Source organism: Panthera onca, chromosome F1 (assembly GCF_046562875.1).
Source record: "Panthera onca isolate mPanOnc1 chromosome F1, mPanOnc1 haplotype 2, whole genome shotgun sequence".
NCBI classification, from domain to species: Eukaryota; Metazoa; Chordata; class Mammalia; order Carnivora; family Felidae; genus Panthera; species Panthera onca.
Window position 1 is genome coordinate 66,737,637 of NC_138355.1, and position 60,165 is coordinate 66,797,801.

Consider the following 60,165-nt stretch of genomic DNA (forward strand, 5'->3'; position numbering starts at 1 on the left):
TTCAGAATATTAAAAAGAGTGGTTGTATGTATTTATTAAACGATTGCTAGGAATCAAACACGATCCTAGATGTCGTACTCAGAAAGACAGACATAGATCTCGTCTTCATGCAGCTGATACTCTGGTATAGAAGACAGCCCTCGCCTGGGTGGCTCGGTCAGTTAAGCGTCCAACTTTGGCTCAGGTCATGAACTCACAGTTCGTGAATTTGAGCCCCGTGTCGGGCTCGGTGCTGACGGCTCGGAGCCTGGAGTCCGCTTCGGATTCTGTGTCTCCCTCTCTCTCTGCCCCTCCCCTGCTTGCGCTCTGCCTCTCTCTCTCTCTCTCAAAAATAAATAAAGATTAAAAAATATTGAGAAGACACCCTTCAGGAAAATTAGTGATTTAATTTCAATTATGACAGAGGTACGGGTATCAATATGACAACTTCTAGACAGAAGAGCTAGTGGGGATAGAAATAATGCATATCAGGAAGATGGAATCTGGTTTTGAGGGTCAGACAGAAATTCCCTTGGGAATAAGAGACTGAAAAAATGAGCAGGCCAGGAGAGAGTGTGTGGAGAAGGAGCCCTCAAGAAGGAAGAAAGGAGCACGAGACAGGGATGCTCTGGAAGGAAAACACCAACCTGGTTGCTGGAGAGATTTGAATAAAAAAGTATTAAGGAAAGCTACGGCCACATTTCTAGATGGCAAGTAGCCATCGCGGGTGGTGGTCCTTGAAAAATAAGCCAGTTCTCAAAGAATTGAATGTTCCTTAGCATAATAATTCTGGGGCTTTAATCTCACAAGAGTCGGGGTTGCACCAAAGAAAAATTGTCATTTTCCTGATAGGACTGAGCCTGCTTATTTCTTAGAAAAACTAGTAAGAAAATCAGCTGTAAAATTTCACCGGCATGAAGACTTGATTCAATGGAGACCCATTTTCTCCCTCATCCTTTAGACTGGAGTTTACCTTTCCCCACTCCAAAACCAACTTTGATTGTACAAAGGAGAATTTCAGTCAGCATCAGGCCAAAGCCAGAGGATTTGTACTCACAAAAGGCAAGGTGGGGGAGGATTTTACTGAAGGGTTTGGGTATAACTGGAAGAATCATGGGAAAAGCTAAACCCTGATGTCTAGGTAGCAACGTTTAATGGGCAAATTTTTAGGGTTCCCCATCAAGATGAATCAGTTCTAATTGTTTTCCAGACTTGTGACATTGCTTTGTGTGCAAATTCGTATAACTAACCACTGTTTCTTCTAAAGTTCCCTGGGCTTTTGAGATCTATTGGGCAATTTAGTAAAGGCTTTTATTTGCATCCACGGCAGGGCAGTGTTTATTTTTCTGAGAAAAACTGGAAAAACGGGAGTTACTCTGAAAAGGGCCAGTAATCCCTTTGCAAGTTCTGGTGAGGGCACTTGGAGAGGTAAGGTTGGAGGAGAATCAGCCCCACCCTCTTGTGAATCTCCAAGCAGAGTCGGCAAAGATAGTTATTGGTAGCTTTGGCAGACCCGTAGGCCAGGACCTACATAGACACACTGCCATAATTCTCACCTCCTACCTCCCCTGCTTTGCACCAGCACCAAAGATTCCAAACTGAATCCAGGAAAGCCTAACTCAGCAAAAGGAGGAAAGCCTTATCATTCCTGAGATACAGACGGAGAGATCAGTGGGTCTGGGAGGACTAGAGAAAGCATGGCGGGAGAGGAGACTGGTGGGGTAGCAGCACCCATTTCATACAGGGTCTTGGGAATTTTATCCCAAGAACATTGGCAAGCCAATGACGGACTTTCAGCAAGGAGGGTGCATGGCCAGATTTGTGTTTTGAAGATTGCTTCCATTGAGTATGGAAACTTTCAAGAATGTTACAGATGTTGATAGAAGTGATTCTAGATGAACTTTCTGCAGGGTGAGGGGGCAAATTAGCAAATTTGAAATATCTCATCGGAAAATTCTGGATATCAATTTGGTTTTGTTTTATGAAAATTTTTTCCAGATATGGGATGATTAATGTAATGCGATACTGAAGTTTTAGGTAGACATCAGAAATGATTGTGGTAAATATATATACTTTCTATAAATTTTATCATGTATTTACATATGGTAGTAAATACTATAAATATATTTACATATTAAATAATTGCATATGTCTACATATACATATGTCTACATAAAAGAGAGACAAAATGGTTTTGAAATGTGGCTAAACGGAGACAACTAGGGGAGGATTTGAAGTTAAACCTTGAAGACAAGTGTTTTCTCAGAGCCAACTTTTATGACTATCTTTCTTTACTGGAATATTATATGACTATCTTTCTTTACTGAAATATTATATATGTACTGAAAAGTGCATGGTAAATTTCTACAAAGTAAACATACCTCTGTAATTATCACACCGATCAAGAAACTTATGATTAACTTTCAATAAACGTAAGGGATAAATTCTGTTGTGACATGCTCATCGAGAAAGGCGGTTGAGTACATACCTTGGTGGATGTCCCTCTCATTCTCCTTGACTGCCAAGCACATATATATGCAAGCAGAGGCACACGTTCACCTTCTCATACATCTGATTACCAAGATGCCCCCTCTTATGATCAAACCATTCTCAGTGTGGCAGGGACTACGAATTGCTCATTAAATAAATACTTATCTTCTCTTTTCTCAAATCAACCAGGCTGCTTGCATGTCCCGATTCCTTCACACATAGATAAATTTTAGCCATTGCTATATAGGCAGAATTGTGTGGGATTTCTGGGAATGGGTAGGAAAGTATTTTCCATTTCTTCATTTACCTTGCTACCAGGGACAAAAATGCATGGATGGAGTTTAGCCATTTTGAACCATGAAGACAAAGGCCATGATAGAACATCATATCCTAGAGTTATCCCAGATATCCTAGAAATATCCAAAAAATCATCATCCAATCTAAACTACCTACCTCTTCTTTTAGTTGAGAGAATAGTAAACATGTATCTTGTTTAAAGCACTCTTTTTCAATTCTCTTTAACTCATCTAATATTAATCTTAACTGATTTTCATGTGTACCTTCAAATAGATTTACTGACTCCCCAATAGAAAACAACTAAAAGTTATAGCCAACTCTTGTACATAGAAGTCATGTCATGGATAGTCTTCTCTGAGTTCAGTCACCCAAATGATGACTATTTTTCCTTTAGTTCTCTTTATTACAAGCCAATCTTACTTGCGAATAGAAATTCTAAGTAAAATATTACCAAATTGAATTCATCTACATAATAAGATATGCCAGAGGACTTATCATCCCCAGAATGCTAAGATGGCTTAACTTTTAAAAATCTGTTTATGTAATTAACCACATTGGCTAATTAAAGGGGGGAATGCAGAAATCACTTCAATAAACAAAGAAAAAATATAAAATACTTATGACAATTAAAATAAATCAACTTAGTGGCTGAGAATTCTCTTAACCTAATAAAATTTCACACATACACATGCACACACACACACACACGCACACAGTACATGCTAGCAAAAATGGCAGAGAAAGGGCCTCCAAAAACTCTTTCATCTGTAAAAGCAATAAGAAAATGAGAGAAAAAAAATAATCAAAATCGGCCTTTTCAGAATTCTAGAAATCAACCAAAAGCTTAACAGCAATTCAGAGTGTTTATTCAAGAAGGATGGCTGAATCCCAATAAGAACAGTGACCTCTGGGGTATTTTAACTTGTCCTTCACCCATCCTACTCTGTCTAGCCTCTCTCTTGCCTTTAAAACCAACAGCCCCAAATCATGGTGAAAGCCAACAGTCTGGTAGCTGCTGGAGGGGCAGAAAGGGGTTGAAACTCCTTTGAAACTTCATTCTCAGAGAAGTGTCCTTATTTGATATATGTGCTGGTTGCTTGAAAGACCCCACTTGCAAGGCTGTCTTTATTGGACCTGACTTGAAACCACACAGTGTGAAAGTCTTTATCCTGGGAGTGTTTGTCAAAAACAATTAGAGGCAACTGATTAACTTTGAAGCTCTCTGAGGTGTTGGAGAACAGTTCCCTTGTTCTTATTTTGTTGAGTCCATCAAGAAGAGAAGAAAGCTTCCATGAATAACAGATAGGTAGGGGTTATAGGTTGGTTGTAGTTCAGCAGGGCTCTGCCCCACAAATGTCTTTCCATTCTAGTTCCCAGGCAACAGGAACAGCTTCTCTCTCTGTTGTGCTATTCTTTGGCAAAGGGTATGACTATAAAGTAGAGGGTCACCTTTAAAAAGGTGGGGGGCACCTGGGTGGCTTAGTCGGTTAAGCATCTAGCTTCAGCTCAGGTCATGATCTCGCGGTTCGTAGGTTCTGGCCCTGCGTTGGGTTCTGTGCTGACAGCTCAGAGCCTGGAGCCTGCTTCAGATTCTGTGTCTCCCTCTTTCTGCCCCTCCCCTGCCCATGCTGTCTCTCTCTGTCTCTCAAAAATAAATAAACGTTAAAAAATTAAAAAAAAAAAGTAGAGGGTCTTTTTACTTTTATTTAAAAAAAATTTGTTTTAACATTTATTTATTTTTGAGAGAGAGCAAGAGAGAGACAGAGACAGACAGAGAGAGAATGAGCGGGGGAGGGGCAGAGATAGGGAGACACAGAATTGGAAGCAGGCTCCAGGCTCTGAGCTGTCAGCACAGAGCCCGATGCAGGGCTCAAACTCACGTATGGTAAGATCATGGCCTGAGCTGAAGTTGGTCGCTTAACTGAGTGAGCCACCTAGGCACTCCAAAGCAGAAGGGTCTTTTTAAAATACAAGTTTGACTGTGACATCTCCACGCTTAGAATCTTCAAAGATAGGTGCTTTAAAGGGCCTGAGGGTGACTACTAATCCCTACATGACTTGGCTTCTGTGGATTTCTTCTGTCTAATTTCTAGCCTGGCCCCTCCCTTGCAACAAGGCTGCAACCTTCCCGAACTACTTGTAGTTCCCCAAATTCACCCAGTGCCTTTACTCAAGCTTTTGTATTTCCTGGAATCTCCCCTTCCCCCACCCTGCCTTGTTTGCCCAAAAACTCCTACTCATTTTTCAAGATCCAAACCAATTGTTGCTTCTCCAAAGCCCAAAAACCACTCCTTGGGGATGAGACTCTCTCCCTCCCCCATACATTATTTCTTTTTGTCCCCTGTTAGGTGGAGATGATTATTACAGAGGAGACTCGGAAATCATCAGCAGGGAAGCCCACAAAATTTGTATTTCCCCATATTTTCTTGAATCCTGGAAGACCAAGAAGGGGAAGTGGCATGCCCAAGTCCATGTAACAAGTTACCAGCAGAGCTGACGCTGGAAGTCAAAGATGCTTTCTCTCTCCTTTGAGATTTGCTGATGCCCACTGAGAGCTCTTTGGGACTTGATCTATTTTCTCTCCTATGTTCATAAAGTCTCCTGGATTCTCTCAAACCCCAGACCACTGAATTTTGCAAGACTTGCTAAAATGGCAGCATTGGAGGTCTTGTTGGCACCTCAAAAAAGCACTGGAATGAGTTCCACTTGTAGGCTTATACCTAACATCTGGAACCACCAGTGGAAGCCTCTGGAAGAGCATCAACTCTAGAGTCGGACATCTTGGGTCTGAATCCCAACGCCCACCAATTACAAGTTTTAGAACCTCAGGAAAAGTGAACTTTCTAGTCTCAGTTACCTCAGGTGAGAAAAAGTGGATGCTTTTTTCCATCAGGATTAAATGAGTTTACCTTAGTAAATCATTCAGCAAAAATCTGGCATACAGTAAATATTCCATAAGTATTAGTTGTTTTTCTTCTTCTTCTTCTTCTTCTTCTTCTTCTTCTTCTTCTTCTTCTTCTCATTCTCCTTCTCCTCCTCCTCCTTCTTCTTCTTTTCTTCTTCTTCTTCTTCTTCTTCTTCTTCTTCTTCTTCTTCTTCTTCTTCTTCTCCTTCTTCTTCTTCTGTCTCATACTGTTCCCTCCTTTTTCCCAGGCTCAGGACTTTAATTTGAGTGAATCGAGACAAGATCTCTTGGCCTAACTTTTTCCAAGTATAAAATAAGAGGAAATTGATTACGTGATCTCTGTACCTAAAATAATACTTTCTTTCTATCCTTCTTGCTTCTATCAATCTTCCATTCAGGTCTGTGGACCCCGCACAAAGCTTGCCCCTGGGTATGACCTGGACAATAGAGGTTTTGCTCTCAGAGGAAGTAGAGGGGAATTGGAAGGTACCTGGGGAAATGCAAATTTGGTGGCTAAATAGGACTTCCCTAGGTCTGATGACTTCCAAGATGCTGTTGAGATGTAATTCCAGTGATGATGTGAAGAGGAGAGGCCGACCCTACCTCAGAGAATGGTTGTAATTAGCATGTCTATCACACAAATATTTTAAACACCTACTGTATGTCAGGCATTGTTAGATTGGGGAAATACAAATATAAATAGAACAAAATGAAACTCAGTGAGGGGGTGGGTTTGTTGACCTAGACTGAAGAGACCTGGTTTCTGGTCATGGCTTTGTAAAAACTGGCCATGTTGCCTCTGGCAAGTCCCTCCGAAGTGTTAACCTCTAAATCTCAGCTTCCTGATGGTGAGAAGAGGGAGATAGAAAAATAGCTTCTAAGGTTGTGTGTGTGTGTGTGTGTGTGTGTGTTTCCCCACATTATACCTCTCCTCTGAAATTGAGCTCTGTATGTTCAAGTACTCTCTGGAAAGCTCTATCTGGATGAACCACAGACACTTAAACTGAACATACCCCAAGCCAACAAACTAATCTTATACCTTTGCTCCCAATCTTGTCCCAAAGTTATCTTTACTTCCTATACTTCCTATCTCAGAGACTGGCATTGCTATATGCCTAAAGACTACACCATAATCTAAAGGCCATTGTATACAGTCCCCTCTCTGTCCAGTCAGTCACCAAACCCTACAAAATCCACCTGCGAAATGAGTCTTCCATGGACTACCTTGTCTCCCACCTCTATCACTTCCTTAGTGGAGACCATTATTCTAATCACCTCCCTGCCTCCAGTTTTACCTACATCTCTCCCATACTGTGGCTGAAGTAATCTTTCTAAAGCAGAAATATGAAATATGGTCACTTAGCAGCTTACAACTTTTGGTGGCTTCCATCAAGAAGATGAGCAACTTTCCAAGAATGTGTTTAATTATTTGTGTGTGAAAAAGAGCTTTCCGATCGGGCAGAAGAAGGGACATTGCCTCCTGTTGGAAGGCCTCGGTTCTCCAGGCAGAGTTTCCTTAGGAATGAATGAAAGATGAAACAATGAAGGAAAGGAGGGAACTGACAAATACTGAGTGCCCATGTTATGTCAAATGCTGTATTTCATATACACTATGTTGTTTTACCACTTGGAAAATATACAAATATATGAGACATTTAAGGTCAGGTTCCCCCCAGAGTAAACTCTGAGATGGAGACTGGTGAGCAGGAAGTGTACCCCAGTACTTGTGAAGGTCAATACCTGTGGGAAGTGAAGGACAAAGGGTTGAGCAGAGGGGAGGGTTGAACTCTGGAAACAGTTGGAACAAAGGCCTCACCTGACTATCTGAGGACCTCCAGAGCTGGGATGCCTCCTAAAGGCCACTCCAAATCGTGGCAAGGGGACTAGCCTTTTATGTTCTTTCAGTGGCCACCTGAGCCGTTGTTGGATGTAGGTGGCGCTCAGGGAAGGAACAGGCTGAGGGCAGGTCCCGAGGAGGGACTCCCCCGCTGCTTCCAGCAACTGGGAAATGGTTGCTTTGGTTCTCAGACCCGGGCAGCATGTAGTGGCATCTGTGACATGAGGAAACTCGCAGTGCACTATTTTATAGATGGGAAAAGTGAGTTTTACCAATAATGTGATTTATCCCAGGTCACACGACTAGTGTCCCTGTAGGTATAATTCATATTTTTCTGACTCCATGCTCCTTCAGCTACAAATACTTCTGCAATTAAAAAAAGCTTCACTGGGGTCAGGTCAAACCTGAACCCTCAGGGACTTTGGGCGGCAGCCTGAGTTATCACATGCAGTGATCGTTAGAGGAAGAATTAGAACCGGCTGCTGGTGGGGCCAAATATTTAAGGTCTTAGAGATTTCTGAGAACAGACAGCGTAAGTTTCAAGATCTGAGGGCCTCAAGGTGAAATCCAGGACAAGCAGAGCAGGGCCATGCTTACGGCAGGCCCAGCATGGGTCTTTGTAGAAGACTGGTAGCTGAAAAAGTCAGCAAAGCACCGATCATGGATGGGAGCCAGAGGCCAGAAGTGGCCTGCAAGCTGGAGAGTTCAAAAGGTTGATGGGAGTGGGGCCAAGGGAGGGGGAAAGAGAAGGCCTTAAGGGCAAACGGAGGCAGTTCCTAAGAAGAGAACAGGAAATACCAAAGAAGTCAAGAGTCAGAGATAATGATAAATACGTTAGAATATGGGGTGCAGATACTAGGTATTTATCCAAAGGATACAAGGATGCTGTTTTGAAGGGACACACACATCCCCATGTTTATAGCAGCACTTTCAACAATAGCCAAAGGATGGAAAGAGCCCAAATGTCCACCGATGGATGAATGGATAAAGGAGATGTGGCATATATATACAATGGAGTAGTACTTGGCAGTCAAACAGAATGAAATCTTGCCATTTGCAACTCTGTGGATAGAATTAGAGGTTATTATGCTAAGCAAAATTAGTCAGTCAGAGAAAGACAAATATCATATGACTTCACTCATATGAGGACTTTAAGATACAAAATAGATGAACATAAGAGAAAGGAAGTGAAAATCATATAAAAACAGGGAGGGGGGCAACACAGAAGAGACTCATAAATCTGGAGAACAAACTGAAGGTTACTGGAGGGGGTGGGGGAGGGGGGATGAACTAAGTGGGTCAGGGGCACCAAGGAATCGACTCCTGAAATCATTGTTGCACTATGTGCTAACTAACTTGAATTCAAACTAAAAAAATAAATCAAATAAATAGAAAAAAAATTGCAAAAAAAAAAAGAATATGGGGAGCAGAGCCCAGAAAGAATGATAAAGACTTTGCTAGGCAGCAAGTAGCCCAGGCCGGTCTGGCAGGAGGTGGCAGACCTTAAGTTCCAGTGCTTTCCCTGTTTCTTATTCATTGCGTGGCCTCAGGCAACTTTTTAGCTCTCTAAGCCTCAGTTTCCTCATCTGTGAATTGGGGATAGTAATCGGAAGATCTAGACCCACTACGGAGCTCGTGGGAAAGATAAGCTGTTCCTGTTATGGGATTCTCCACACCCGTGACCTGGCATTCTTGTGTGAACAAGCTGAACTTAGAACCCAGACTCTTCAAGTAGACGCTTGTATTTTGAAGAAGTCAATAAGCAACGTAGGAAGCAATGTGATTGCCCCTCTTTCTCCCAGACTTCCATCCCAGTGCAGAATGGTGGACCCTACAGGATGTGGGGAAGTCCCTGTGAGACGTGCTGTCCAGAAGGAAAGCTGGAGAAGGACAGCTAGGTCTCAGGGTGCCATCTGAGCACACAGGGTTTAATATCCCAGCCGCATAGGGTCCAGACAAGGCCAAGGATTAGCATTTTAATGGCCTTTACCCTGGTTCTATGGTCAGAACAGGGAGCTGGGAGCCATCCTTCCTAAGGGCAATAGGTCCCACGGGATGGGACCCGCTCCTTGTTATTTTAACTCTGTTATCAACAAAGCAAACAGGTAAAACTAAAGAAGGAAGCCTCCGTCTCCAGATACGGTCTACACTCTCGCCCCACAGAACGCCTTCTACAGCTTAACATTTTTTTTAATGTTTTATTATTTATTTTTGAGAGAGAGAGAGAGAGAGAGAGAGAGCGAGTGGGGGAGGGGCAGAGAGAGGGAGACACAGAATCCGAAGCAGGCTCCAGGCTCCGAGCTGTCCGCACAGAGCCCCATGCGGGGCTCGAACCCACGAGATCCTGACCTGAGCTGAAGTCGGACGCTCAACCGACTAAACCACCCAGGCGACCCTACAGCTTAACATTTTAAACAACCTCATGATCTTCTTTGGCTCTCCTTTCAAGGCAAGATAATTAATACAAAACTCTCTAAGAAATCATGGGTCACGAAACCAGGCAGCAGCCCCTAAGAATACATCCTTATGTCTTTCGTTAATTCAAAAAGAACACAGAAGTGTGCGCATAGCGGTTGTTGTAATTACAGACGTGCTCATGGAGTGGACGACTGAGGCAAGAAGAAACTGCACTTAAGCCACAGCTCAGGAAGGAGGGTCGGTCGCTTTCACAGCCTCCACGCTGGGCACCGGCATCTGGACTTCAGCCATTACTTAGAACTAGTTCAACTATCCGCTGTTCGCTTGTGATCGTACCCAGAGGCGTTTTTTACTTGAAATTTCATAACACAGCAAAAGAATACACTGAGGTGACCAGAGCCATCCTACAGAGCGAGAGCTCGACGGGCATTTTATATAGTCACGGGATTTACATTACACGATAACGGTAATTACTATGCTGCATGCTTTGGACTTCAATCCCTCCGCACGAGGATTCTGCGAAACTGAATCAGGTGTGGCCAAGGGCTCGGTTCACATTTTCATTCTGTTCCACATTTTCTGTGCCGATTTACATTTAATCGTATCGTGCCTGTTAACGTTTTAAAACACTCATTGGTATTTTTCTCAATGAAATGTGATCTTCGACACCGCGATGTCCAACTCCTTAACGCCAGGGCTTTCAAGCCCTTGTGGCAGAAAATTCACCTCTCTGTCTGAAATTGCTAACGGTTCTTTATGGCCCCGTCACGTGCTTTACCTCTAAGTGGTGATGCAAAGTCACTGTTGGCCTCTCGCGGGGAAGCCCGGGGAACGACATTCATTGCCAGGGTGCCTAGAGCATTCTGGTCCAGGTCTCTGAGGATCGTCCCCGATCTTGACCACAAGGTAGTATTTCCTGTGCATCACCTGCTGCAGCTACATGCGGTTCATCATCTAATCGCTCGTGGCCACTTTCAGGAAGCAATGAAAACGAGAGCCGCCACCTACAAAATGGCTACTGCGTGCCAGCCTCCGCGCCGAGCACCCCACTCGCACTGATGTCATTTAGTGTCCCGCAACCCTGTGAAGCATTTCCTTATATTTCTTTTGTTGTTGAGGAGGAAACTCAGAAAGAGTATTCACCTTGCCCAGGGTCGCATGATTTATAAATAAACAGGCTGGGGACTTGAACCCAGGTGTCTCCGACCACACACAGCCAAGGTTCTGAGCCAGTCTACCTTAGTGCCTTGTAAACAAACATTTGGAGATCTGCAAGTGTGAAAACTGTTGTGACAAGGTTAGAAAACTACGGGAGATTTTACTTTATCTCTTCTTTGAAAATGTTCTTCAATACTGTATGCCATTTGCAATGTAAAAAAGAGGAGACAGACCCTATTATTTCAACATCCCATTTCCCACATAGCTTGCTCTGAACTAGAAATGTTGTTTGGTAAAGTCATTCGAGTGGCTGATAATTAGGTGTGTAAGTTTTTGTATGATTACATCATTAAAGGATGTTGAAGGTCATTATATTTCAATCGGATACAGTGTTTTCCTTGTGGTTAGCGCTGGGGCAGGCAGGTGGACGGAGAAGGGGAAGCTACTAGACTTTCTTACTGTGTTTCCCACACTTCATCGCTCTCTCCAGTGATCCCAGCTAGAGCTCTAACTCTTCCTTTTTCCCTGGACTCACTTTCAGGTCAACGTATGTCACTGGCATGGTGGTGCAGGAATGTCACTCCTTACGTGGCCTGTGAGCATCTCAGAAGGTCATTTAGTGACCTCGCGGAGCACTCAGTCCTTCCTCCCCAGCTGTCTTTGTCTCTCAGAGAGTGAACATTGGTTAGGGGCTGGGACTATTCAGAAAGGAATGAATCTTGCTCTTTGCCTGGCTCTGCCGGAAGGGTGATCCGTGGACTTGCCAAAGAGTCTTCTAGAACTGCTGAAGAGGAAAACTCAGTTTGAGCTTTGCGTGAAGGGAAGAACAAGGTTGGCCGTGGCTATCCGGGGTTTCTAGGGTGCTTTGCAAATGATTTTATATTTATTACTCTGTCGGAGAAGGTAGATCAGGGTTATGGGAGGAAATTTTTGGTGCACAGAAAGAATTTGAGGTCGGTGACTCAACAGCCACTGTCACTGGTTCCTAAACTCTGTTCCTTCCTAGAAGGAGTGGAATGGCGTGGGCATTTCCCTCTCTCTAGCAGTTTATGCCAGTAGAAAACAGGCTAGTAAACTACTGGGCTGCCACGTAGGGTAATGTGGGGGATACTAGGGAGCACCCCCAACCCTACCAACAATGCTTCTCAAAGAGCCGTGGAGGCTGTAGGGACAAGAGACATGGAGAGTCAGTCCAGGGAAGGCCCCAAAGGGAGGGATCCCCACCTATTGGCTCTGGGGTCTGGAGGGAGGGCAGGAGCATCAGTGGAAGTGACAAGGGTTTGGGGAGGTAACCCCCAGATTAGGGGTGCCTATGGCTATCTCTCCTCCGCCTCTAGATTCCAGTGTTCTGACCCGGATCTGAACCCTGGAGGAGGCATTGATGTGGGAAGGTCTTGGAGTGAGCGATTTCAGTATCACAGACCAAGTAAAGACCAGAAGGTACTGTCAGTAGTATCTTCACAGGCCATACTGGGCCATGCCCCCAGCTCCCCTTTCTGAGGCTGGGTCATTCAGTGCGTCCATCTGTTCAGGAGGGTGGCTACTGGTGTGAACACTGAGGATGAAGACGTTGGGCAAAACCGGGGCCTCAGTCTGGGTGAGAGCCACCTCATACCATGGTTTCCTCCCATGTCCCTGAGGCCCTGCAACCCCAACCCACTGGAGGGCTGTCTGCTCCACTGGTCTGTTCAGTCCCCGTATCAGACACCTGTCCCGTGGGCTTCCTCATCGCACCCGGCAGGGCTGAGCCAGGGTGTTTTTTCCAGTGATTTCCCCAGGCCGATTTTAGACTCTGCAATCAGGTCTCCTAGGAGATGTTTCAGAGTTTGGGGGAATTTTGTATTTTCGTTTTGTTTTCGTGGGGTTTTTGTTGCTTTTTGTTGTTGTTGTTGTTGTTGTGTTAATTTTACTTATTCGGATAAATGTGCTTATCACGAACGCCAAGCAGCCAGGTAGTCTGGTTGGCTCCTCAGGGATCCTTCCCTGTGGTGCTGGCTCATGGTATCGAAGCCTCTCTGGTCAGAGGCCACGATGAGCATGGCCGTCGGCTGGGAAGCCAGGATTCGCAGGGGCAGCCCAGCCCCAGGCACCTTTAGGCAGGACACTTTGCCACTGTGGCCACACAGTGTTAGGAGAGAGAGAAGCAAATCTTAGGGGGATGTTCCATCCTCCTGTTTAAGGATAAGAGATAACCTCATTGTTACAGGAGATTGTTTGGGGAGGGCTCTTTTCCACAGATATGTGGTCCTCCTCACTCTCAGAGTGGGGTTCCATTTGGCCAAAGGACTCCACATAGCCAGAGGAAGTGCTGTTTTGTCACAGGGGATGGAAGTAAGAGGTAGCAAATGTTGCTCCCACAGGATTCTCCTGTTGCCCAGAGCTTCACCTGTGCCAGACGGAATGTTCCATGGATAACAGGCCCTTGGCCAACAGGAGCCTGAAGATTGGCTAAGGTTCTTGCCCATTGTGATGGAAATGAGGTGGCCAGCGGAAGGAGCACAGACTCTGGAGTCAGATAACACAGGAATACATTTGAATGCAATTCTTCCATTTTGGGGACTCTGGGCCATTAGACAAATTGTTTGGCAGCTCTGTACCTTAAGCTGTAAAATAGTGATAATTATGCCTGCTTTTTCCCGTTATAAAAATTAATGAAGGGCACCTGGGTGGATCAGTTGGTTGAGCGTCTGATTTTGGCTCAGGTCATGATCTCGCGGTTTGTGAGTTCTAGCCCCACATCTGGCTGGCTGCTGTCAGCCTGTCAGCACAGAGCCTGCTTCAGATCCTCTGTCCCCCTCTCTCTGCCCCTCCCCTGCATGTGCTCTCCCCAAAAATAAATAAATGTTGTATTTAATTTTTAATTTTTTGTAATGTCTATATTTTATTTTTGAGACAGAGAGAGACAGAGCGTGAGCGGGGGAGGGGCAGAGAGAGAGGGAGACACAGAATCCGAAGCAGGCTCCAGGCTCTGAGCTGTCAGCACAGAGCCCGACGTGGGACTCCAACTATGAACCATGAGATTATGACCCGAGCTGACATTGGGCGCTTAACTGACTAAGCCACTCAGGCACTCCAAGGCCAAGTCTCCTCTTTACAGCTGATAGACATAGCTTGCTGTACCAGATACAGTAATTATAAACTTCATGGTAGTCACCTTACCCCTATCTTGGTTTTCTGTGGCTGTTACAGCAAATTACCACAAACTTGATGGCTTAACTGTAGGTTTTTGTAGATGTTCGTTATCAGGTTGAGGAAGTTTCTCTCTACGCCTAGTTGGCCAAAAATTCTTACTACCGATTTTGTCACCTGCTTTCTTCACATGTGTTGATATGATCTTGTGATTCTTCTTCTTTATCCTGTTGATAGGATAGATTAACTGATTTTCAAATGTCGAGCCAGCCTTGCATGCCTGGGATAAATTCCACGTGGTCAAAAACATCCCACTTTATACATTGTTGGACTTCATTGGTTAGTATTTTGTTGAGGATTTGTGTACCTGTGTCCACGAGAGAGATTGGCCTGTGGTTTCTTTTCTTGTAATGTTTTTGCCTGTTTTTGATACTAGAGGGAGTTAGAATATGGAATAAGAGTGCCTGGGTGGCTGAGTTGGTTAAGCATCAGATTCTTAAATCTGGCTCAGGTCATGATCCCCGGTGATGGGATCCAGTGCTGTGTCAGGCTCCATGCTAAATGTGGAGCCTCCTCGAGATCCCCTCTCTCAGGGAGCCTGGGGGGGCTCTGTCGGTTAAGCATCCACCTTAGGCTCAGATCATGATCTCGTGGCTCACGAGCTTGAGCCCCTTCAGATTCTCCACCCCTCCCCCCGCCTCTCCCCCACTCTCACTCTCTCTTTCTCAAAAATTAATAAACATTAAACAAACAAAAAAAAATCCTCTCTCTCTCTGCCTCCCCCCAAACCCCTGCTTGCAAGCTTTCTCTCTTTCTCTAAAAAAAAAAAAAAAAAAGGGTATGGAATAGAATGAGTTAGGACAACAGAATAGAACCAGTGAATCAGTATGCTTTCTGGTTTGGAAGGTTATCAATAACTTGTTTAGATTGTCTATTTCATGTGTGAGTTCTGGCAGATTATGTCTTTCAAGGAATTGTTCCATTTCATTGAGGTTATCACATTTGTAGGCATAGAGTTGTTCATAGTATTCCTTTACTGTCCTTTTATTTTTCTTTCCTTTTTTATTAAATTTTTTTTAACGTTTATTTATTTTTGAGACAGAGAGAGATAGAGCATGAACGGGGTGGGTCAGAGAGAGAGGGAGACACAGAATCTGAAACAGGCTCCAGGCTCTGAGCTGTCAGCACAGAGCCCGATGCGGGGCTCAAACTCACTGGCCGCAAGATCGTGACCTGAGCTGAAGTCGGACGCTTAGCCAACTGAGCCACCCAGGCGCCCCTTTACTGTCCTTTTAGTGTCCATGAGTTTGGTAGTGATGTCCCCTCTTACATTTCTGATATTAGTAATTTGTGTCCTGTATCTTTTTTTATTTAAATTTATTTAGCCTGGCTAGAGGTTTACCAATTTCGTTGATCTTTGCCAAGAACCAGCCTTTGCTTTCATTGATTTTCTCTATTAATTTCCTGTTTTCAATTTCTTTGCTTTCTACTCTAGTTTTTATTATTTCTTTTCTTTTGCTTACCTTGGAATTAATTTGGTCTTTGTTTTCTAGTTCCCTAAAGTGAAAGCTTATATTCTTGATTTTAGGTCTCTCATCGTTTCTATTATATGCATTCAATGTTATCAATTTCCCTTTAAGCACTACTTTTTGCTGAATCCCACAAATTTTGATAAACTGTGTTTTCATTTTAATTTTGCTCAAAATATTGAAAAATTTCTCTAGAGATTCTTTGACCTGTGTATTATTTAGAAATGTATCGTTTAATCTCTACGTATTTGGGGATTTTCCAGATGCTTTTTGTTGTTGATTTCCAGTTTATTTCCAGTGTGGCCTGAGAACAGACAATGTATGATTTCTATTATTCTAAATTTGTTACAGGGTGTCTTATGACCCAGAAGGTGGTCTATTTTGGTGAACGTGCCATGTGAGCTTGAGAAGAATGCGTATTCTGCTGTTAGTGGGTTAGCATGTTTTCTCTTTCTCTATTTACTTTTATTTTAAAATTTATTTATTTTTGAGAGAGACAGAGGCAGCGTGAGCAGGAGAGAGGCAGAGAGAGAGGGAGACAGAGAATCCCAAGCAGGCTCCACCCTGCCAGCACAGAGCCCAAAGCAGGGTCTGAACTCAGGAACCGTGAGATCATGACCTGAGCAGAAACCAAGAGTCGGAGGCTTCCCTGACTGAGCCACCCAGGGGCCCCTCTCTATTTACTTTTAATCTATATGTGTCTTTATACTTAAAATGGGTTTCTCATAGACTACACAGAGTTGGGTTTTGTCTTTATCTTTGTCTTTTTGAATCATACTTCAATGTATTGTCATTGTCGATCTGTGAACAAGTATGTCTTTTTCCCATGAAGGGAGATCCTTTTCAATCTGCTGTAACACGTGCCCACACATCTTCAACTTGAAAATGTAGCTTTTCAAGCTTTAGTAAGACTATTCCTTTTTCACTTTCACAATTTTTAGGCTGCTGCCGGAAGTCTTCTTGGCATCTGTTTTGAATTCTGTTGTCAGTGCGTCTCTCACTGCTTTTGCAAAGATCTGGAAGTATCCGATGTAGCTGAGCCCAGCCTGTCACCAGTACACCACCATGATGTCTCAAAGAGTGAGCACCTTTGACCAAATCGCAAGGACGTGTTATCGCTGGCCTGGCGGAAGCCCAGCTACAGGAAGTCAGGCCCCAGAAGCAGAAGGGGCAGGGCCCTACACCAGCCAATCCTGCCACCTCTTGCCCTGCTCCACCTCCCGAATGGCCCCTGCTGCCCACCAGGAGCCAATCAGGTCTCGTTTTTTTGAGCCACTCTGACAATCTCTGTCTTTTCATTGGCTCGTTTAGACCATTGGCACTCAAAGTGATTCTTGATACGGTTAGGATAATATTTAATCGTATTTGTTACTGTTTTCTGTTTGGTTCCCTTGTTCTTTGTTACTATTATTGCCTTCCACTCTTCCTCTGTCTTTTGTAGTTTCATTAAGCACTTCATTTTCTCTCCTTTCTTAGTAGGTACGTTATACCTTTTATTTTTTATTGATTTTTTTACTGGTTGCCCTGGATTCTGCAATATACACTTACAACTCATCCAAGCGCACTGCCAAATAACACTACACTGCTTTCTGGGTAGTGTGAGTACCTTATATAACAAAATAATCCTAATTCCTCTCTCCTGGCCCTTGTTTCCTTGTCATTCATTTCACTTATATATAAGCATTCATAAGCATATATACACATAAGGGATATACATAAGCACCCATAATTGAATACATTCCTGCTATTATTATTATTTTATTTTATTTTATTATTATTATTATTATTATTATTATTATTATTTTGAACAGAGTGTTATCTGTTAGGTCAGTTATGAGTAGGAAAAATAAGTTTTTATTTGACCTTCACTTACTCCTTCTCTGATGTTCTTCCTCTCCTTATGTAGATCTGTTGTTTTTTTTTTTTTTTTAATTAAAACGTTTATTTATTTTTGAGAGACAGAGAGAGGCAGAGCACAAGTGGGGTAGGGGCAGAGAGAGAATGAGACACAGAATCCGAAGCAGAGCCCGACGGCGGGGCTCGCACTCGGACGGAGAGATCACGACCTGAGCCGAAGTTGGACGCTTAACCAACTGAGCCACCCAGGCGCCCCTCTGGGTTTCTGACCTATAGCATTTCTTTCTCCCTAAAGAACTTCCGTGAACATTTCTTGCAAGTCAAAACCACTGGCAACAAATTCCCTCAACTTTTGTTTGTCCAAGGAAGTCTTGGTTTCTCCTTCGCGTTTGAAGGACTAATTTCTCAGGATTCAGAAGTCCAGACTGGCATTCTTTTTCCTCTCAACTCTTTAAATACTTCGCTCTGTTGTCTTCTTGCTGACAGTCAGGGTTGTTTTTGTTTTTGTTTTTGTTTTTGTTTTTTTTAAGCTGAAGACAGGTGCAACGTTAAAGACATACATTGCAAACCCGTTTGCTCATCAGTGACCCTTGTGACTTTGCTGAATGAGATGACAGTTATTGAATACGACATCAAAGCTGCCGTCACGACATGCTGTTAAGTTCAAACTGAATCATTGCTTTTTTCTCTATCACTTTCTTACATCTAGAAAATCAACAGAACATTAAGCCAAAGCTCTGATTCTGTCGTTTGCCAGTTTCCATGGTACATACACTCCCACGCTGGCTGATTTCAAACTACCAACATGGTGTGTGATCAAATGCAGGGCTGCACGAGCACCACAGCAGCCCATGTGATCTGGGATTTTAGTTCCACCGTAAAGATACAGTAGATGGAAGCGTCCTCAAGGGCACAGATACTAGTCGAATGTTGTGAACTAATTAGGAAGTAACGTGTTTTGGGTTTTTATTCCCTTAGTTTTAACACAATGCGTTTAATCGTAATTTCACATCATCCACCTTGTTAATAACGGCAATGCTGATCAACCACCCAGCTCGCAAGGTGCCTGAAAATTTAACCATCGGCTCTCAGGAGTTGGTCCGCGCTGACTCCAGCATGCCGCCGGGTAGTATTGTGGGGAGGACGGTGTCCGGTGAAGGAGGGGGGGAAAAGCAGTGAGAATAAAGGGCAAGTTCACCTAGATCGCCAGCCCTTGTTGCCCTGATTCCCTTAGGGAAGCCCATTGGAGAGTGCCTGTGACCTGTTAAAATGGATTTCAAAACGCAAGGGGCTGGCCTTGCAAAGTCTCTTCCCACACACCAGTAAAATCATCTTTCCATTGTTTCATTCCCTATGGCTTAACTCTTGGAAAAGCGTATGTGTTTCTTCTGCCAATTCTAGCCCCTTCTCTTCCACAGAAAGTTAGACACAAGCCCTGAGATGAAGGCTCCCCTCCCCCCACACACAACCCAGGGCTCACTGGGTTCTACCACAACGCACGCAGCTGGGAAATTGGGTTTCTGCCAGTTAATACGCCCTTGCCCCCCCCCCCCCCTTGTCTCTGTGGCTTTGTCAGCAGGACCCCACGGCATGTGGAGGTGTTCTCTGAAGTTATGGAACAAATCAGATGTGAGACGCCAGAACCTTTTAAAGTTCAGTCATCCAAGTTCAGCCTTGAACTGAGTGACTAGATTTCGGGATGGTCTGCCAGAGCCCTGCCTCTTCTTTGTGCTCTAAGAGGACTTAGCGGGGCAGAGCTCGCAGAGGGAGCTAAAGAGGGGAGGGGGGCCGTTTCTGCTCAAGGCTGGGCTTGCTGAGCCGCTTTCCCGGCTTCAGCAGTCTGTGCACTTGACTCGGACTTCTTGGGAACAGCCAAGTGATTTAAAAGCCCGAAAGGAGATGAGCAATCCTCGAGACTCAGGCAGAAAAAGTCCCAGCGACACAGGAAGCCATCTGGTTCCTGATGCATAACTAGTCGGGAGTGTCAGCTCTGCCTGACACTGACCTCGCTCTGCCGTGGCACCTTCAAGCAGCTGCTGGGCTCCTCACCGGGCTCCCTTCTCTTTCTTCACTGGCTAATGGATCTCAAGGGGCTCCTCTCCTTGAACTTCCTGCTGTTTCTCTCCCTGGCTTTTGAGCTGAGCTGCGGAACAGGTAAGTGCTCATCTGTTTGAGGGTCTGAGTCCCACCATTACCTGCCAGGACTCAGCCAGCCCAGGGAGAGAGAGAGAGAGAGAGAAGTCAGCAGGGGCTGGGGGCTGTGGCTTGGCTGCCTCCTCCTCGGGGACTGCTTCTGAGTTTCTCCTGATTCTTTCAAAGAGGAAGGAATATCATGGGTTCCTGGAGCCTGGATTTTAAGGCTCAGTCTTACCAACGCTGGGAGACCAGGAGCCCTAAGCCAAAGGCACTGGCCACGTTCCAGACCAGCCTCTCAGGGCGAGAAGCTGTGTGGTCAAGGTTCTGGTTGAGCGGTTGGTTTTGCATCTGGCAAAGACCCAGGCTGTGGGGCTGAGATGGACGGGCTGAGCTCTGAGAGGAGACTCTTACATCCCTCCCCTCGGAGGGGATCCTCACACACGCGAGCAGACAAGCCAGAAACATGGTCCAACAACAAAGAGGGGCCGCCGCCGTGCGAAAAGAAGTTAGAAGTGAAAACCCCAGGCATCAGCTGAGAACAGGCAGTGGCCACAGTGTGGTCGTACCGGTGGCTACTTTCCTGGAAGGGAACCTTCCACGGCAGCAAGCGGGGGAGAGGCCAGGATTTTTGGTGTCCAGGGCTGGTTACAGGAAGTGGGAAATGCGAATTGGGAACTCTCAAGGGTCAGGGCATCTCCAGCCATAGTGCCAGACGCATCAGAGAGCCTTTGCGCCTGGGCTCTGCTCCTGCCTTTCTGGCTCGTGTTCCTCCAAAGGCGCGCTGGTGTTCTGTTAGTAGTCTCAGGGCTATGAGAAAAGGGATTTGAGACTAAAAAGGCCCCGCGAGAAGGGACTTTGGGCTCCCTGAGGAGTGTTTAAGCGTCTTGAGTTCGATCAGACTTGGGGAGGCAGCTTGGCGTGGAAGCAGCTTTAGGGAAGGTGGGGGGAAATCCTGAGGCTCCGGTGTTTTGCCCTTGGGGTTTTCAAGACCGCAAATCCATTAAGGACTTTTCCAGGAAAAGCCCAGAGATACGCTAGGGATGTCGGAGAGGCTGCACATGGGGTCTCTCTTTTGTTAGACTGCCAGATAAAGGGGCCCTTCCTTGACCCCCGGTTCCCTCAGAATCAGGCAGACCCTTGGCTCCTGCTTTCTGAGGGCTCAGGGCTCAGGGCTCAGGGCTCAGAAAGCCAAACTGATCCACTTCAAGCCCTTCCAGGTGCGTCCCATTTGTGACTTTCCCACCTGGGGATATTTCTGAGTGACCGTCAGGAGGGATGGGGTTGAACAGTGGCATGGTAGTTTTAAATCTCTGGGCTTGCTTGTCTGCTGGCTAGCCTGGCCCATGGTGTCCCCATGGCGTCCACCAGGTGCTTCATTGGAGGCTTGGGGCTCCCTGGTTACTGAGCAGCAGCCCAGCCCCGTGGGGCGTGTCTACCCAATAGGCGGCAGCTGTCTTCTCTGAAACACACACACACAATTTTTAGTGTTTTTATTTTTAAATACACCCGCTTTTGTGAAACCCCAGTTAAATACAGACGGAAATGCTTTGCAAGTGGGACAGGTCAACCATGACAGTTATTCAACCAAGAAGCGTGATTCTTGTAAAATCAGGACCCAGTCTCCCTCCCGTCTCTACTCGGCTTGCCTCCCAATTCCGAGTCAGAATTGTAAAAATCAAAAAGTCCACATGTCCCTTCCCCTAATAAAGTGAATTTTCCATTCCCTCAATGGTATTTTTTTTTTTTAAGTAGACTTTATTTTTAGAGCAGTTTGGGGTTCACAGCACAAATGAGCAGAAGGTACCAAGATTTCCCCCTACTCCCACACATGCACAGCCTCCCTATTACCAGCATCCCCCACCAGAGGGATGCGTCTATTGCAACGGATGAATTGCCCCAAGGGGATTTTGTATTCCTCCGTGGGGGTCCACCCCACCTCCTTCTCACACATGAAGGGCAAGAGTGTGGGTTCCAGACTTGGCCCGACTTTGTTCACCTGCCTGTTCCATCCCGAGACGGAGGCCTCAGCACCTTCTATTTCTCAAAAGCTTTACTAAAGCCATCACCTTCACGTCTCTGGCACCAGACTGGAAAGCAGAACGCCAGGGCTATTCGGTTTTACCCATAGACTGACTTTGGACAATCCCGTTCAGCAACCGTCTATTAAGACACACGATGGGGCAGGCGTTGGTGAAGTGTGCAGGAAACATCAACCGCAGCCTCTGCCCAGCACCTGACATGGTGTCTGGTAAAGGAGAGCCCTTCCACAAATGTTTGTTGAATGGATAATAATAGTAAGCACAGCCTGCTTGCTTTATACCAGGCACCGTGGGTTCCAAGTGCTTTATGTGTATCATTCATTGAATTCTCACACCAACCCTATGAGATATGTGTTATTGTCGTTACCGTTACAGTTTTACCCAAAAAGGAATGAGAGGCACAGAGTAGTTTAACAGTTTCTCTGCAGTCACACAGCCTGACTTCAGAAGCCTCGATAAATGACGCTAGATAAACTTATGCTCGGTGGGGGAGGGGATGCCAAAATCCATATCCAGGTCCCACGGTGAATATTAGAATATGTTACCTATAATTGGAGCATGGAAGTTGCTTTTAATTGAATGGAAGTACGGGAATATTCAAGAGATGAGAGAAGGTGATAAGATCATAGAAGGAAGTAGAGGGCGTCTGGAAGTATCTGGTCTGGAGTTTGGAAAGTGGATAGGAACTGCTTTCATCAAGTAAGTTTTCGTTTAATGTTTTGTGTGAGCTAGTTTGTTTATTGGAAGGGTATCATGCATACGTCTATAAAACTTCCTCAGTACAAAAGGGTATACAGTGGAGACAAATCCCCCTTCTGCCTCGTGTGTCTTCCCAAATACATACATCTGGTAGGTTGGGTTTTTATAGGACTTGAAGAGAATATTCCAGATGAAGGCACCAATGCAGAGGTGAAGGGTTCTGAGTGTTCAAGGGGAAATGGCAAGTGGTCTGTTGAGCTAAAACCCAGGGTCTACAGCCACGGCTTTTCCCTGTCCTCACCTGGCAAGCGGGGACAAAGGTCCCCACCGTTTGCCCCCATCCTATACTCCTGAGGGGTGGCTTCAAGGTAAAACGTCCTGATTTGGGAGAGAGGAGAATTTAGCCTCTCTGTTCATTCACTTATTCATCTCATTCAGTGTTTTGTTCTCTTGAGCAACTGAGTTTCTGCTATGTTCCAGCTGGGCGTTAGGACTCCAAGTGGACAAAACAGACCCAGTGACTACTCCTGGAAGCTTATTCTTAAGTCATGATGACAGGCACAGATCAGGGTTAAAAGCGTGATGGGTGAGACGCAGGTGTGATACAAAGGCACGGGATCGGGCGCCTGGGTGGCTTGGTCAGTGAAGCGTCCGACTTCGGCTCAGGTCATGATCTCACGGTCCCTGAGTTCGAGCCCTGCGTCAGGCTCTGTCCTGACAGCTCAGAGCCTGGAGCCTGTTTCAGATTCTGTATCTCCCTCTCTCTCTGCCCCTCCCCTGTTCATGCTCTGTCTCTCTCTGTCTCAAAAATAAATAAATGTTAAAAAAAAAATTAAAAAAAAAACAAAAACAAAGGCACGGGAGGCACTGGCCGGGAGGCCTAGACTAAGCCAGGGGTCAGAGGCAGAGACCTGAAAGACAGAAGGAGGCAGCCAGGGAAATACAGGGGGGGCAACAGGCGTTCAGGCTGGGGTAAATGCAAATACTCTGAGACAGAAAGACCCAGCAACATCAAGGAACAAGGGAAAAGAGGATGGTTCATGGGACTGCAGCTTACAAAGCAAGCTTGGACAAGTTATCTTTTCTCCCTGGGCCTAGATCTGCCGCAAGAAGTGAGAGCTGTTAAGGGCCGCCCCCTCCTCCACTCGAAAGAAACGCTATAGGGAGATGTGAAAGCGTCATGGCGGCAGAAAAATGGAGGGCGGGGGGTGGCTGTCATTAGGTAGAATCCCATCTCGTGAAGGGTTGGCTAAATGCTGCTGATTTCAGGAAAATATCCATGGGTCCACGTGAATCACTCTACTTTCTAAGTAGAATTACCCTTGAAGAAAGTGAGTTGGTGTTTCCTCCAGACGATTTAGTAAACAGGGGCTGACTGAATCAGAGACCCACTGGAAAACACTCATCAGACGGTAGGAAGTTTCAGGAGCAGGGACTCCACTTGAAGGGTTTTGTGAACCACTTTAAAGTCCCCCTATTTTTTTCCACTTGTGTTTAGGTGGTGCTGGTTTCTAGTCCCCCCTCCCGCCCCAGCCACTGACACGGAGTCAGTTGGTAGGTCTTCATTCTTCGTGTGGGTTGCAGGGTGTGAGGGTCTCTTCCTGACCAAGTTTCAATGCCACTCCCCGTGAGTGAGCGTGCACACATCACTCAGCCTGCCCTTCTCGAATCTGCTCCTTCTCTTCTTGTCCTCTTTCCCTTCCTACTTGTTTTCTTTGATTCCTTTGGTGAGGGGCTCCCCCCATCTCGTCCTGTAAACTCCTTTTCCTTCATTGTTATGAGTCTCCCCCAATGTCGCCCTTGTTTCAGCCCATGTGGACTGCCTCGTGCCTCCCCCACCTCGGAATCTCTAGCCCAACGCCCCCCGGGCCCTTTACGGGCCAGTGCTGGGATTTCAGGGCATTTTTGGTGCGGAGAGGATTTGGTCTGTCCAATTCTCCAACAGCCAATCTTAGTCACAAGTCAATTGTGTCCTTTCTAAGTGCCTGCGTTACTTAACCAGGTGGTTTTGTGTTACTTTTCTGGCTTCCTTATCAACTAGAACAATCTATGCTCTCTGAGTCATGGGCTCCTTCTTTTATGAGAATTAACTTATGGTTAAGTTCAGTTATATATTGGGCACAGCTCAATAAAAGAGATTTTAGTCAGGTAATGTCATTTTTTGCAGTCGTAGATCAAACAGATATTTGCGAAAAGCTTACCACGTACCAACTACTGCTGTCGGTGTTAGAGACAAAACAATTGAACAGAATGAAATTCTTCCTCTTGAAGACTTGCATCCTAGCCAGGGACACAGAAATAAAATAAGCAAATATGCAATGTATCACCAGACAGTGGTAAGTGTGCAATCGGTAGGAGTGCTATTTTCTATATAAAATGGTCAGAGCCAGTTTCTCAGAGGAAATAATTTTTTTGAGCAGAAACCTAAAATGAAGTGGAGGACTGAGCTACCTAGATATGGAAGGGAAGAGATTTCCAGAGAACAGCAAAAGCCAAAGCTTGGAGCTGGGAATGATCTTGGTGAGGTGTGTGAGCCGGTGTGACCGGAGTGCAGTGAGTGGAGAGAGAGGGCAGGAGAGGGGTCAGGGGCGGGGTTGCTCACCATCTTTGAAGCCATAATAAAGCCTTTGGATATTTTTTGCATGGGTGCTAGAAAGCCCTGGAAGTTTAAAAGCAAGAGAGAGACAAAAGCTGACATAGGTTTAAAAGATGACTCCGCCCGCTGTATGGATGCCGGGGGATGAGTTGGAAGCCAATGGCCATGCCAGGCTATGACGATGGTGGCAGAAATGAGGGAGGTTCTAACTGCTAGGATTGCAGATCTTTTCCGACGGTAGAGCCAACAGGATTTGCTGATAGACTGAATGCAGAGTATGAGAGAAGGAAAGGAGTCAAGGATGATTCCAAAGGCTTCGGTCTGAGAATTCAGGAGAGTTGTAATGCCGTTGGTAGAAGGGGCTATAGAACCAAGAGTTCATCTGCTGAATTTGCAGTGCCCTTCAGACCTCCGAGTGCTGATCCGTGTAGGCAGTTTGGGAGGGAGATCTATCTCTGCAAGCATTCCAGAAGTATGCAGCCCATGCAGCTGGATGAACGTGGCTGGGAGAGAGGAGGTCTGAGTACTGAGTCCTGGCATGCTCCAATATTTAGAGGTTAAGAGCAGCAGGTTCCAGTCAAGGAAACTGACAAGGGGCAGCCAATGAAAGAGGAAGAAAACCAGGGGAGCGTGATGCTCCAGGGGACTGAATGAAGACTGTTTCAAAGAGGGAGTGGGGAACCATGTCAAGTGCTCCTGAGAAAGCAAGATGAGAATGGAGAATGGACTTGGCGCCACGGTGCATACAATGACCTCGACGAGTGACCTTGCAGTGAGTAGTAAGGAACAGCAGCTGCCAGGAGCGGGCACAGGAAAATGGGTCAGGAAATGGAAACAGAAAATATCAACACACATTAAAGGGCTTGGCAATAAAGGAAAAGAGAGATATGAGGCAGCGGCTAGGGATGAACCTGGGGTCAGGGGAGGGGTTTGTAAATGAGGGAAGTTACAAGTGGGTTTATTGTGTATTGATGGAAATAACCCACAACATTCTATGCCAATAACGAAGCTGATGATGCAAGGGATGAGGGCAATTGCGAGAGCAAATTCTTGAAATGGGCGAGTGCTCCGTGAAGGAAGAGGCTAGACCTAAGGGGAGCACAGACTACCCATCTAAGTAGGTAGGTTTCCTGGTGGTGGCTACAAATGGAAATTCTCCTCTTGTTTCTACTACTTTCTCAGTGAAATGAGAATCAGAGTCAACAGCTGAGGTCATCAGTTTGAGAAGAGGAGAGGAGGTGTTAAATAGTCAGCAGTAGGATCCCTTACAGTGATTTGAAAGGTTTGGTTTTGGGTTTCTTTTTCTTTTTCTCTCTCTCTTTCTCTCTCTCTCTTTTTCTTTCTTTCTTTCTTTCTTTCTTTCTTTCTTTCTTTCTTTTTCTTTCTTTTTTTGGTTGTTGTTGTTGGCTCAGCTCTTTTGAAAAAGAGAAGTAAAATAATTTCTCACCCTTGATATTGGGAACTATTTAACAGTTTTTTTGGAGAGCAAGAATTCCACAGTTTGAACCCTGGGCTTACTACCTGCCTGGCTCCACACCCCTCAGACTTTTCTCTTTCTTTGTCATCTGAAAAATGACGTTCTGTAGCCTTGGTGTCCTGGGCTCACAAGCTCCGAATCAGCTTTGGTTGCTCTCCACCCTTCATATTATGTACCCAGTGGTGGTGAGAAGTCTGGTCAAGGAATTAGCAGACCCGGATTATGTGACTTTAGGGATGTCATTTAACTTTTCCACATCTTCGCTTCTCTGTGCCTTCACTATAAATCTGAGTTGAGAGAATTCTCTCCTAGACCAAAGAAATCCAGTGTCCCAGTTAGTCTGTACACCTCCATTATAAAAAAAAAAAGAAGATGTGGTTTATATATACAATGGAATACTACTTGGCAGTGAGAAAGAATGAAATCTGGCCATTCGTAGCAACGTGGATGGAACTGGAGGGTATTATGCTGAGTGAAATAAGTCAGGCAGAGAAAGACAGATGCCATATGTTTTCACTCATACGTGGGTCCTGAGGAACTTAACAGAAGACCATGGGGGAGAGGTAGGGGGGAAAAAAGTTACAGAGAGGGAAGGAGGCAAATCATAAGCGACCCTTGAATACTGAGAACAAACTGAGAGGGGAAGGTGGGCGATGGGCATTGACGAGGGCACCTGTTGGGATGAGCACTGGGGGTTGTATGGAAACCGATGTGACAGTAAATGATATTTAATGTAAAAAAAATTTTAAGATTTCCATTGGGATTTTTGAAACATTGAGAACACAGCGGGACTATCGTGACTGCCCTTATTGGCTGCTAAGCACCTGGCAATGCCAGGGAGAGGCCGGGAGGAAGAAGGAGCACCTATATTCTGTCATTCCTGATCCACAGAGAGGATGTGATTCTCAAAAACTTCCACAATAAGGGACTTTCTTCTTCCTCCTCCCACAGGTGAGAGCTTGATGAATTGTCAAGAGGTCACCAAGCAGTTGGGAAGAAATTTGCTGCTGCCCCTGGCATCTGAAGGCATAAGTAAGAGCATGAACAAGAGCATCCACATCCTGGTCACAAAGTCAGAATCACCGCAAAAAAATGTCAAGAGGAAAATAGTGTCTCTGAGTCTGCCAGAAAGGGCCTCTCTACGCTTTCTGGAAAATGGCTATAAATTCCATCCGGAAAACCTGAAGCTGGAGATCCTGCAAAGCAAGAAGGAAAATGAGGGCTGGTACTTCACGACCCTGGAGGAGAACTTTTCAGTTCGCCATTTTTGTCTGCAGCTGAAGCTCTTTGGTAATGACAGGGTTTCCCCAGGCCCACCAGGCGGGGGTGGGGGGTGGGTGGGCAGCGATAGTCCCTTGCCTAAGAATTTAGCGAGGGTTCCAAGATTGGGAGTGACTTTTAAAGATCAGCAAGTCCAGGGTGTTTAAACTGTGGTTTAGGAAGAGGTTTTAGAGATTCGCAAATCTTTTTTGTCCAAATGGCCCATTGGTGGTAGCTGAGAGCACCAATTACTACCCCCATTTGCCAAAGACGAGGAGCCTAGCTGCGCACAGACTACAGGGCCTAGGAGCCTGAGAGTCTCAATTTGCAAATAAGACTTGGCTTGAAAAAGGGTTTTGTTTTTCCCCCGATTTTTAAAATGTTTGAATGCCGCGGATCAAGTCCGACCTCTTTTCCATAGATGAAGACATTGAAATCCACAGGACCGTCATGTGCTTACACACGTCCTCGTGGCTGGTCCCCTGCACTAGGGGCCTGGGCAAAGGAGAGCTGAGTCTCAGCCCATGGACCACTCCCACGCCCCATGCCCAGGAACAGGACCACATCCACCTGCTAGAAGGGCTTTTTTTTTTTTTTTTTTTTTTTTTTTTTTGTCATCGCAACAGAGACTCTGGTTATAAAGTCGCTTAGTTGCAGAACTTAAACTAGAACCTAGGTCCATCTGAGTCCAAGGCCAGTGCTTTTTTTGAGCCTCTTTAACTGCCAGCCCCTCTCGAATGCACCCAGAGTTTGTGTCTTTCAAGCCCAGAGGCTCCTTTATAGAGAGACTTATCTCTGAGATGGGATAGACAGCCTCACCTACCCAGCATTTCTTTGAAATCCCCAGATGCCTACAGGGGGACATCAGGAGAGTCCTTCCCCCTCCTCCACACAGTGTATGCAGACTCCCTTCAGCCCCCTGACAGGTACCAGGGAGTTCTGGCCACTCCAGTAGTGCCCCCCAGGGACGACCCATCATGCATTTTCCAGAACAGTTCATTGCCTTTGTCACATCTTGTCACCTAAATTCTTACCTTGGAAAGTGCGGTCTATGCAACCACGAGAGTCTTCTCGAGTCCAAGGAAGAAGCTGGATTTCAGAGTCAGACAGACCTAGGTTCTGAGCTCACATAATATGTGACCCCTGCCATCCCTGCGGGACTCAGTGTCTTCACCTGTAAGATGGGAATACTTATCACTAGTAGGCTACGATTGTTGAGAAAGTTGTTGAGAAGATTAAAGGCTATGATGAGTGTGCAGTGCCAGAATCGTGTCTGTCCTACAGTAATCGCTAAATAAATACAACCTGCTCCCTGGCCTCGGCTATTTCATGGCATTAGAGTGAGCACCCCTTCCCAACACACACTCTAGATAAAAAACCCCACCACCCAGTCATTCTTTCAGATCTAGGAGGTAATACTCAAGTATCAGATCAGGAGTATCAGCAAGAGGAGGTAGGTTCCTAACAGTAGTGGTAGGAGGGGACTAAACGACGGATTATTTTTCTCTATTTTGTCCCGAGCTCGCACCGGAAGGGAGCGTAGTGGAGAGAGAGGGATTTGGGGAACCAGTAAGTCCCCACTAGAATAAACCGCACTGCAGACCCACAGGGAAGGAAAAGCACCATCGGGTTGCATTTTCTTCTGACGAAAAGGTCCAGTCAGAATCCCAGGGGGTTCACTTGAGTGAGGCCTTCTTTCCTCCACCTCCTGACAGAACAGGTCTCCACTCCGGAAATAAAGGTGCTGAACTGGACCCAGGAGAACGGAAACTGCAGCTTGACGCTGGCCTGCGAAGTGGAGAGGGGGGACCATGTGGCTTACAGCTGGAGGGAGGAGACGGGCGCCGACCCACCGATCTCGGCCAACAGCTCCCACCTGCACCTCAGCCTGGGCCCTCAGCACGTCCACAACGTCTACGTCTGCACCGTGAGCAACCCCATCAGCAACCACTCGCAGACCTTCACCCCGGGGTCCATGTGCATGCCAGATCCGCCAGGTGAGTGCCCTGGTGGGGGCCGGTGTGGCACATTGACGACACGGGCTCCGTCCCCAGCTGGAACCAATGGTTCCTGCCTCCACCCTGGTAACGACACTTTACATTTTTCTCTACGGTTGATAAAAGCTTCCTCGGGTGCGTTCAGTGGGTGCCTGCCGCTCGTGATCGCCGGGAGGTCATTCTGCTCAGTTCCCAGCCGAGGGAAACGATGGAGTCAGACCCAGAGCGCGGGCCTCCCCGTTGTGATTCTTCCTTTCCCCTCCTGTCTTGGCTCTAACCCGCAAGGGTGGCAGGTCTCGACTCCCGGTCCGCTCATGGTGGGACAGGTCTGCTGTCCGCTCATGGTGGGACAGGTCTGCACGGTCCGCTCATGGTGGGACAGGTCTGCACCATCGATAAGACTTGTTGACCCCCTCCGTGCAGCAAATTGGGCACGGCTATGAGACCTGACCTGTGCTCTCCAGCCACATGGTGTGATGACAAGACGTGAAGCATCTGCTCAGTAATGGAAAGCAGGGTATAATGAAGGGCCACCTGTTAATGGTATGGACCGTGAACCTCATAGCAAGTCGGATGTCCCGGGGAGTTAGCTCTCTGACCAAGACCTGGATTGTGGCGTTCGGGAATGATGACAAACCACATAGTACTTTGTTATTGGCAGAGCGCTTTCAAAGGTCTCATCTGCTTTGTCTTCACAATGACCCTCCCGGTTAAGTGTTATCGCCACCCTCATTTGACAGACGAGGAAGGTGAAGCTCGTAGCATTTAAGTACCCTCCCCATGCTTCCTCGAGGTTTAGCACCTAAGCCTCCACCTTCTGACTGCTCATTCTCCAGGAGGCACAGCATCATTATTCTGCTATCAAAAGGAAGGGAGGGCCGATTAAGTGACCATCTGAGGGTGGAAGCTAGCTAGACAGACCGCTGACCCTTTTCAATGACAGATCCTGTGTCCGTGCCTCGGGTGGGTTCAGGGACAGAAGGACCTGGCTGCTGGCCCTCCGAGCATTACTGATGCCCTGACGTTCTCCTTTCTGCATCCAGTGCGGGGAACAGGAGCCATTCCAAGGGGACTTCAGCCCGCTGTAGACTTGGTGTGTCTATGAGGGAGGCGTTCTAGGGTTTGCGGAAGGTGTCCCCAGTGGCTCTGGACCCAGTGCCACTCTGCTTACTTGCAAGCGTAAGGCCTCTTAACCTGTCTGAGGCTTAGATTCTTTATCTAAAATCGTAACCGCTGACAGGTCTTAACTGTTTACTATATGCCACTTGTGTGGCCTCGCACTCAATTCTCACAGCCACCAAAGAGCATCAGTACACCCCCACTTCACAGATGAGGAAGCAAAGACATAGGAAGGTCACACACAGAGCACGTAGCAGGGCTGAGCTGTCTGATCCTGGAATCCTCCTAAGTAGTCGTGGAAAACATGATAGGCTTTAAACGCCTCGTAAATAATTGTAAAAATGCAAGGTTTTTTCTTGAGGCTTCTGTGGTCATAGCAAACCTCCTGGAGCAAAGACGGGGCATGAAGAGTTTTACCCTGGCCTATCTCAAAAAAAGGAAGGACTCTCTCTGTGCTTTTCTCTGTGGTTCAAGAAGAATTTAATTAGTGCTTTCCAAAGTCTTCATAGGTCACGAAGCTCTGTCCAGAGTCAATATTCTATGATTCGCTTTGCACGTACAGTAGGAAGAAGGCTAACCAAAGTTTACAAGGGATATTTGCTGCTAGGGCTGCCGTGACCGAGTTCCAGCAACGGGGTGGTTTCAACTACCAGAATGTATTGCCTCACAGTTCTGGAGACTAGAAGTCCAGAATCACATGGTTGGTAAGGCTGGTTGTTTCTGAACCTGTGAGGAAGAGGTCTGTGGAGGCCCCTCTCCGTGGCTGACAGGTGGCTGCCTTCTCCTCGTGTCTCTTCACACTCTCTTCCCTCAGAGCCTATCTCCATTCAGATTCCCTCATCTTATAAGGGCACCAGTCATGTTGGATCAGGGCTCCCCTGTAATCGGTTTTCTGGTGTTGCCATAAGAGAAGACCACAGACTGGGTGTTTGAGTGACAGGAATTCATTTTCTCACAACGCTGGAGGCTAGAAGTCCAGGATCAAAGTGTTGGCAGGGCTGGGCTTTTTCGCTGAGGCCTCTCTCCTTGGCTTGCAGATGGCCACCTTCTTGCTGTGCCTCCCTATGGTCTTTCCTCTGTGTGTGCACACATCTCTTTGTGTGCCCGGATTTCCTGTAAGATTGGATTGGAGCCCATCCTAATGGCCTCATTTTAACTTCATCGCCCATTTTAAGATCCCGTCTCCAAATACATTTGCATTCTGAGGTACTAAGGGTTAAGGCTTCAAAATATGAGTTGGGGAGGGACAGAGTTCAGCTCATAACGCCACCCGAGTGATCTCATTTCAACTTGATCACCTCTGTAAAGACACTGTTTCCAAATAAGGTCACATTCTAAAGACTTCAACATGTGAATTTTGGGGGAAGCACAGTTCAATCCATAACACAAACAGAGATCCCTCCCTCCTGCCTCTGGGGGTGGGGAACAATGGCACATCAGAACAAATTCACATAGCTGGGCTGTGGCATGCCGTTCCCAGTATACCAGGCTGCCTAAAGACAGAAAACAGAGTTCTATTAGCTTGTTGACTTGTGTTTAATGAGTATTACTAATCCTTAAAATACTGTGCTTAGTTTGACAACCTCTGTTGAGATTCTACTACGTTCCAACATTGTGCTAGGTGCTGAGTGCACGAAGACAAAAAAAAAAAAAAAAAGACCTGATCCTTGCCCTTAAGGAAAGAGATCATTCTGGAAGTAGCTAATCCTAGATCGTGTAGTGGTACGGGCAGAACAGAAGTAACAAAGAAGAAGGAATGATTGAGGTTATCTGAAGGAATCAGAGAGACCATCGCAGAGGATGCGACACCAAGTGGGTTTTGGAGAGTAAATACAAATTGCCCAAGCAGATCAAAGAAAGACATTCCAGGCAGAGGGAAAAGCAGAGGCAGCTGGGTCTTGTCCTGTGTTACCCTACAGGCAATCGGAAGCGATAATCGATAGAGGAGTAACACGATCGGCTTTGCATTTCGGAGAGAAATCTCAGTGGTGTGGAGAATAGGTGGGGGCAGGGAAGAGGCAGCAGAAAGAGAAACTAGTTATGGGGAAGGGCCACCCTTGCAGTGACCCATCAAGAGATGATGAGGAGTGGCTGTTAGTTTAACAAAGACTTCATACAAGGGAAATTCCAGCCTTGGGACCGAGCGGTGGAGTCTGAGGGTTTATTGGAGATCTCTTCACTGTGCCATTTTTCTGATGACATTTGTCCAGGCTCCCAGCGGTATACTCATCCTTCTTCCAATGGCCACTTCATTATTTTACAGTAAGAAACGTCTTTGTTTGTTTCTTTGTTTGTTTGTTTGTTTCCGCTGATTCCCAGTGAGCACGGTAAGAAACATCTTAATGTCTCTTGCTAGGAAGCACCTTTATTGCCAAGTCCAAATCTTAGGGTGCTACAAAGCACTCTCACGAGGTCACCCAGAGCATGTTGATGTGGGTCGACGGGGCGGGCCTTGCTGTTGTCCTTCGTGACCGTCTTTGGAAAGAGTTACATCTATGCCAGGACGAATAATACGAAACCTTAAGCAATTCAACTAAAAGGGAATGTCCCTGGGAGCTCCTCTTGGAAAGAAGCTACTTTTCCGTAGATCGCCAACAAGTTGGCTCAGCAAGCCTGGGTTAGCGCAGAGGAAGAGACAGGTGACACCTGCCAGTGAGCCCCAGGGGCTCCCCCTTTCTAACAGGGCCAGGGAGCACCCACTGCTACCGAGGGCAGAGGCACGTCCCTCTTCATCGTGCACCCAGTCCGGCCGGCGTGACAACAGTGGCGGAAGGGTGGAGGCTGGAAGGTACCTCATGGGCTAGAGCCTTGTCACATGGCCACCCCTGCCGCAAGGGAGGCTGGCCGGCCCTGGGACTGGACAACACCCGTGCTTCCGTGGATGGATGCGGAAAAGTGTGGGCACAACCAGCAGCCTCTGCAACACAGTGTGGGTGGGATAGGCGGGCGTGAGGGGCTTTTCTGGAACCCGGAAACTCTGTGCAACTGTTCCCTTGGGTGGTCCCGGACCTCAAATTAGCGTATGGGTTGTGAGCATCCCCAATTCTGAGTGGAAGCCACCGTCGACGAGAAGGTGTTTTTTGAAGGTTGGCTGACTTCTTCAAGTCGCTCTGAGCTTTTGCAGACGGCCTTGCAGACAGAACCACATGAAAGGCAGGAAGGAGATCTGTTCTCAGACCGTTACGGCAGCATCTCACTACGTCCTGGGGGAGACTACGTTTGTTTCTCAGATTCTTTTTTGTTTTCTTCTCTCTCTCCTGGAAGAATGAGGTTTGGCGGACCTGAGGAGGGACAGCTTTTGCGTGTCTGTGGCAATGGACTTTTAGAGGTTAAAAAAAAAAAAAAGGCCCCCCATCCTTTGCCTTGGAGGCGTGGCTCCGGGCCAAGTTGTCAGGTTTAAACCACAACCCACAGGGGAGGGGACCAAAGGTGAGGGCTCACAAATTGCGCCGGGGTTCTCGACCAGCCTCCTCAGCAGCTTCGAAGAGGCTCCAGGGGTGGAAAAAGGCCCCACCTCCTATTTAGAAACGTTCAGATTGGATTTCTTTGTGAATGAACAATGGGGCCAACGGGCCCCGGGACCACGTTGCTCTGATTTTGTTCTGAGAGGCCTCACTCACTACAGGACTGAGGAAGAAGAGGGAGAGCTGGAGTTTTCTGTCACAGGAAACGGTGGTTTGAAAATGGGAACACAGGTGGTGCGGAGGCCGCAGGCACACAGTCTCTTCCTGATTCCATTTCATTATTATGAAGCACATGCTAAGTAGGTCAGCGCCCGGTCCCTTTGATTCCACTTCGAGCCATTCAAAAGTGACCCTGCCTTCCTTCTGAGACCTCCTTATATTTAGGGCTCTAATAATTCTTAACCAAGGGATACATGCCAGTCTTCTTTCTATGGCTTTTAATTTAATTTAACTTCCTTTATCTTGTGCTCAGTAAGTGCCCCCCCCCACCCTACATCGTATCAGGTGGTGGGGGGAGGGGGTGCGAATAAAGCTTAACACAGCGTTTACCTTCAAGAATTTACAATCTAGGTGGGACTTCTCTACCTTACCAGGTAGAAAAATATTATCGTATTAAGAAACATCGACTAAAATTCCTCTCTGGAAAGGAACAGGGTTTGTTTAGAATTGTACCTTAGTTTAAATGTTAGCGGGCAGGGGCGCCTGGGTGGCTCGGTAGGTTAAGCGTCCGACTTCTGCTCAGGTCATGATGTCACAGCTCGTGGGTCTGAGCCCCACGCTGGGCTCTGTGCTGACAGCTCGGAGCCTGGAGCCTGCTTCAGACTCTGTGTCTCCGTCTCCCTCTTTGCCTCTTCCCCACTCATGCTCTGGCTCTCTCTCTCTCTCTCTCTCAAAAATAAATAAACACTAAAAAAAATTTTTTTTTAATGTTAGTGGGTAGGAGGTGACACCCCTCCCCCAAAGAATTCAGCTGTGGGTTAGAGGATTCTGTGCAAGAAAGGGGACAGATGTGGCTTGTGCAGACAGAGGAAGAGAAAAAGAAGGTCTGAGCCTGTCAGATGGTGGAAAAACCCACCTGGTTCATGATGGAATCTGTTCCCTGTGACCTTTCAGATCTTCAGCAGAGGATTCACACCCACAAAATCTTGGTGTAGGTTTTTGGTTGTGTGTGTGTGTGTGTGTGTGTGTGTGTGTGTGTGTGTGTGTGGAAACTGCTGAAAGCATTGAACCTTGCACCCAGGACAGCCCAGACCACAGCAAGCGGAGCCACACGAGCAAGTCTTTCGTTGTACGAGGAAGTTATCACCTGACATTGTAGGAATCATGGGCAGCCTGACAGCATTCTGTCCGTATCGATCCAAATTGCTAAGGGCCGGGAGTACCTGACATTTAGTTTCCATACAAGCATCCGTATCACGAGAGAATAGTACCAAACAGAGGAGCACCACGTGCAAGGACGCCTGCTAGACAGAGAGAGAAACGAAGTCATAAGCCGACTACAGGATGGGGCTGAAGTGTCGGTGGCCAGCGAAGGGACTCCGGTGGACGTGAGATCAAACCCATCGTCTTGTCCTTCCAATCCACCAGCAGGAATCTACCGAGAATGTACTGTGTGCCAAGTCCTAGGACACCAGCAAAAGAGGGAAAGAAGTGGCCTCTGAGAGGCTAGCAGCTGGCGGGGGAGTGGAGGCTGGCGGAAGGAGGCGACAGCTGTGCACCTCGTGCTGTGCTCCAGGCACTGCTCTGGGCACCTTCTACAAAGATTTCCTCGGCTCGTCAGAGCGACTGTGCGAACTGGATATTGTCGTGCTCGCTTTGCAGTCGAGGAGACTGAGGCCCCAGAAGTTATGAACAGCCTCTCCGAGATCACAGAGCTATCAGGTGGTAGGTCCAGAATTCGAATCCCCCTGTCTGGTTCCAAATGACCTCACTGAAAGTGATCTGCACCGCAAAGATAATGGCACAACTCAGGTTCTAAGACACACGGCCTGAGCCAAGGTGCCGCAGAGTCGCGGGGCAGGGAACAAGGAGAGCTGGGACAGGTCAGGGAAACCGACACAGAGGAGGTAGCATTGGCCTGGGCGTCAACACTGGGCAGGCCCGGCAGGCAGCCGAAGGTGCGGCGGGAGGAAGGGGAGAGGGCACACCACAGGGCACGAGACGGGGCGGGTGTTGGAGGGAGGGTGTTGAGGGCATGGGCACCTCCCAGGGCTTTCCTCGCGGGGTCCCACCGCCACAGGAGAAAACACAAGACCGTGAAGTCCACAGTTCTCATCCTGCCCAGCTCCGCCATCAACCTCTCTGTGGCTCTGGGCACACCTGTCTGAATCGCAGTTCCCTCAACGTAAAAATGACTGAGTCGGGTGAGATGATGCTCCAGCTCCTCTAATATTCAAAACCTCTATGGAGCTGTCGCTTAAATCCTTGAACAGGTTCACATTACTTTGCATTCAAAGACTAGGAGAAGAATCCGGGCTGTGAAATCTCAGGATGACGGCCAGCTTGCCTCTCAGATCTGGCTGGATGGGCAGAAGCTGGTCGGTTATGTCATGGGACAAGGACAGCAGATGACGTTCATCCTCACGGCTCCCTAGAAAAGAAACAGGGCTGGCGTTGTTACGTGCTCTGGCCCAGTCATTTGTTCTTCAAGTAACTGTTGTCTTAGCAGGTCCCCAACATACACGAGGGAAGAAGGGAAAGGAAGTCGTCTCACGATAGTCAGACTCGCTGTCACGATTTTCTGGGTCGCCTCCATGGACCCCCGGAACATGGTGGCGCTTGGCTGCTGTCTCTGCTTCTTAGCTTAGGATTTGGGGCACTTCTCCATGCCCCTGGGGTTGGCGACATAAGCCCTGAGTAATCATTCTTTCTTTGTGCTGTCTCAGACACACATGCACCCACACACACGCGCCCCACCTGCGAAGAGGCTTCTCAGTGACCACAAGCCATTCAGAGGGGGACCGCTCGCAGGAAGTTCCAACCACAGTGGTGTCTCCATGCTTAAATCTTAGGCTTGATATTAATCCAGGAGCCTTACAGCCACTCTCTGCTTGCACCCTGGCTCTTTGATCAGGTCACATGGCACGCCTGTCCGCTGGAGTTGGTAACTGGCAGGGTGAAAGCTTCTTCAGTCTGGGGGAGAGGGTCGATAATCAAGAGGGTCAACTGCTTACAAAGCCAGTTCAGTGAGATTCCTTGGGATGCCTTGATGTGTGAAAGGCCTAGGAAGCAAAAGGAGGAATCTTTTCAAACCCAGGAGGCAACCTCTGGTGAGCCATCAGGCTGAAGGCCCACTTGGATCTTGCCTTTTGTCGATGCCCTGAGACTTTAGCCTGTAGCTTTGGCCGACTCTGTGAATGTCACAGGTCAACTGTGCGAGTGGCGCTTGCAGGGACTCTGCTCCTCTACAACCCACCTATTCCTTCATCTCAACATCTCCCCCCACCCCCCAGTCCACCCCAAGTTCAACAACAAGCAGGCCGATTCTACAATCATCCTTATAAACTACCCTGACACATTAATGCCAACACCTGCTCTTATGCTATAGCTGGCCCTTCAATCCCACGGGTTTGAACTGGGTGGATCCACTTATATACAGATTGATTTTTATTTTTTTTACAAATATAATACGGTACCGGAAATAGATCTTCTCTTCCTTACGGTTGTCTCAACATTTTCTTCACCTTTCTTTACTGTAAGAGAACGGCATCTAATACATATAATACATCAACTCTCTGTGTTACCAGGAAGGTTTCTGGTTAACAGTAGGTTACAAACAGTTAAGTTTTGGGGGAATCAAAAGTCACACATGGATTTTCAACTGTGTCAGGGGGCCGGTACTTCTACCCGCCCCCCCCAGGCTGTTCAAGGGTCAACTGTGTTTAGAGCCTTAATGCTGTTACTTTACTTAAAATCCTGGTGCTTCAGGTAATGAACCCACTGTTCATTACCCTGGGGTAACTCGCCCCAAGCCCATAAGCCTCTCTGACTCTCCCCGAAGTCTGTCTTCAACACTCAGCCACATTTGTACCCCTAGACCGATCTCTAGTATTCGAGGGTCTCCATGCCTGCTTCCTTGCGCACAAAAGGGGAGTAATGAGAACTTCCCAGGGCTGTTGTGAGGGCTGTATCTATTTATACACATGATGCCCTAAAAATAAAGCCTGGCTCATCGTCCGTTACTACCTCAGTAAGCTAAATGTCTTGTTTGCTGGGACTCAGGTCTCTTTCGCTCTTTTCCAAGGTACCGCTCCTGGCTCAGAAGGATTTGGTGAAGTGGGTAAAGGAGAGAAAGCATTAAAAAAAAAGGGGGGGGGTGCTCTGTGACTTTGAGCCTGCTGACTGCCACTCAAGGGCTCATGTTAAGCCTGGGGATCGCTGAGAGGAAAACGTACATGCTTTTCTTTCAGTTCGGGTCCAGTGGCCTCAGTAAAGTTATTTGCATGGAAGGACCATCATAGCGCCATCATGTTCATTTTTAAGAGACAGAAATTGGTCGTTCTTCCTCCCAGCGTCTCATGACAATGGTGTGGGGGTGTGGGGGTGTGGGGACAGTGGGCAGTACCCATGTGTTCATTCAACCAACATGGATGCAGGACGCATGAGATTTAACACTAGGGAAACGGGAAGAGAGGTTGACCTGGGACAAAGATGAGCCTGATTTGAGCCATGTGGCCATCAAGGTGCCCATCAGGCACTTGAGCGGAAAAATCTTCACGGAAATGAGGAAAATAGAGTGTGGAGAGAGGAATAAGGATAAGAGGACAGGTAGGGAATCTTGGGTGATCTGAAGCCGCTGTCTGCAACCATCAGAGTGGACGTCTCCCCCGAGAATAGAGAACGAGAACATGAGGCTTGGTCTCCCCACTTCCGGGAAGGATGTTTTTAAACTCGCAGTACTGTTGAGATTGCCCTTTGACCTTTTTTTTCAGAACTAAGACCCTGGGGACTGTATGTCGGGCTGTCCTCAGGGGCCGTCATTGGTGTCATCCTGGTGTTCAAAGTAGCAGTGCTGCTGTTGAGAAGAAGAGGTAGGTGTCTGACAGTGAAGAGACTCATATCAGATTCTGCGGTAAGCAGGGACGGCTCTCCACAAGCAAAGATCTGCTTGCACCCCTTAGCACGCTTTTCTCCACAAAGCACCTTGGCGATAACTAAATACACATAGCCTGGGGCCTTGCTCAGCTCGGTCGAAATCAGCATGTCTTTTTTTTTTTTTTTTTTTTATGTGTATTTATTTACTTGGGGGGCGGGGCCGAGAGAGAGGGAGTGAGAGAATCCCCAGCAGCCCCAGTGCTGTCAGCACAGAGCCCAGCTTGGGGCCTGATCCCATGACCCTGGTATCACGACCTGAGCCGAGATCAAGAGTCGGACGCACTGAGCCTCCCGGGTGCCCCGTGATTCCACACACGTCTTGATCCCCTATGTTGGGCTACGGGAATGGAAAGAGGGATGAGCCACAGGTGTCTAGCGCGGGAGGCCTTGCACAGATCGTTCTCATTCCGTATGCCTCGCTCTGGTGTAGACGTATATACAGGATGCTGAAGGGGTCCCGAGGCTTGACCATGTTCACCAGACGCAGAATCCAGGGGACTCCTGGATTTCATTCAAGAAACGTTAGAATTACTGACTAATAAAAAGGCACTCACCCAAGGGTTGAAACCGTTCTATAATTTCTTTTTATTCCCGCAATATCCTCTGCAAATCGTTTCTACGTGACTCAGCATCGGGGTAACAGACGCAGAGAGAGGCTACGTGACTCGTGCGAGTTCACCCAGCCTGTTAATGAGAGACCAGAACTGACACCCACCCTCCAGGGCATGTGCCACGGGGAAGGTCCACGGGTCACCGGAAGGCAGCGGAGGGAATGCTCTTTACTAAGATTTGTGCACAAATTCTGCCTCACCCTGGAAAACGGTACCATTTGCGAGTTGCTTAAGGCCAGACCAAATGATACGGAAGGTCACCCGGGATAGCTCTGAAGGCCCCATTACTTCCTTGCAGGTTAAGTACCTAGAGGTAGGGTCTCTTGGCCTCCCCTCCAAGTCGTCCCCTGATTCCACATCGAGGAGCAATGCGCTCGGCCCCACTCGCCTCACCCACCCACACCGCAGTCCCACAGGTCCAGTTTCCCGGGCTGGCCATCCCGTGGTGAGGACGGGACTTGATTTTCACGCCACGAAGCTGATGGCTGGTCTTATTTGCCAAGTAGATCGGTCACGTGCGACCTTCTCAAAAAAGCCCTTACCACAGCACCCTGAGTCGGGTTGGCTTGCATGAAAAAAGTCAAGATCACAGCCCAGCCGCCTACTTTTGTCTCATTTCCTCCATCTAAGAGTTAGCTGGGGAGGGGTTGGGGTGGGGTGATTCAGACAGAAACCATGATGAGAGCCCAAGGGGATGGGGCAAGGCACCCACATTTGGCCTAGATAAGAAGGAAACGGTGAGATACCAGGATTGAGGACCCTGAGATTAACACGAATGCCGTCACCTCCGAGATGCCGCCCGACTCTGAAGCTCTGCAAAGGGTCTCCCTAGCAATTTCATGCCCAGAATTCACTGCTCCAACTCACGGGGTCGGGCACTGGCCAAACTTACATTCACACGCAGACTCGGCCGCTGACGGGCTGGGTAACGGAATCAGTGAGGTCTCCCCTGCAAAACAGGGGTGAAGTTATGTAAGGTGCGGTGTTGTGGGGGTCCAGGAGTCCATACGCCCAAAACACCGAATACGGGGGTGTCCACGGAGAGACGGTGGGACACGGACAGATGCACGACAGATGGACAGATACATACACACTAGACAAGTCTCATAAGGGAGTGAATTCAAACACCAGTGGTTTAAGTCCTATCACCAGCAGATGTGGCACGGGCCGCATCTGGGAACAGCACTCGGGACAAGCCCATGAAGCCTGGGTAACAAAGGACAACTTTGTCCTTCAGGCCACGGCTGGAAAGGACGTTAGACATTCTCCATCCGAATTTTACGGTTAACGTAAGAGAAGAGACCCAATTCGGTGGCAGGTGCTGTCCAATGCCACTCAGCTAGTGAGGAGTAGGGAGTAGCTACCCTCATTCTAAGGCCACGATGAACATTTTCATTCGGCCCCAGGGCCTCCCTGACTGAGCTGAGTTGAGCTGGCTCTCAAAACCTGCTCTGGAGCTAGGAAGGACACTGTGCAACCGAACGATCTTGAACGATCAGTGTTTCTCTCGGACGCGGCGTTTCAGCCTCCCTTCTTCCATCTGTCTGAGCGTTCGGGGCTGTCCCCACAATCACCCGTTTGGGCCACAAGCTGACCCGAAGAGTCGAAGTCCCTCAAGACGGGTGTCTGTTCTCCCACGGACTGAGCACAGGCCAGGGCGGGCGCGGCTAACTTTGCAAACACTCTAACAGACCCAACCTGTGCCCCCCTCTCATGACCCCGTCTGTCACCCCCAAGCCCCAGCCTCCGTTCTGCACACGCGCATTCACGCACACTGGGCAGCCAGTATCAATCCTGGCCAAACAGTAAAGCCGGGACCACTAGGCACTCCACGCACGCCCCCCACCCCCGGACACAAGCACACCCTACGCGGACGTTCTTTGAGAGCTTTGAGCTTCCCCTTCTGCTCCAAGGATCATATATTCTCATGCGGCACCTTCTAGCACCTTCACCGCATACATACATTTTCGGCCTTCCCCTTCCAAATAAAAGCGTACCGCTCCTCGGTGCTATTCCCTCAGGGACTGGCTCCTCATTTTTTTTAAGAGGATCAATTGACTGGCGTTAAAATAAGTCCAACCTAAAGACCCTGTGTGATTTCCTCTGGGTCAAGCCTCCATTGCTTCTGCCTGGACTTGGCAAGAGTCCCCAAATTACCCTCCATGCTTTAGTCTGGCACTTTCACCACGCTTCTCACCGCTGCACGAAGCGCATAAAGAACACCAGAGAACACGGGCGCCCGGGGGGCTCAGTCGGTTGAGCGTCCTCGGCTCAGCTCAGGACTTCCGGTTTGTGAGTTCGAGCCCCGGGTCGGGCTCTGTGCTAACAGCTCAGAGCCTGGAGCTTGCTTCGGATTCTGTGTCCCCGACCCCCTTTCTCTCTGCCCCTCCGATGCTCGTGCTCTGTCTCTCAGGCTGCAGGTATGCGACATGCCTGTAATTGCACAGGGTCGGTCTGGAAGGATATATGTCGAACTTAAAAGCGATCGTTTCTGGAAATGAAATTGCCTTGGTTGGGGTGGGGGGGGACGAGGGATGTACTTTTGACCTTATGCAATTTTAATTTTTGTAGTGAGGACGAATTATTTTCATAATTTAAAAAGACGAAATTCAAAAACTGGTTAACTGTTAAAGTGTCCTGCAATGACTTAAATTCCGGAGACCCTAGGCTCTGAGCAAAGTTTCCGGGTGGTGGGTGTTCGAATGACGCTGTCCCTTTATTTTCCCATCAGTCCCCGGGGGATCATCCGTCTGGTGCCCCCTTCCTCTACACACGCACAAAGTGTCCCAGAAACAGAGGGTTGAGTGAGAAAGCTGAACCAAGCACCGTGCCACAAGTGGGAGAATATGCAAGCATCGTAAGCCCCGTCCTCAAAGCACTTAGAATCCTGGGAGGAGACCAGATACGCACATTAAACAACAGAGATTAAAATAATTGAATGGCATTCCAATTCCATGTAACACATACTGGGAATTTTCTATGGACCAGGCACTGTTCTAAATACTTGACAGATAACATCTCATGGGACCATCACAACAGCCCTGTGGGGGAAGATACTTCAGTCCCATTTCTCAGAGAAATAGAAACAGAGAGATCAAGGAACCAACCTCATGTCATGTGACACATATACAGGGGGTTTGGGACTTGGTGTTTGTTCCTTTGGTACTCCTGGGGAAGGGGGGGGGGGTATGAGGTGGGGGGGGTAAAGACCACATAGGTCTGGGTGGAGTTCTCTGGGTAGGCCACAGAGAGATAACCACTGTGATTTCTTTTCCCCAGGTAAAGCAAATCATTACCAGCCAACCACAGAAGCAAAAAGCCTTACTATCTATGCCCAAGTCCAGAAATCAGGTGTAAGTTCTAGACTTTCTTTGTCCGGGGTGGGCCTGTCGTGTTTCCGTGGGATTCCTGGCCAGTCTGTCTTGCATGCCTGACGTTCATGGTTCTCCATGGGTTCCGGAGCAGAGGAAATTAGGGAAGCAGAAGTCAAGAACAAGAGCTCTCCAAAAAGGCATTAAACTTCAATGTCCGATGGGGCTATTTATTATTTGAAATGATGAAAACACTGGGTAACCTGGGCATCTGTGTCTTCATAGGGGAAGAACGAGGAAGCAAGAAACCTACGATAGACGACTCCTCTAGCCGTGGGTCCCTGTTACCTAACTCGCCCTTCTCAAGAGACAGGGGGGCAGGCCTGAGGACAGAGGGAAGGTTTGGAGAGGCTGTGGTATGATGTGTTGGTCTGATGCAAGTGTAGGAGTTTGCAAAGCACCATAGAGACAGGGAAGGAGGAGTTGAGGATTCTGGCTGGACAGATGGCTAGTCATGATAAAGTCAGGATGCAGCTATGTTAGAAGTTAGAGGGAGGCGAACGGAATACAGTTAGCCAGGAAGATATTCTAGTTTTTCAGACGTGAAGGCAATGCTAGGTGATGTACAAGGCAGAATCTGGTCATGCAGAGGAAGCAAATTCTGGAGTAAAGGGCATGAAGGTGAAGACAGCTTTAACACCTTGGAAAATTGCATCAGATGGGAAGGCATTTCTGATAACCAGGGATGGGCTCTTGGACGAAGCTCTTATTTCTGCTGCCCCCTGGTGGCCTGGAGGGTTTAATACATAGGCCATCACTATGTCTGACAGCCAAGTTCCATTTGAAAATGGGAGACCTGGGGCACCTGGGTGGCTCAGTCGGTTGGGCGTCCTCCGTTGGCTCAGGTCATGATCTCATTGTTCATGAGTTCGAGCCCTAGCATGGGGCTCTGTGCTGACAGCTCAGAGCCTGGAGCCTGCTTGGAATTCTGTGTTTCCTTCTCTCTCTCTGCCCCTCCCCTGCGCATGCTCTGTCTGTCTTTCTCTCTCTCAAAAATAAATAAACAAACAAACATTAAAAATAGGAGAGTCCTGGAGCACCTGGGTGGTTCAGTCGGTTAAACTTCTCACTCTTGGTTTCGTCACAGGTCATGATCTCACGGTTTGTGGGTTCAAGCCCCACATCGGGCTCTGTGCTGACTGCACAGAGCCTGCTTAGGATTCTCTCTCTCCCTCTCTCTCTGCCCCTCCCCTGCTTGCTCTCTCTTTCTCTCCAAATAAATAAACTGAAAATATGTGTGTGTGTGTGTGTGTATATGTATATATGTATAGGAGAGTCCCAGGAGCAACCTCTCCCTTGCATTTACATGCTTAGATGGCCAGCGTCAACTTTAGCCTTCCCTGCCCACTCCGTCTGATGCTGCTGGCGTCTGTCTTCTTACTGTCAGGTATGACACATATACGAAGTGTGACTGTCGGCTCAGCGAATTACCCCATTGTGGAGTCTAGTAAAGCAAACCCTCCCGCCTTGCTTTTCTCCAACAATTTTTTGACTCTTCCCGACCCTTTGCCCTGACACGTGTATTTCAGAATCAGCTTCTCAAGTATCACAAAAGGGGGGAAAAACCCAGTAGGATTGCATTGAATCTACACATCCATTTGAGGAGAAATTACGTCTTTCAGTCTCGAGTGCTGTATTACCGTATTAACTACCACCCAGATCAGGGAACAGAACATTGCCAGCAACGCCCACAAGACCTCCTAGTGCCCACCCCCTGGTCTCTAGTCTCTCTCCCCTCGCCAAACATATCGCTATCCTGACTTCTAAAAATATGCTTTAGCTCTCTCTCTCTTCCTTTAACTTTATAAAAATGGAGTCCTGCCGTATTTTTCCTCTTGGGCCTGTTTTTGGTTTTGTTCTGGGCTTTTTGGGTTTTTTGCTCGATATTACTTTCACGAGATTCGTATGTCTTTGTGCTCGGTATATAATACGTTCGTTTTCGTTGCTTCATTTATAGAATATCAGCATACGGATATACTAGAGTTTACCTAGTTGACGATTGATGGACATTTGGGTTATTTCCAGTTTGAGACTATTATAAAAATTCCAGCCATGAACATTCATATGTGTGTCTCTTGGTAGATACGTGCAGATATTTGTGTTTGGTATGTACCTAGAAGTAGAATTGCTGAATCATAGAGGATGCATATCCTCAAATTGGCTGCATAAGGCCAAACTTTTTTTGCAAAGTGAGTGCACCAATTTTCTTTTAGGCCAGCTATGCCTTCTAATCAAAACTGGGTGTTATTGGCCTTCAAAGAAATTGTTTTCATGTTTATTCATTTTTTTTTTTTTATTTTTTTTTAAATTTTTTTTTTTTTCAACATTTATTTATTTTTTGGGACAGAGAGAGACAGAGCATGAACGGGGGAGGGGCAGAGAGAGAGGGAGACACAGAATCGGAAACAGGCTCCAGGCTCTGAGCCATCAGCCCAGAGCCTGACGCAGGGCTCGAACTCACGGACCGCGAGATCGTGACCTGGCTGAAGTTGGACGCCCAACCGACTGCGCCACCCAGGCGCCCCACATGTTTATTCATTTTTGAGAGAGAGAGAGGCACAGAGCCCGAGCAGGGGAGGGGCAGAGAGAGAGGGAGACACAGAATCCGAAGCAGGCTCCAGGCTCTGCAGTGTCAGCCCAGAACCCAGCATGGGGCTCGAACTCACGAACTGTGAGATCACGACCGGAGCCGAAGTCAAACGCTTAACTGGCCGAGCCACCCAGGCGCCTTTTAAATTTTGGTCATTGGGTGTGTCTTTTTATAGCTTTATTTTAAATTTCCCTAATTATTAAGGAAGCTGAACAACACTTCTTATGTTTATTGGCCATATTAATATCGTCCTTCTTGAAGTGCCTGTTAAATCTCTTACCCATTTTCCTTTGAACTTCAGGCTTTTTAGAATGGATTCGTGTAAGTTCTTTAAATATTTTTAGCTTTTTGGCAGTTACATGTTAGCAGATACCTTCACCCATTCTGTGGCTTGCCTTTGCAATTTCTCGGTGATACCTTCTGATAAAGAAAAGTTGTTAACTTTAGTGTAGAACAATTCAGTAGCCTCTTCCTTCATAGATGGAGCTTTGTGTCCTGTTGGAGAAATCTTTTTCTCTCCTCCCGGGTAATGAAGATATTCTCTGTCATTCTAAAGACCCTACGGCTCATCTTTCACATTGTATCTGTTATGTACCTGAAAATGAGTTTTGAAGTATGGAGTGAAATGGGTCAGGTTTCGTTTTTCTCCAAATGGATGTCCTATCAACCACGTTTCGAAAAGATTGCCCTTGTCCCCATCCCACTACCAACCACCCCCCCCCCCCACCCCCCCGCCCAGTGCTACCTTCATCACAAATCAAGGCTCCACATAGTGGGGATCAATTTTTTTTTATTATTATTCTCTTTTTGCTCCATTGGCTTGTTCATTTGTGCTTGTGCCTGGACCATACTGTGTTCACAAACCGGTCATTACAGATTCATTCTAAGTTTGATATCTGGTAAAATGTCTTCTCCCTTGTTCTTGTTCTCCCTCAAGAGGTTCTTGGCCATTTTTGGTCCTCGGCATTTTCATAGATACTTTAGATTCAGTTTGTCAAGTTCCACCTAGAAATCCTGCTGGAATTTTAATCAGAACTGCACTGATCACTTGAGGAGACCATACGTGTTTATAACATTGATTCTTTCCATTCGCCAAATAATATATCCTTTCCATTGTGTCAATCTTTTTTAATTTCTCTAAACGAAGTGTTGTAGGTTTTGTAAGAGGACTTTCCCATCACAGTTTATTACTTGGCGTTGGAACAGTTGATATTTTGAATATTGTCATCTTTTTAAAAATCTTTAGTTTCTGTATATTATTGGTACATAGAAATACAATTCATTTTTATATTTTAACCTTATATTTGCAGCATTGCTAAACTTACTTAAAATTCTAGCCATTTGTCTCTAGATGACTTGGGTTTCCTCTGTACACAACTATACCATCTGTAAAAAAAAATACAGTTTATTTCATTTTCAAATCACGTAACTTCTCTTCCTTCTTGCTTTACCGGCTGAGGTACCTGGTCCAGTATGGAATGGAAGTGTTAATAGGAGGGTCCTTGGATGGTCCCAAACTCACAAGGGACACTTTCAATATCTGACCATTAGATATGGTTTTTGCCGAAGGTTCTTACAGCTGCCGTTCTATCTAATTGAGAATGTTTTCTTCTACGGCTGGTTTGCTAAGGAATCGATGTTGAATTTTATCAACATTCTGCATCTATTGATATGATCTTATGGATTTTTAAATTTTTATTTCTGAAGCGTTTTTGATTATTTTATTTTATTTTTAAAATTTTATTTACATCCAAGTTAGTTAACATATAATCTAATAACCGTTTCAGGAGCAGAAGTTAGTGATTCGTCGCTTACATACAACACCCAGTGCTCATCTCAGCAAGTGCCCTCCTTTAATGCCCATCCCCCATCTAGCCCATCCCCCCACCCAACACCCTGCCAGCAACCCTCAGTTTGTTCTCTGTATTTAAGAATCTCTTATGGTTTGCCTCTCTTTCTGTTTTTATCTTATTTTTCCTTCCCTTCCCCAGTGTTCTTCTGTTTCATTTCTTAGATTCCACATATGAGTGAAATCATATGATATTTGTCTTTCTCTGACTGATTTATTTCACTTAACATAATACATTCTAGTTCCATCCATGTTGTTGCAAATGGCAAGATTTCATTCTTTTTGATCACCGAGTAATATTCCATTGTGGATAGATATATATATATATATATATATATATATATATATATATATATATCATGTCTTCTTTCTCCATTCATCAGTCAAAGGACATTTGGGCTCTTTCCACAATTTGGTTATTGTTGATAGCGCTGCCATAAACACTGGGGGGCATGTGCCCCTTCAAATCAGCATTTTTGTAGCCTTTGGATAAATACCTACTAGTGCAGTTGCCGGGTTGTAGGGTCGCTCTATTTATCTCACGAGCCACACTGATTTGTAAAGACTATCCCACTTTTGCAGTCCCGGAATACAAGCAATGTAGTCTGCTCCTTTTAAAATACTTCTGGGTTTTATTTCATTAATATTTTCTTAAGAGGGTCCTGTTGTTGTCCTGTTTAGGTTTCCGAGGGGAATTGGCCTGCAATTTTCCTTCCTTGTAACTGCCTGGTGAGGTTTTGACACCAAGATTATGAGTGGGAGCTGCATTTCTTACAGCGTAAGAAATGTCTACGGACTTGGTGGCTTAAACCAGAAAAAGCTATTCTCCAGTCGTGGAGGCCAGAAGTCCAAGTTGAAGGTGCTGACAGGGCCACGCTCCCTCTGAAACTTACTTTTCCTCTTCTAGCTTCTGGTGACCCTGGGCATCTTTGGCACTGGTTGGCTTGTAGCTACAGAACTCTAATTTCTGCCTCCCTCTCTGTGTCTCTGGGTTTTCTCCGTCCCTGTCTCTTCAGAGGGAGACACCCTCTGAAAGGGAGATGCTCACCCTTTCTCTCTGTCTCAGAAAACTGAATAACATTAAAAAAAAAATTTAACAAAAAAAAAAGGTCTGAAATGGGCTCTGTGCTGACAGCAGCAAGCCTGACACGGGGCACAAACACACGAACCATGACGTCATGATCTGAGCTGATGTCGGACGCTCAACCAACTGAGCCACCCAGGCAGCCCCTCTCCTTTCCCAGACTTCTTAACTTCTCCCCCGTGCCTCTAAGTCGGTGGGACTCCTGGCTTTGATACTTCATGCACGTGCACGTAGGAAAGTGTGAAGTCTTTCTGAGCCTTAGCGTCCCCATCGGTGACGTGTCGCTACGAGATTTAACAGAGTGCATGTGAGCCCGATGTGGCATCTGCAGAAAAGTTCGTAAACTGGCACCTCTGGATATGTGTGCCTATTGTTAAGTTCAGTACTTGGACGGGAAAGAGAAGTCTCGGGAAACCGTGTCAGAGGAAGGAATAGTACAAACAGCAGTGTGGGAAGGGATGAGCTAGCTCTGTGTGCTGTAGGTGACAGGAGCGAGACAGATCTTATGAAGACCCCGTTCCCTCCAGCTGCCCTGGTGGGAGCCACGGCGATGCCAGTTCACCATAAGGAAGACTTTTAAGACATCTGGGAGGAGCTCATGGTGACGTGGGCTGCCTCACCAGACTGTGAGCTCCGCAGTGTCGCCTGGGGCGTCCAAGCAAAGCCCCGAGAGCTGAATTCCAGGGAATTTGGAGGGACCTTTCCACCAGGGAAGGTGGCTGGGCCAATGGCCTCTGGGGGGCTTTCTAGCTCAAAGCTTCTGGACCTTGGGCTTCTCCATGGGGCGGATCTGGTGGAATCCACTGCCCGGCTGATTTCCTGCTTTCTTTGCTTCTCTTCTAGTCCATTCAGAAGAAACCCGATGCCCCGTCAGCTCAGGACCCCTGCACCACCATTTATGTCGCTGCCACAGAACCTGTCCCAGAGCCTGTCCAGGTGAGGAACCGGTCTGGGCCTCCTCTCTGCAGGGAGGGAAGAGGCCGTCTCCTGAAGCGGAGAAGGCAGGCCCTGGCACGTGGGTCACCAGGAGCCTCTGTGGCTGCGGGACTTCCAGGAGACCCCTCCTGGATGCTCACTTGGGGACACAGCTCTCTCCGTTCCCTAGTGTTTCCCTGAGGGTCGTCCAAGAACCCCATCGGCATCGGCATACATGTATTTGCTAAAAATTCATTTTCCGGGGGCTTTCTACCGGGTCAATCAGAATGTCCACACTGAGTGACCAGGCATCTCTACATTAAACAGCAACCTCCCCAGGTGGTCCCAGAGCACTTTGACATTTGGGATTTGCATCTTGCATCCAGGAGTCCGGCTGCAGAACAGAATCACGGGGCGGGGGGGCGGGGGGAGCTTTGTTAAAAGGCTTGGGCCGAGGCTCCATCCAGTCCCATGTCACCAGAAGGTCTCAGAGTGGCACTCTGCCTGGCGTGAGCCCAGAGGACCCTGTGGCGTGTGGCCCAGACTGAGCCTCGCCGGCTCCCCCCCACTGCAAAATGACCATGGATTAAACTGGCTTGATGGGAACTATGCCTTTTCCTAAATGGACAGAAATTCTGGGCTGAAATCTTGGCTCTATATTAAGTAAAGCATTTTCTGAGACAATTGAGGATCAAAAGGCCACAGAAATGCTTCCACTCGCCCCCTGCCTCAAAGCTCCCACAGCCGGACAGACACCCGGAAATGCCTGGGAAGATGCCCCGTCTGCATCGGGACTCTTTTCTGAGGACGCTATCCTATCCAATGGGGAAAGTGAACACAAGGATCTGGCTTTAAAAAGTTTTAAGAAAGAATACAGATTTTTAAAGAAGTTTTCTTCATCGAAGCAGTCTGTTATATTTCACATTTTACAGCAACCCCCCCTGAATTCTTCCATTCTTGTCTTTCTTTCTCTGTCTCTCGAGTGCACTTGACCTAGAAGACGTCTTTGCCCCAAGTCCTTGTCTCCTCTCCCTTCCTGTGGGCTGCAATCTTTCCTTCTCCCTTTGGGTCTCATGAACCCTTTCTAAACCTCAGTAAATCAGAACATCTTGGCTTCCCCAAACCGTGACCCGCGTCCAACCTAGAGCAGAGCCAATGCTTTTCCTTCTAAGTCAGGGGCAGGACACAGAGCAAAGGGGGACATCTCTCCTGGTCCTCCCGGTGGTGACTGTTGGTTGTGTGCGCACACCCGGGAGGGAGCTGGAGCCCCGGGGCGGAGGGGACGCTGGCAGTGGGGGACCCGAGTGCCGTCCCCGGCAGGTCCCCACGCCCCCTGATACGTGAGACCCTCTCCTTTTACTAAGCAGCACGGTTTCCGTTTGCAGCCTGTGAAGCCAGTGCCTGAACCCACAGACCTCTGTTTTGCCCTCAGGAACCGAAGTCCATCACAGTCTACGCCAGCGTGACACTGCCGGAGAGCTGACCCCAGAGACTCAGTGAGGGGACTTTCCGCAGCAACGTGGAGGGGCCCGGATAAGCACCGCGCGTGGCCCCAGGTCCCAAGCTCCCCGCGACGCTGTGCACATCTGCCTTCTTCTCAGATCGACGCCCTGGTGATGCTTCTTCCACAGCCACCCGTGGGATGGACGAGGGGCCGAGGCTTTCCAGGCACTCAGCCTGTTCCTCGGGGCTCAGGCCCGGAACAGAGACCTACCTGGCGCAGCTTTCCAGCTCTGTGGTGTAGCAGACGGAATGAGTCACGTGGGTCCCGTGAGCTCAGTCCTCCAGGAGTCTTGCCCCTTGCCCGGACCGGACGATAAGAGCCAAAGGCGGGAAGCTGGGGCCCCCAGTGCCTCCCAGGCAGCTGCCCACCAGCCACGAAGCCTGGGACAGCTCACGTGCCTATGCCTGGTCCTGGGAGCCGACCCCGCTCCCCACGCAGCCCCGATCAGGGCCCTGTGCCTCACTTTCTCCCTCTGGACGGGCAGTGAAGGGTGAACTCCTTATTGTAGGTAGAACACTCTGGGATTATTCAATGAAAGAAGCTAATAGAGTCAGTACTTTATTTGCAAAACCCGGAAGCTGAAGGGTCAATAAACCGACAGCAAGACTGTGAAGTCTCTGAGCTTTGAATGATGGAAGGAAAATCACCTAAGAGTCTCAAAAAATTACAGGGTATTTAAGTATAATATTATAGAACATATAAATATATATACTTATATATGTGATATTTAAGTATTTAAGAACTCTGAAAAAACGTTCCATGCAGATGGCATTAGGTTTAAAGAAACGTGACGAGAGTTGGCGATGACACCGTTACAGAGGAATTCAGAATTATCAGAAGTGGCCCCAGGCTGATCTTTCACTTCTCCAAATGATTTTTGAATCCCTGTTTCTCTGTTGACTCCATTGAACAGCAGTGTTGAGCCTCAGCAGAGACCCTCTCGCCACGTTCTGAACCCATTTTATACCCACAGGGTCCTTACCAGGCACCTGTGCCCCACCCCTCCTCACGCTACATTTATCCCGAAGTGGAAAGTGAACATATTGTGACCCGACAGCCGCAAGTAATTCCACGCTTCCTGACTTCAATTGCAGGCCAGAGACAGAAAGTGTCTCTTTCAGTAAAGTCCTATTTTCTTCCTCTTCTTGCTCTCAGACGGGCCTTCTTCAGTTTAAGCTCTTTTTTTCTGATAGGTTCTTCTATGACTTTAGTGAACGTGGGTTAGGAAATCACCAGCAATCTCACAACCATATGACGAGGGTCACCGACTGTTCAGCTCAAGGACGCTGAGTGCCAGGGGCACTGCCCTCGTCCTGATGGAACTAGACCCCGACTCCGCCACCCCCTCCCTTGCCTCAGTTGGACTCAGCGACCCAATACTGCCGGTGCCCCGTCTGCACCAGGGTGACCTCCTCCTTGTCTCTTCCTTTCTTGTTTCTAGTTCAGAGTTGGGGACTGAGTGGCCAGTTCTAGGTCACACGCCCATGTCCTACCTCCAAGGGAGACTGGGAATTGAGTATCTGGAACGTTCCATTTTCGTAGTGCTTGGTGGGCTCTCCCTCTTAGGAGTTAGGAATTCTGCAAACGCAAGCAGTGGGATTCAATTCTGGGAAGGCAGAAAAAGAAAACAAAGTTCTCTACACCACCCTGGTATAAACTGAGGCTCGTTAGCTGTCTATTCTCCAAAACTAAGGGAGCTACTATCAAGGATTTGTAAACTCTGAGGTTATGAGCACTCGGTCCTTTACTACGACTCACATTGTTCTAGCAGATCGGTTCCCAACACCTGGGTTTTTCCCGTGGCCGAACCCCACCCGGTGGAAGGAAGGAAACAAAGTGGGGAAGAAGAGACTATCCCCTCAAAATTCCCAGGCCTGGGCTCCAGACCTCACTGAGGAGGATGGCCGTGTCGTGCGGACCTTCAGGCCGACCTTCGAAGGACATTTGACGTCCTGTTCTGCACCATCCAGGCTCCGGGTTCGAGCGGGAAAGCAGAGAGCCCTCAGCTCACATCCTTCCCCGAAGGCACTGTTGCTGGGCTGGAGCGTTCCTTTTCCTCAGGCCTAAAGACGAAAAAAGTCCAGTTTCCCCGTGTTTCTTCCCTCGTGTCTTCTTTTGACTGAGCGTATCTGAATTCTGGAGAACTCAAGAGGAACAGACCATTCTCGGGCTTAAGGGACTGGTGGTGCTCTACAATTCGGGCCGGTGTGGTCCCAGGCCTGTCCAGGACACTCAGTCCGGCCACGCGCACCGATGTGCTGGTAAGGGGTGCATATGGGGGCTGAAGGACCACGATTACAGTAAGTTACGTCTCTTCCTGAGTTGTTGTTTCTACCTCCTGGAAATGAATAAAGTTCAGACGATCCATCAAGGAACGTGCACTTTTGTCTCATGTCACCTCAAGGATTCATAACGTAGCAGTATGGCAAGACACGTTCCACAGACTTGTGTCTCTAAAGCTATGAAGCGCTGAGGGTGTCTCATTTGGTTTGATGGGGTGGGGAGCTGTCTCTTTCCTAGGGTGTGGGCAAGGGTTTTAGCTCAAGGTAGGAGCCACCCTCCCACAGAGACGAGAGCTGTGTGGGCCCACACCTGCTCGTGTTCCCAAGCTGAAATAAATATCCGAGTTCCCTGGGGAGCTTCAAAAATATATACTGATGCCCAGACCCTATCTCAAACTCAAACGAAATCTGGGTTCAGATCCACAGAACCACCTCCTTAGAACCAGAAAGGATTTTGTGATGAGTTCCCCACAACAGCCACAAGGGGGAGACGTAGCAATACAGTCCACCCCACACCGCTTCTGGTTTAAAGGATCAGGACTGAGTCACAGACTCGCCGAAGCTGTGGCCGAATCCTCATCGGTTCCCAACACTTGCGGGCTGGAGGGAGAGCTGACCCCTTCCGTTAGAGATAAGGAAGCCCATCGTGAACTGACGGCCAGCGCTAGTCAAGGTTCGCTGCAGTTAGTTTCTGTCACAGAAGACTCCTAATTTTATTCAACGCTACTCTCATTCAACAGAGTTATTAAGTTCCTGCTAAGTGTTAGAACTTGTCATCTAGGGGGAGATACAAAGGACAAAGACAATCGCAGCATCATGATAGGTAGAGGAGCACATGATGCTCTGGGATCCATGGGACGATAAAGGAGATACTGTTAGTAATTACAACGGGGCAATGGTTGGGCAAACCAGAATGTGTTAGTCACCTTAATGACAGGGGAAGAAAGGGATGCTCAGGAAGCTCATAGGAGGTGCGCCAGACTCGGAGGGAGGAGTGAGGAGAGTAGGCTTATTTTAGATAAAAAGTCTGAAGGAACAATGAAAATGTAGAAAATTTCCAGCCAAAGATGAAACACTGCAGCTCAGAATTAAAAAAAAAAAAAAAAAGAATCAAGATATCAGAGTTACCTTTACTGCAGTCACACTTTGGAGTTGAGAATTAGATGAGAGGGGGGAAAAAAGCATAATTTATGCAAATATTTATGCAAATAGTCAACACTAAATGTGTGCAATTGTTCTGCAAAATTTATACTCCTGCTGACAGTACATTAAAGTTCCTTCTTTCCCCTTTCCTCAATAGCAATTGATATTAGCCGATTTTCTTGGCCAATCACATATGTGATACAACACAGTTGGGTGTGGTTTTTTTTTAGTGTTTATTTATATTGAGAAAGTGCGTATGCATAAGAAGTCGGGGAGGGGCAGAGAGAGAGAGAGAGGACAGAGAGAATCCCAAGCAGGTCACGGGACTCAATCTCATGACTGTGGGATCATGAACTGAGCCAAAATCAAGAGTCAAATGCTTTCTGGCTCTTGATCTCGGCTCAGGTCACGGTCTCATGGTTTGTGAGTTCAAGCTCCTTGTCGGGCTCTGTGCTGATGGTGAGGAGTCTGCTTGGGATTCTCTCTCTTTCTCTCTCTGCCACTCATTCTCTCTCTCTCTCTCTCTCAAAATAAATGAACTTAAAAAAAAACTTTTTAAAAAATTAAAAAAAAAAGAGTCAGACATTTAACCAACTGAGCCATCTAGGTGCCCCATAACACCGTTGTTTTAATGTTCATTAAAATTATGTCTAATTTTTAGACATGAGTTTATGTCTCTTTGTAGATTATAACCTCTTTGAAAATGTTTTTAAACTATTTTTCCAGTTCACCATTATAATAAAAATCAATTTGTCATCCAACATATTAATATTTCAAAAAATCACAAGGTATTAATTAGTTAAGTGCCCTTTAAAATTTTTTTTAATGTTTGTTTTTGAGAGAGAGGCACAGATTGAGCGGAGGAGGGGCAGGGAGAGAGGGAGACACAGCATCAGAAGCAGGCTCCAGGCTCCGAGCTGTCAGCACAGAGCCCAATGTGGGCCTGGAACTCACCAACCGTGATCATGACCTGAACTGAAGGCAGACACTTAACTGCCTGAGCCACCCACGTGCCCCAGTTAAGTGCCCTTTTAAATCTCAAACATTCCTTGGCTTAGATGATAAGTTATATGATTATTCTAGAAATAGGAGAGTCAAGAATTGTCCAGTAGAGTTCACAGTGTGGAGATCATTCCAGCCTACTGAGAGAAATAAATGCTACTATTTCATTTTGTTAGGCAGTAGGGATATCAATACCAATTAATTCTTTTTTTTTTAATTTTTTTAACTTTTATTTATTATTGAGAGACAGAGAGAGACAGAGTGTGAGCATGGGAGGGGCAGAAAGAGAGAGGCAGACGCAGAATTTGAAGCAGGCTCCAGTCTCTGAGCTGTCAGCACAGAGCCCGACGGGGGTCTCGAACTCACAAACCGCCACATCATGACCTGAGCTGGAGTCAGCTGCTTAACCCACCGAGCCACCCAGTTGCCCCAATACTAATTAATTCTTATTACTGATAGAAAAATACAGCTTTGTATACGTTTCTTCAAATGCAACGTGTAATCACTAACAGAACCGATTTGTTTCAGGATTTAGGCCACGCTATTAAGGCAATACAACGTATTGGCAAGAGAAAGAACTTTGCAGTAGAAGCAGTGACTTCTGGCTGACCGGTTTGTGGATGTAAAGCAGGTAGCTCCTCCAAGAAGAAACTAGAAGGAAACAGTGCAGTGAGCTGGCCCAGACGCACCCTCATGACCGTGTTAAGTGGCCAGGTTAATTTGAATAAAAAGAAACACTGGCCATCCTTCCGGCAAATTCCAATTGTATTTCAAGCGATTTTTGTTTCATGAATGCAAGTGCTGTGTTGTTACGTGCCTAAAAGTTTTTGATCACTTTTAAGCAGATTGTGTGTGCCTTTTATCAGACCACACGCTACAGTGTGCTTTTTTTTTTTCTTTTTGGAGAAAGAGAGAGACAGAGCACAAGATGGGGAGGGACAGAGAGAGAGGGGGAGGCGCAGAGAGAGAGAGAGCGAGACACCGAATCCGAAGCAGGCTCCAGGCTCTGAGCTGTCAGCACAGAGCCCGACCCGGGGCTCAAACTCACGAACCGTGAGATCGTGACCTGAGCTGAAGTCGGAGGCTGAACCGACTGAGCCACCCAGGTGCCCCGCCACTGTTTTCTAATATCGTCTTAGCCCATTCGGGCTGCTGTGACAAAATACTGTAAACTAGGTGGCTTATAAACAACAGAAATTGCTCTCTCGTGGTTCTGGAGGGAAGAAAGTGCCAGATCACGGTGCCAGCAGATTTGGTGCGGGGAGGACCAGATTCCTGGTGTGAATGGCTGTCTTCGCACCGTGTCCTCACATGGCGGAAGGGGGAGGACGCTCTCTGGGGCCATTTTTATAAGGGCACAATCCCACTCATGAGGGCTCCATTCAAATCACTTTCCAAACCACCCACCCCCCCCCCCAACTTCCCACCTGATAGCATCACATTGGTGGTTAGATTTCAACATATGGATGGTAGGGGGACATGAACATTCATCCACAGCCGCCATTTTCGGTACACATAAGCCAGGAGCATTGCAAGAGTTTCGGTGCTTCCGTATCCCTGCCAACATGTGATATGGCGAGTCAGGTTTCTCCAGAGAAACAGAACCAATTGGATATATACACGTATAGCCAGAATGGGGTTTATCCTAAGGATTTGGCTCATGTGATGATGGAGCCTGAAAAGTCTTACAGCCTGCTGTCTGCCAGTCGAAGAGGCGGGAAAGTTGGTGCTGTACCTTCCAGAGTCCAGGAGCACCGATGTGCAATCCCCAGGCAGAGGGCAGGAGGCCGATGACTCCGCCTTACTCTGTGGACTGATTCACGTGCTAACCTCCCCCAGGAACACCCTCCCAACACACTCAGAAGTTGTGTTTTACCAGCCCTCTGGGCATCCTGTGGCCTGGTCAGGTTGACACATGAAATTAACCAGCACAGTGATTTTTTTTTTCATTTTACCCATTTTAAAGGATGTATAGAAGTACCTTACTGTGGTTTGATTTGATTTCCCTGATGGCTAATGACGTTGAGCATCTTTTCACGTACCTGTTGGCCATCTGTGTGTCTTCTTTAGAAAAATGTCTATTCAGATCTTCTGCCCATTTTCTTTAAATTTTTTTTAATGTTTATTCATTTTTTTGAGAGACAGAGTGTGAGTGGCAGAGTGGGAGGGGCAGAGAGAGAGGGAGACACAGAATTCAAAGCAAGCTCCAGGCTCGGAACTGATAGCACACAGCCTGACGCGGGGCTCAGACTCACGGACCGTGAGATCATGACCTAGGCTGAAGTCAGATGCTTAACCAACTGAGCCACCCAGGCACCCCTGCCCATTTTTAATTGGATTTTTTTTTTTTTTTTGCTATGGAGTTATATGAATTCTTTATGTATTTGGATATTAACATCTTATCCGATGTATAATTTGCAAATATTCTCTCCAATTCAACAGGTTACCTTTGCCTTTTGCTGATGGTTTCCTTTGCTGCACAGAAGCTTTTTAGTTAAATGTAGTCCCGTTTGTTTGTTTTTGCTTTGTTGCCTTTGATTTTGGTACCGGATTCAAAAAACTCATCACCAAGACCTATGTCAGGAAGCTCACCGCCTGTTTTCTGGGAGTTTTGTGGTTTCAGGTCTTCCATTCAAGTCTTTAACTTATTTTGAGTTCATTTTTGTCTATGGTGTAAGATAGGGCCCAGTTTCACTTTCTGCATGTGAATATCCAGTTTTCCCAGAAAACTTCAATGAATGGAATATCTCCCATTCATTGAAGAGACCATCCTTTTCCATTGTATGTTCTCGGCTCCTTTGTTATAAATTAACTGACCGTATATGTATAGGTTAATTCCTGATTTTATTCACTTGAGCCCTCTCTCTTTTTTTATTGCTGAGAGTAGCTAAAAGCTGGCCTTTCAATTTTGTTTATCTTTTCAAAGAGCCAACTCCGGATTTCATTGATCTTGTCTATTGTCTTTTTCATCCTCATTTCATTTATTTCTGCTCTAACCTGTGTTATTTCCTTCCTTCCACTAACTTTGGGCATCACTCGGTCTTCTTTTTCTAGTTCCTTGAGGTGGAAAGTTATTTATCTGGGACTTGTCTTGCTTTTTTTTGAGATAGGCATTTATGGCTATGAGCTTTCCACTTAGAACTGCTTTTGCTACGTCTCACAAATTTTGGTATATTTCCATTCTAATTCATCGTCAGGTATTTAAAAAATTTCTTTCGGTTTCTTCTTTGACCCATTAGTTGTTCAGCAACATGTTTAATCTCCACATATTTGAGAATTTTCTAGTTTTCTTCGCATAATTTCTAGTTTCATACCATTGTGGTCAGAAAAGGTGGTTGGTATGAATTCAATTCTCTTTTAATTTATTAAGAACTGTTTTGTGGCCTAACATATGACCTATTCTGGAACATGTTCCACGTGCACTGGAGAAGAATGCATATTCTGCTCCTTTTGGATGGAATGTTCTGTGTATCTGCTAAGTCCGTTTGGACTAATGGGTAATTTAAGGCTGAGCTTTGCCTATCATTTTCTTTCTTTAAAAAAATTTGTTTAATGTATATTTATTTGTGAGACAGAGAGAGAGACAGAACATGACCTGGGGAGGGGCAGAGAGAGAGGGAGACACAGAATCCAAAGCAGATTCCAGGCTCTGAGCTGTCAGCACAGAGCCCAATGCGGGGCTCGAACTCAAGAACCATGACATCATGACCTGAGGTGAAGTCGGACATTTAACCGACTGAGCCACCCAGACGCACCCCCCCCCCCCCATCATTTTCTGTCTGGATGATCTATGCATTGATGTAAATGGGGTATTAAAGTCTCCTGCTGTTACTGTTTTGTTGTCAATTTTTTCTTTTAGGTTTTTTTTTTCGTATTTGCTTTATGCATTTAGGTGCTCCTATGTTGGATGCATACATTTTTATAAATGTTATATCCTCTTGCTGGATTGTCTTCTTTATCATTATGTAATTTGATGTCTATAACTTAAGATGTAAAGGCATACACAGATTGAAAGTGAAGGGACAGAAAAAGATATTCCATACAGGTGGAAACCAAAAGAAAACTGAAGTAGCTATACCTATATCAGACAAAATAGTTTTTATTTTTTTAATGTTTATTCATTTTTGAGAGAGAGAGAGAGAGAGCACGAGTGGGGGAGGTGCAGAGAGAGAGGGCGATGAAGGATCCAATGTGGGTTCAGCGCTAACAGCAAACAGTCCAACACTCGACCCCATGGACCGCGAGATCATGACCTGAGTCCGTGATCAGACGCTCAACCAACTGAGCCACCCAGGCACCCCGGACAAAACGGACTCTAAAAACAAGAGATAGTG

General features: G+C 47.0%; 1 protein-coding gene and 1 pseudogene across 2 annotated transcripts; one reads left to right on the plus strand and one right to left on the minus strand.

The window, feature by feature from the left end:
- Window positions 1–16,653: 16,653 nt before the first annotated feature.
- On the minus strand, window positions 16,654–16,888 carry LOC132685772 (ATP synthase F(1) complex subunit epsilon, mitochondrial pseudogene; annotated as a pseudogene).
- Window positions 16,889–19,198: 2,310 nt separating this feature from the next.
- SLAMF1 (signaling lymphocytic activation molecule family member 1) lies at window positions 19,199–52,013 on the plus strand. Of its 2 annotated transcripts, none has more exons than XM_060644529.3 (7): window positions 19,199–19,753; window positions 27,498–27,836; window positions 29,522–29,803; window positions 39,318–39,416; window positions 43,371–43,444; window positions 49,829–49,921; window positions 51,286–52,013. In XM_060644529.3, exons 1-7 carry the CDS (start codon window positions 19,678–19,680, stop codon window positions 51,364–51,366), a joined length of 1,044 nt encoding a protein of 347 aa, XP_060500512.1. In that variant the 5' UTR covers window positions 19,199–19,677; the 3' UTR covers window positions 51,367–52,013. The 2 variants fall into 2 exon arrangements, with proteins under 2 accessions (XP_060500512.1, XP_060500513.1); XM_060644530.3 differs by having other exon boundaries at window positions 51,333–52,013.
- The last annotated feature ends 8,152 nt before the right edge of the window (window positions 52,014–60,165 follow it).

Excerpts from the sequence above, each read along its gene's own strand:
- SLAMF1 (XM_060644529.3), top strand. The coding sequence starts at position 19,678 with ATGGATCTCAAGGGGCTCCTCTCCTTGAACTTCCTGCTGTTTCTCTCC. Across the intron at positions 19,754-27,497 it reads TGAGCTGAGCTGCGGAACAG|GTGAGAGCTTGATGAATTGT; the intron begins GTAAGTGCTCAT and ends CTCCTCCCACAG. Across the intron at positions 29,804-39,317 it reads GTGCATGCCAGATCCGCCAG|AACTAAGACCCTGGGGACTG; the intron begins GTGAGTGCCCTG and ends CTTTTTTTTCAG.